Raw genomic sequence first — 72,089 nt, forward strand, 5'->3', positions numbered from 1 at the left:
CGGTATTTGACATGGCCGGCACGGCGGTCCTGGGCAGGGCCTAGCACGGCGGTAGTGGACGGGGCCTGAAACGGCGGTAGTTGACATGGCCGGCACGGCGGTCCTGGGCAGGGCCTGGCACGGCGGTAGTGGACGGGGCCTGAAACGGCGGTAGTAGACATGGCCGGCACGGCGGTCCTGGGCAGGGCCTGGCACGGCAATAGTGGACGGGGCCTGAAACAGCGGTAGTTGACATGGCCGGCACGGCGGTCCTGGGCAGGGCCTGGCACGGCGGTAGTGGACGGGGCCTGATACGGCAGTAGTTGACATGGCCGGCACGGCGGTCCAGGGCAGGGCTGGGCCGGCCGGTGTAGGCTGGATGATGCAATGTCACTGTAAGGGGGGGTCATGACCTGCCATGTCTATTGACATCAGCTAATGGATGTGTTGGCCTGCACCTCCCCCGCCGAATACGTGCCCCGCCATGTTGGCGCCAGTGATTGAACATTGTTGCAAGTGAAGCATCCGTCCCAGAGTCTAGCACATGCACTTGCCGGTGTGTGAGCGTGACGGACCGTGCACATGCAGACAATGGGAATGTTGAACGTGGGCCGCGTATGCCCAGTCGTAAACAGCGGAAGCAGTGCACCGCCATGGCGGGGTCAATGATTGCATCTTTGCTGACGATGCACCTTGTTCCATTGTCTGCAGCTGCCTGATGACGGTTGTGTGCGTGATTGCGTGACTCCACATGTCATGCTCTATCCCATGTGTGTCCATACCGTGGCCATCGGTGTGCCACAAATGTGCATCACATGTGCATGTCGACATCGGGTATTTCCCTACACAAGTTTGTCGTACCTCACATCTACACAGTAGATCCCGAATGTATCGGCACATTCTGATTCAGTTGTCAGAGAGTGGTATATGTGAGATAATGACTATGGTGGGGGTTCACTTGTGTTCAGTGCATGTGTGTTGCCTATTGTATCACCATGCATGTGATGTCCGTATGCCCACCATTATTGGTGTTGCCATTGGTGCATGATGAAATGGTGTGTGTGTGTATCTTTTCGTTGGTGTGCATGCACTTGCATGTGTGTATGTGATGTTGCGCCTACACATGTGGGTCATGTCACATGTCTTGTTGGCAGTAATGTTGAGGTGAGACAAAGTGCATTGCACATGTTGCAACACATCATGTTGCTAGTGGCTGCACATTGTTGCGACGTCAATCCATGTTGTAGTGACAATCAGAGAAGTCACACATATGACAATTATACACTGCATATTACGTGTTGGTAGAGTTCGTTGACATGTGAGTGAGTTGCACAGACATGCGTTGTATGTGAATTGACTTCCATTCCATCTACTCCCACACAGGAGGGCTCCAAATGTCCATCGCCCATACACTGTGCTGGAGGATATGGTGGACGAGGAGGTGATCAGGAAATTCAGGCTGGATCGACGTCGATTGATGGAGCTTGTGAACCAATTGTCTCCTCACCTGCAGCCGTGAAGAACCTATCCAGGTTCCATTACACCCACGGCAAAGGTGATGGCGGCACTCCACTTTTTTGCTACAGGCACATTTCAGTACACAGTTGGACATGCTGGGGGGATGTCACAGGCCATGTTCAGCACGGTACTTCGGGATGTACTGACAGCCATGATGCTGTACAAGCATGACTACATTCATTTCCCACAGGCAGCAGAGTTGGCAGCGGTCAAAGCAGACTTCTATGCACTGGGTCGGATACCACACGTTGTGGGTTCCATTGATGGCACGCATATCGCGATCATTCCACCACGGGCACGTGAGCAGGTGTTTAGGAATCGGAAGCACTTCCATTCCCTCAACGTGCAGGTGGTGTGCCAGGCCGACAACATAATATCACATGTGTGTACAAGATTTCCAGGCTCTGCACATGACGCCCACATCATGCGGAGCAGCATTGTCCCCCAACTGATGGCAAATCTGCGTCCGGCACAAGCGTGGCTTGTTGGTGAGTATGCTGTGGTGACAGGAGTGATATCTGTGTGGCATGGTGTGCCCACCAATTCAGGTTGTGATGTTTCTGTCTCTCTCTCTCTCTCTTCCACCAACATAGGTGACTCGGCTTACCCAAACAGGCCTTGGCTGCTGAGTCCCTTACGCAATCCAACTACAGCGGGAGAAATGCGATACAATGATGCCCATGGAAGGACACGTCGAGTGGTAGAACGTACATTTGGCCTGCTTAAGTCTAGGTTTCGGTGCCTGGATAAGACTGGAGGGGCCCTGCCTTACTCACCAGGCAAAGTATGCAAGATCGTGATTGCCTGCTGCATGCTCCACAACCTGGCTGTGCGCAATAACATTGAACTGCTCTTGGACCCTGATGAATAGCAAGTTCCTCGCCCTCCCGACCCACCCATGTCGACTGATGAGGATAGTGGTGAGGAGGAAGGTGCGGACCAGAGGCGCCAGCTCATTGATCGCTACTTCCCTTGAATGTGAGCGTGCTCCTCTTGTGCTGCTTGTGTATGCCCTGTGTATGTTTGCTGGTGTTGTGTCATTGTGGTGTGCATCATCTATGTGTTCTGCAATGTGATGTATGCATGTGTGTGTGTGTGTTCATTTATTTGTACATTTTTATATCAAACCAAAGGGAGGGAAGAGGATAGAGAGTCCATTCGTTTCCCCTTAACTGATAACTGTTAATCAAAAGAGAACGGACACTGGTATCTGCAAAAAACATTAGTTTTTATCGAAAACCCTCATAGACATCCTGGAGTTGTTATAGCGGTATATCTTTTCATCCGCCCCATCAGGAGTCTTGGCATAGTCATCGGGTCAACGATTGACGTGCAGTATGCCTGCCTCACCCGAGGCTACTTCTGGTGTGTGCAGAAGTGTCCAGAAATGAAAAAAGAAATATTAAAAATAATGACTTAGCCTAGAGGACTTGGTTTTTAATCTAAAAAATTGACTAGTCACTAATGTTAAAAAGGATTCGGATATTGAGGTAGTTGAGTTACTAAACTACCATATCACTTTTGACAGAAGTCGACATGTTTCAGCTCTTCAGGCCCACAGAGGGTCAGTGGAGCTTTCGTCAGGACATAAACAACAGACAGACTCTGCCCCCGGCTGTGACAGCCGGGGGCAGAGTCAGCACAAGGCTCACAGATTGACGCCGCATGGAGTAAATCCAGATGCGACTCTGATTCCCTGTTGGATACCAAACTTCTGAAAACACCAGATCGGAAACTCCGTTGTGTTATTTTCACCATACACACAAAGGGTGTATGAGTTATACATTTTTTTGTTCATATGTCTGTTGTTTATGTCCTGACGAAAGCTCCACTGACCCTCTGTGGGCCTGAAGAGCTGAAACATGTCGACTTCTGTCAAAAGTGATATGGTAGTTTAGTAACTCAACTACCTCAATATCCGAATCCTTTTTAACATTAGTGACTAGTCAATTTTTTAGATTAAAAACCAAGTCCTCTAGGCTAAGTCATTATTTTTAATATTTCTTTTTTCATTTCTGGACACTTCTGCACACACCAGAAGTAGCCTCGGGTGAGGCAGGCATACTGCACGTCAATCGTTGACCCGATGACTATGCCAAGACTCCTGATGGGGCGGATGAAAAGATATACCGCTATAACAACTCCAGGATGTCTATGAGGGTTTTCGATAAAAACTAATGGTTTTTGCAGATACCAGTGTCCATTTATTTGTACATGCAAGTCTCCATGATGTGTGTACTCTCATCCATTCCTGTTGTGATGCGTGTGGTTTGTGGAATGTTGCTCTGCAGTGTGTTGTGATGAGTGTGAATCTGTTTCCTGACGTGTCTTTGCGGTTTCTATATTTCCCTAGGTCACTCCCGCTGCGGCATGATTCTGTACCAGTTGGATCCCTGAACCTGGTAACGTCTGTTTCTGATGCAATCATGTGAATAAACATGGAGGCAACACATCATTGAGTGAGTAAGTGGTATTTATTTACAGATTGTGCATAGGTGTAGGTGCATATTTACAAATGAGTGAATGGGTGGGGGAGTGAGAGTTAAAGGTTATGGCAGATGAAATGTCCGTGCTGACACCACATAGGGTGGTGTCTGCCTAGTGCAGCAGGCCTGTGCCAGGTGGGACCGGATAGTTGGCAGGGTGAATGGCAGGCTCAGGCACTGTAACAGTCATTGTCGGCTCCTTTTGGAGCATGTGGAAGGAGCTTCCACACTGCTCTCGCCCACTTCCAGCCTCGGACGGCCCCTCCGTCTTTGAGTCAGGACGGAGTCAGCTGGGGGCGCAGGCTGATCAGGTACCACATCCGTCGCCAGGGGCGCAGGTGGCGGTGGCGGTGGTGCCCGTAGTGTTGTTTGAGGGTGTGTGGGGAGGGTGGTGTTGGCGGCTATCCATGGCATCCACATGGTATTGTTCAGGGTAAATATGTCCACTAGTTGGCCAAGCCACCTCTCAATGGCCCCCAACATTGCAGTGTTCTCAACAGAGTCCTGGTGGGCCCGGTCTGCCTGTGCCTGGCCACGTTGATAGGTTTCCTGGACCCTGGCTAGTGCTTCCAGTGACTGTTGCACGGCATTGGGTGTGTTTGTTTCCTCAGGACGTCTTTGGGCTGTGCTCCTGCCTGCCGGATGTGGCCTTGCATCTCTGCTTTGCCTCACACTCTCCCTGCGTGGCTGGGATGGCGCAGGCCCGGCGTCGGGCGGTGGGTTGGGCAGGGTGGCAGGGGCAGGAGTGGTGGTAGTAGTGGTGGTGGTGGAGGTGGTGCTGGTGGTGGCTGTGCAGGTCACAGTGGCCGGTGTTGTGGGAATGGCAGAGGCCGTAGTAGTTGGTGCAGGTGTGACCTGGGAGCCAGATGGCCCTGGCTGCCAGCTTGTGCCCGCACCATCCTCAGCCCCGGAGGTGGCTGGGCAATCGTCCCCTGAGACTTCTGAGTGTGGCGAGTCTGGAGGCCGGGTGTTGATTCCAGCTGTCAGATTACGATCACCTGCAAAACAAAAATGTGAGGATGAGTCATGTGGCCATTACGTGTTATTTTCATTTTGTTGACAATTCAGTCGGCACTGGCACTCACCCCACCCACCACCACCGCCGTCCCTATGGACATGGGGGCCTGTGGGGAGTTGGACTAGTGACCTCTGACACACCCCACCCACCACCACCGCCATCCCTATGGACATGGGGGCCTTTTGGGAGTTGTAGTGCCTTCCCCTCAAACACCCCAACCACCACCACCGCCATCCCTATGGACATGGGGGCCTGTTGGGAGTTGGACTAAAGACCTCTCACACACCCCACCCACCACCACTGCCATCCCTATGGACACGGGGGCCTGTGGGGAGTTGGACTAGTGACCTCTCACACACCCCACCCACCACCACCGCCATCCCTATGGACATGGGGGCCTGTTGGGAGTTGTAGTGCCGTCCCCTCAAACACTCCACCCACCACCACCGCCATCCCTATGGACATGGGGGCCTGTTGGGAGTTGTAGTGCCGTCCCCTCAAACACCCCAACCACCACCACCGCCATCCCTATGGACATGGGGGCCTGTTGGGAGTTGGAATAGTGACCTCTCACACACCCCACCCACCACCACCGCCATCCCTATGGACATGGGGGCCTGTGGGGAGTTGGACTAGTGCCCTCTCACACACCCCACCCACCACCACCGCCATCCCTATGGACATGGGGGCCTGTTGGGAGTTGTAGTGCCGTCCCCTCACACACCCCAACCACCACCACCGCCATCCCTATGGACATGGGGGCCTGTTGGGAGTTGGACTAGTGACCTCTCACACACCCCACCCACCACCACCGCCATCCCTATGGACATGGGGGCCAGTGGGGAGTTGGACTAGTGACCTCTCACACACCCCACCCACCACCACCGCCATCCCTATGGACATGGGGGCCTGTTGGGAGTTGTAGTGCCGTCCCCTCAAACACCCCACCCACCACCACCGCCATCCCTATGGACATGGGGGCCTGTTGGGAGTTGTAGTGCCGTCCCCTCAAACACCCCAACCACCACCACCGCCATCCCTATGGACATGGGGGCCTGTTGGGAGTTGGACTAGTGACCTCTCACACACCCCGCCCACCACCACCGCCATCCCTATGGACATGGGGGCCTGTTGGGAGTTGGACTAGTGACCTCTCACACACCCCACCCACCACCACCGCCATCCCTATGGACATGGGGGCCTGTTGGGAGTTGGACTAGTGACCTCTCACACACCCCACCCACCACCACCGCCATCCCTATGGACATGGGGGCCTGTTGGGAGTTGTAGTGCCGTCCCCTCAAACACCCCAACCACCACCACCGCCATCCCTATGGACATGGGGGCCTGTTGGGAGTTGGACTAGTGACCTCTCACACACCCCACCCACCACCACCGCCATCCCTATGGACATGGGGGCCTGTTGGGAGTTGGACTAGTGACCTCTCACACACCCCACCCACCACCACCGCCATCCCTATGGACATGGGGGCCTGTTGGGAGTTGTAGTGCTGTCCCCTCAAATACCCCAACCACCACCACCGCCATCCCTATGGACATGGGGGCCTGTTGGGAGTTGGACTAGTGACCTCTCACACACCCCACCCACCACCACCGCCATCCCTATGGACATGGGGGCCTGTTGGGAGTTGGACTAGTGACCTCTCACACACCCCACCCACCACCACCGCCATCCCTATGGACATGGGGGCCTGTTGGGAGTTGGACTAGTGACCTCTCACACACCCCACCCACCACCACCGCCATCCCTATGGACATGGGGGCCTGTTGGGAGTTGTAGTGCTGTCCCCTCAAATACCCCAACCACCACCACCGCCATCCCTATGGACATGGGGGCCTGTTGGGAGTTGGACTAGTGACCTCTCACACACCCCACCCACCACCACCGCCATCCCTATGGACATGGGGGCCTGTTGGGAGTTGTAGTGCCGTCCCCTCAAGCACCCCACCCACCACCACCGCCATCCCTATGGACATGGGGGCCTGTTGGGAGTTGGACTAGTGACCTCTCACACACCCCAACCACCACCACCACCATCCCTATGGACATGGGGGCCTGTTGGGAGTTGGACTAGTGACCTCTCACACACCCCACCCACCACCACCGCCATCCCTATGCACATGGGGGCCTGTTGGAGTGGTTTAGACGTTGGTGAGTATGTGGACTGCATGCATGGGTTGGGGTCTGGGAGATGTGTCTTCAGAGTTGTGTGAGGCACACCGTGTTGTTGTGCTCGTGGTGCTTGGTTTGTACTTACCAGCCTCTTCTCCATCCTCAAGTCCATCAAGGGTCTCAGGGTGCAGGATGCTCAGCACCTTGTCCTCCCACTCGGTGTACGGTGAGGGCTCCGGGGGGGTTCCACCGCCTGTATGATTTGCCCGGAGATTGTTCTTTGCTCGGATGGATTTCACTCGGGTCTTGAGGTCATGCCACCGCCTCTGAATCTCCTGCTTCGTCCTCGGGACGGTCCCAGATGCATTCACCCTGGTGACTATCCGGTCCCACATGCTGTTTTTCCTGGCTATGCTGGTCTGCTGCACTAGGGCCCCGAATAAGTGGGGTTCTACACGTATTATCTCATCTACCATAACCTTTAACTCGGTGTCAGTGAATTTGGGGTTCTTTTTTAGTGCCATGGTGTGTGGTGCTCGGGTGTGGGTTTGAGTGAATAGGGAGGTGCAGGTGTGTGGTGTGTAGGAATGGTGTGGTGGGTCTTTGTGTAGTGGGTGTGTTTGGGTGTGGGTTATGTGTAAGATATCTGTGTTTGCTGTAAGTTAAGTGGTGTCTCCTGCTAGCAGCTATGCTGTGATGCAGAGGATTTCTGGAGTGGGTGGGAGTTATTTTATAGTCTGTGTCTTGGCCCTGTCTGAATGGTTATTGGAAGTCAGGTGCTAGGTGGGTGTGTTGCCAGGTGTGCATTATGTGGTACTTGGGGGTGGGTCATTGTATCTTGTGATTGGTTTAGATGTTTCAGGTGGGTGGTCATTCATTTTCCTGTGTTTGGTGATAACTTCCGTCGCAATGTATGGCATTGGTTTGACTGTAGGAATGTTGTTTGTGTTGGCCTTCCGCTGGGGAGCACGGTTTCTCGTAGCATTGGTACTGCAGCGGACGTGGATCGCGGTGGCTACCGGGGTACTTGCGGAGTTATCCTAATTGCGGACACGGACACTACCCAGGTATCGCGGGGGAAGTGGATGTTCTAGCGGTCATGTGCGTACGCGGCGGTCGGTGTTCTTTTGGTTCCGTACGCCTGCTGCGGGCTCAGGTGTACTTCGACCGCCGCGGACGGGGATTGGTGTGCTCCGTCCGCCGCGATCGGTGTTACAATCATATTTTATCCTAATCGCTATTGCGGTTTTTCCGCGGACAGGTCCGGAGTATCTTGCCACCTTCCTCGGCGGACGGAACACGTTTCCGTCCGCGATCCTAATCGACCCCTTAGTCAACATACCAGAAGAAGACAGTTAACTTGGTTGACACTAACAGAGCATTACATGAGTAAGGTGCATATTTGTTAACAATCAGTCTTGTGAGACTCTCAGGAATTTTTAATGGAACACAAACCCTCTTTCATCATGCATATACATACTCAAGAACACTAGGAAGCTAGGAATATATTTTCAAGAGTTATTACAATCCTACACTGGTGCACACAATATGAACAGTAGCTATTATAAAAGTAAGTAAGATAGTGGCAGTGATATTTGCCAATATGGAGAATAACAGAAAATATTATATTATTATGACAGTAATTTTTGGTTCCTCTGCATTGATATCCCCAACCAGTTCCTCCCTGGGCTTCCTAAGTTGACCTTAGCACCAAAGGGGTCCTACTCAATTTTCGCCATTTTAGCGGCAGTTTCCTGCCTCTAAAACAGCGATAATTTTAACGAGGATCTTGCTAATATGCGCCGCAGTGTTCAATAAGGAGAAAGCAGATGTTGTGCTTGACTCTGCAGCTTGGCAGCTATGTTGTCCTTGAACAGTTAGTTAAGCCTGTCGGATGACTTGATGTGCTTTTTCTGTAGCCTTCCGCAAGGAAAAGTGTCTACAGCTACTGCATGACACTCAGCCTGGAATCCCTGGATTGAAGTTCCTCTACATCTAATAATGCTATGATGCAGTTTAAACACTCCACCCGAACATTGTTTAACATTTTTTTTTAAAAGCAATAATAAAGTACTTTTATCCTTTTTCACCTACTTATGTTCTGTGAAATATTGATTGCTGTTTAAACACTGTAACTGAGAGATCAAGTCGGTGGATCTCGCTGAGGCAGCTTTCCAGCACGACAGGCTTCTACCATTGTTGCAGTGCTGTGGCGGGACAGTTTCTGGACCTGCCGGTCCCATAGCATTGCGCCGGGGCTGGCCCACGTCTTCTGCCACCCTTTTTAGGGACTCTCAGTGGTGGCTTTCATGCCATTTTGTGGTCCCTTCTATTAACAAGGGCCTCATTACTAAGATGGAGATCGTGTCCCTTCCAAAGAGAAACTGCACAAGGACTGCTTACTTGCACTTTCAGTGTAAGTAAAGTAGGACTGACTGCTTACTTGCTGTTCCAACAAAAGTAAAGAAGGAATACAAGCATGCTGAAACACAAGACTGGAACCATAAGTCTCTAATCAGCGGGCAACTTGGTATGATTCTGATCCGATAACCTACCTTCCCTGTACATCCACTTCTCGCCCTAATATTGCATCATTTCCATTTCCACTCAGGGTCTTGCCATGCCATTGATGACTTAGGATCTGAACTACTCCTCAAACAGCATTGCAGCCTTTCCCATTGCGGCTCAGGGACCTGCCATATCATAATTGTCTCAGGATCCGATCTACATTCTTAACTACACTTACCTTACTCCTCTGCTCCTCCGAATATCTATCAATAGTAAAAATGCATGTGCTTTTGGGCGTCTTCATGACAGACTGGTTCATCTCGCTACAGGTCAAATTCGAACATGTAGCAGGCGCTTCTTTCCTGATCTTCGCCACTGGTTCATCTCCATGTGTTACTGCATCTTTCAGCAGACTGGCTTGACTCCAATTCGGTCAACTTTCAACTAATAACTGGCGCTCCTTTCGCAGGTACACTGAATACAAAGGGCACTACACTCAATTCAATTCAATTCAAATTTCTTTATTCGAATTTCAAGAATTCATAAAAGCACGTATATAATTATACAATTTCATAAAATCCGTTACAATAATAACATTATTACAAATAAGCACTGATGATTCAAGTTTAAGCATTGTCCATCATCTTACGAGCACGAACGGCGATTTTTAGGAAAGTTCAAGTGCGGCAGATTATCTCCTCATTTTCCAAGGTAAGCAGCAACAGATAAGATTCGCCCAAAGTAATAGGTCTATGGTTTTAAAAAAATTGAATTAAAAGCCATTTGGTATATTTTAGATAAAAATGACATGAGAGAAGAAAATGTATGTCACTTTGTTTACTTAGCCCATTACAGGGGCAGCTTATTTTATTTAGACTGAGGTGGAAACCCAGTGGAAAATTTAACAGGAATCTAATAGATCCAGCCCTTATTCGAAACAGGAGACTTCTTTCCCAATGCGTCATTGGTACAGTTAGGTACAGTGCTAGGGGATATCTGTATAGTTCCATATCCATATACCTAACAACTGTAGTTTTCTCTGATTCTATCCTATTTCGAGCCGTTGTATAAAGTGCATAGAGTGCTTCCTTCAAGTAAGTTTTTTTCACCATATTAACATTGCTTGGATTAGTGAAAATGTTATCTTTCCCTATCTTGCACAGACGTTTGTGGACAAATGAGAAACATGGGACCTCTATCCCCCCGTCACAACTTAGGCAGTCGGTTATTATGTCTTGAGTCAGAGTAGCTAAGCTATCCCTCCATATCGAGTGCCAAAATAGCTCCGGTCGTGCACTAATAAAATCTGAAACAAAATGTAGATTTAATTCACTGTGCACAATGTAGTTAGATGTGGAGATTGGTAAGCTTAGCAACTTCTGCAAAACCGGTTTTCTTCCTGTTGTATGTGACAATTATTTCCAATGCCCCATACTTCTGCCCCATAAGTAGCTACGGGCACGCATTGTAATTTAAAATTTTTAACAATTGCTTTTGTGGCTCCGGATCTCTTCGGTCTGGGGATACTTAAAATAGAGTTAATGGCCTTTGAGAATTTGCTTGTGGCCTTGGTCAAATGCCCAGACCACGAGCCATTCGCAGCAAAGGCCACTCCTAAATATGGGAAAGTTTGAGTGGCGGTAAGTCTTTCATCCCCTACCTGTATAGAGTTCAACGGTCGTTTCCCTGGGCCGCAGGACATTATAAAAGATTTTTTTAAATTAACCTGCAGGTCTAATTCATCCATAATTGTCCTTAAACTTTTTACTAAAATACGCAGCGAATTAGGGGTGAGGCCCATTAGGACTGCATCATCTGCGTAAAGAAGAGTGGGTAGCAGTTTGCCATTTATTATAGGAACGTCCAGTGTGGAGTTTTCAAGGTAATTACTAAGGCCATTAATATAAATAATAAAAAGCAGTGGTGCTAAAACGCACCCCTGCCTAACTCCCCTTCCTATTCTTATTGGCCCGGATAATTCCCCTCCCGTTCCTATTCTCACTCTTGATTTTAAATCTGTGTGTAAAAAAGCTAAAAAATGAACACTGTATCATCCAGTCCGTAACCCAATAAAATAGACCGAAGCTTGGACCTGTTAAATAAATCAAAAGCGGATGACAGGTCCATAAATGCTAAGTAGATCGGGGCAGAGCGAGCAATGTTATACTTATCAATGATTAATTTAAGATTTAAACATTGTTCGACTGTGCCAACCCTACTTCTGAATCCCAATTGACATGGTGATAAAATGCCACTTTCCTCTGTCCAGAGAATTATTCTATTATAGATAACGCGGCCCAAAATCTTTAGAGTGTTGTCTAACAGCGAGATCGGTCTGTAAATAGCGGGATCAGACCTGTCTCCTTTTTTATATATGGGGACAATTATACTAGTTTCCCAGGTTTCGGGCATCTTCGCTTGGGGTAAACTATTAAAAACATTCACGAGCATAGGTGCCCAAAGGTCAGGTTTCCATTTAATAAGGTCTACGGGCAGCCCATCAGGTCCGGGCGCCTTATTGCCAAGACTCTGGGCGATTGCCTCCTCCACTTCCCCCAGAGTTATCTGTAAACTACTAAACTGTTCTGGCATCTCGTAAGTCGGACTATATAGTGGAAAGGCATACATTTTTGCAAAATGTAGTTCCCAAGCACTACTTGCAATAGTGCAACTTATTGGTGTTAGTTGTTGGCCCATATTCCGGAGTTCTTTTACCGCAGCCCAGAATATGTTACTACATTTCCCCCATGCGGTTTCGGCTAGGATTTCCCAGCGTTCGCCCAGGAGTGTGCCTCTCCGTTTGTCTAGTGCTAATTTATAGGCTTTCCTTGCCATACTCACAGTTGTCCTGATTCGAGGGATCTCGGTAAGAGCTTTATGCAAATTTCTATTTGCCTTTGAACAATTGCAGTCGAACCACCTCGGGTCTTTTGGGCCCTGAGGTGCAGGCACTGATAGGAGGGATCTAACCGTAGAGCATATTTTAATAAAGTGGGTGATAACTTCATGGCCTCTGGCTGTTGTATTGGAACATAAATTGATTGATGTCTGCTCCTCCCTTAATAAGGACTTAATAGTCTCTTCTTTATCTGTGCCTCTCCATTTCAACGTCAATCTCTCCGTAGATACACTTATGTCCCTTACCCCCTGCATGGTACTGCGGGGAATGAGATTTTAATATCAATTTATGATCAATTTAATAACTTATCTCATTCGAAAATTTTGGATCGCTTATTATCTGTCATTGAGTAAAAGACAAACCCCATATAGGTTAGATAAACCCCATAAACTGACGCCACTCTGAAGAACCACTTACAACTGATAAAGTTAAAAGGTTTAATATAAAATTAAGAAAAGTTGCAGATACAATCCTCTCAGGATCAAATTCATCAAATATACAGGAACCAAAAGGAACATGTATTCCCTAAAGAACCTCAGTCTACAAACAAATACAATTAAAGTCAGTTCCAAAATCAGCAAATTAAAAGAATCGATATGAAGTGGTTCTTCTGCGTCATCTGTAGAAAGAGAAAAAATAATCAAGTTAAATCTGTCCCTACTCTATACTAAGTGACATCCCTACTTCGCAAGTTCCTTTCCTAAAAAAGGTGTCAGCAGTTTGACTCCCAAAGAAGTTCAAACTCTCTTAGCCTCTAAAGGTAACTTAAGTTTAAGAAGCAGTACCCTCTCTGCCTACCCATCCGCTCTCTAAGGGTCCTCGGCCTACTGCTCCCTTGCGCTCTGATCTCTCTCAGCGCATCTGCTCAAGTCATCTGCCTTCGCCCTCGCTCTGAGCAATTCGCCTCGCTGTTCCTAATCGCCAATCGCCAATTGCTATCTTATCCCCGGGGTGCTGTCCCTAAAATACACAATCACAGTGTGGGTGGAACGCCCCTTCGACGCCCATCACGGACTTTCCCCATGATGTCATTTTCTGGCTCTTTCCATTGCTTCGTCTCTTTGCGTCGTCCGTTAAGTTGACCCTTCTTCTTAGACGCCATCTTCGTCTTCTTGCTGGTGACTTCATTTGACACCTTCAGATCAAAAGTTAATAACCTTAAACAGAACTTTAACTTTACGACTATGATTTTGACCCTTCTAGGTCCTGTGAATGGTCATTCCAAAACAAGACTCGAATTCCAAGCGTCTCCTCTCACGTTTAGGCAATAAACTCCGTCCGGCATTGTCACCTTAAATCTAACGAAAAGCTAGACTCCTTGGCTCTCACGTTCACATCAAGCTATTCATGACTCCTATGAGTCCACTAAATTACATACATCGGACTACGCTCCTGCGAACCCTTGGTCAGTCAGGTTATAATCACAAATGACCTAAACTCTTCTAACATTCCTACAAACTTCTTCTACACAGTATAACCTTTAACACACATTTTATATAATCGCATTTAGCAAATCCTTTACTTATAAGTGAATACATTTTACATAGAATACATAGAATACGAAGTTGTATTCTCGTTCGTTACATCGTCACGTATATATGCTCTCTGTATCTTTCTCGCCGTTTTCTCCATTGAAAGTTACACACGTACATGAATTCTACTTTGCACGTTCTACATTTCGTAAACATTTCTACACATTACTTCATTAGCCCACTATGTATACGGGCCTTCTAAATATAATGCATGTTCAAAAGTAAATACATTTACGTTTCCTATATCACGTTGTCATATCTGTTAACATTATACTATTGGCGTCAACTTTACATTACGATATACATGTCATTCCTACGTTTATACGATATGCTTCTGAATATGGCTAGGATATACGTTTTATTCAAATTGCGCTCTCTCAGTTCCCCCCTTTGATGACTTTTAGGAGTCATCACTAAATGCAATTTGAATAGCACTGTTACACAGAACTAGTTACAACATTCCCTCTTTTTATCGTTTCGAGTGCTCTCAAACTTTTATACTGTTGATCTTGTAAAGCAGCCAATCTCCTTTCTTGTTCTCTCATCGATCTTTGTAACCGGTTCGACCTATACCATTTATATAGTTTCACTAATCCTAATAATGTGATTATGCAAATTAATACTATTAATACAGGTTTCAGCATATACCATACTATGCTTTTCCCAAGGTTGGCAAACCAACTCCCAACCTTTCCTACTCCATGTCCTACTTTTTCCCAAACATTTATTTTTGACAAATCTTCGATTTCTTGATGAATCTGTGTAATGTTGCTTATGACCTTCTCAAGTGGTTTTGAATTATCAGGAATATAAGTACAACATTCCTGAACCTTCAAAGCCTTACAAACTCCGCCTTCTTTTGCTAATAGTACATCTAGAGCAAGGCGATTCTGAAGAACCATTGCTCTAATCGACTGCATCTCGCCTTCTACTAACATTAATGACCTTGCAGTACTTGCAGACAATCTATCTACAACTGTAGCTAGTCTCCTGATCTTAACATCATTAAGGATTAAACCTGACAAAGGAAATATCGCTCCAAATACATCTCCTACTACCTCTGCATCTCCTACTTCCCTTTTCGCTCTCGTCGAAGCCTTTCCTTCTATGATCGCTAAATCCTTTGCATGATATATTTTGGGGAAGACAATTGCCAAGTAACACGAACCATACCAATTGTCAGGCAGTTTTACATAGGCATTTCTTCCACATACAAAATACACATTCGGAATAGCTTGCATCCCTTTCATAAAATCTTTCGTATAATACTCTAGTCTAAAAGCATGTTCGCAATTTACTTCACCTACAAATACACTCTCATAATATGTCTTGCTTCGAGTTAAACATAACTTTCCTTTCTGCGCTCTATCCAATGCTATTGGACCATTGCTACCTTTCCTTTTATGTGCCTTCTCTTCTTCTGTCCAATCAGTTTTCCATTGTCCTGACATTTTTAGAATCTTCTGCCTTCTGTATCGGTCATCTACTTGTCCTATGAACTTTTTCTCAACCTCTGACACTTTGCAAGTCAGATTATTTCTGCGTGCTTATGATGTATCTAATGTATCCCAAGGAAGAAAGAATTTGGCTAGTCTATCCTCCTTTTTGTAATAGTCCCACTTATTCATTTGCTTATAATTCGGAACTTCAGGTAGTACCAAATCATAATTTGAAAAGTAGTACTCAAATCCTTCTCTACCATAAAATATACTAAGCAGTAAACTACATGTTATCCCATAAGTCAATGGGAGATGATGATATCTGATGCCCTCGTCTACGGAAGCCGGCAATTGCATACATACGTAGCAATCTTTGGCCTCCATAGCATCGATATACTCATACAACAGTTTGGCATATGCATTTGACCTAAAGTTTCCCTGTGATTCGTCTACGTGTAGTCTACGAGTTTCATCTGCTAGTAACGCCTTTTCACGTATAACATTGCTCTCCTCCTTCTTTCCCACAAGAGCAGGTTTCAAAGTCGTTACAGGCTTTACATCTGCTATTTCTTTATCGCTTTCATGTCCTATTATGTATGATATTGTCACTACTGTAATTATGAGAAATATTACTACTGCTATAAGTGTACCTACTATGCATCTGGCTTTCCTGTTTGGGTTGCCGTTCTCCATGTTATCAAAAACAGCGTAGCTCGTTCTTTAGCGAAAAGTTCTCTTTTCAGTCTTTGCTTGCTTTATTTGCTTTCTCAGTTTTTAAAGTGCTCTTTATCAACAAAAGTCTCTTTTTCGCAACAATGTCTTTTTCTCTTTAGCAATAGACAACCCTAGCCCTTCTCCATCCGCTAAATGTAATCCCTAATTTTATTCTTCTTTCCACTCCTGCCCTTTCCCTGTCCCATCGTGCCTGTTCCTCCTGCTGGACCCCTTCTGGGTTGTAGATTGACACAATAGGCCCTATGGTAACGGGTACTTGTAAAGCGTCTGGCATTTGGTACGACCTTGCACATTGCGTCTCTGGCACCTTCTGGACCACGGATCTTCCCACTACTCTCTGTTCGGAACTAGTTTGGGGTATTTCCTCACTCTTGTTGGAATCCCACCCTGTTACTGGGATCGATTTATATTCCCCCCACCTAGCTCCGTCCCCTTGCTGTAATATGGGACTTGCGGTTTCGCTGTTGTACGGAGGTGGTCTATCTGTTAATAGCCTCTCTATCAGATCCTCCTCCGTCTCGCTTTCCTCATCTTCCTCCTCTAGAGGTTTCTTTTCTCCCGTGGCTTCTATCATTGTGAACAGTTTGTCCGCTTCTATCTTTTGCACTCTCCACTTCTTAGCTTCCTCATCCCATTTGGCATCCTGTACTGCCTTTACTGATCGTCTCACTCTTACTTGGCGCCTCTTTATGCTCTTTTCGTGTGCTGCTCTAAACCATGCACTAAGGGCTTCGAACTGTGTTGGCCTCGGTAGAGGTCTTGTTGCAAGCATTACCGCTTTCAGTTGGTTCAACACGTCTAGCTTAAACGTTCCGAATCTCGGAAACGTCAGTTCTTTTTCCCCTTCTGTTAGCCTATTCCACTCGGAGATCCATAATATCGAGTGTAAGCCTACATTTACTGCCATATGATAAGCTGGTGTGCCTTCTGGTGGAGCTTCTTCTCCAGCATATAAGTTTCTTCTATTCCTCCTAAAGATTGTTCTTAAACCCTTAAAACACTTCATTTTTAATAACCTACGATTTTCTCTTATTAATTCTCTTCCTTGTTTACGTCCCAATGACAACCACCAATCCCTGTGCGATTCTCGCTGATCAGCCTATCCCCGTGCGGCTCTACGCCAACCGACCAATCTCAGCGCGGCTCTACGCTGACGTCACTCGTCCCCTCTGCAGCAGTTCCCCTCCTTTCTCAACTCGTCTCGTGGTCTTGCATGCGTTTCATTCATACACCGAAAAATGACTACTTCCGTCCAAGCGATCACTTTTCTCTGACTGTACGGCCACAGTCTAACTGTAATTGCTACCTCAACTGGCGAAGCGTCTTCCCTCTTACGGTCGGACGCTTGCCTCAACTGATAGGTTACTTACACACAGTAAACGTACGACCAGCGTCCGTTACTCATACACTCACTCTTACGCTCCCCCTATCATCGGTCTGTCGGGAAATCAATGGTACCTCATGACTCCCTTTCAATGGTAGACAATTTACTCTGGGTGTTCGATACCCCCGAACCACTTAAGTCCTTCTCTGGATCTTAAGATTTCATCCGGTTGCGCGCGCTCACAACCTTCCCTCAATCACACTACAGGCATTCAACTCTGCTTGACATTACAACACAGGAACAACATAAAACACCGCAATCTTACAACGCATGACCCTTATACTCACTCTCGACCGACTCTGCTGCTTTTCTCTCGACGCACCGTCAGCACCGTCTTCGGCTGCGATTCTTCTTCTAGTCGTCGATGACTAGGGACCTTGGGGTAAACTAAACCTGGCCTAGGTTGTCTTCCTCAAGAAGATAACCATCCTCTGCTACCAACTGCGGGGAATGAGATTTTAATATCAATTTATGATCAATTTAATAACTTATCTCATTCGAAAATTTTGGATCGCTTATTATCTGTCATTGAGTAAAAGACAAACCCCATATAGGTTAGATAAACCCCATAAACTGACGCCACTCTGAAGAACCACTTACAACTGATAAAGTTAAAAGGTTTAATATAAAATTAAGAAAAGTTGCAGATACAATCCTCTCAGGATCAAATTCATCAAATATACAGGAACCAAAAGGAACATGTATTCCCTAAAGAACCTCAGTCTACAAACAAATACAATTAAAGTCAGTTCCAAAATCAGCAAATTAAAAGAATCGATATGAAGTGGTTCTTCTGCGTCATCTGCAGAAAGAGAAAAAATAATCAAGTTAAATCTGTCCCTACTCTATACTAAGTGACATCCCTACTTCGCAAGTTCCTTTCCTAAAAAAGGTGTCAGCAGTTTGACTCCCAAAGAAGTTCAAACTCTCTTAGCCTCTAAAGGTAACTTAAGTTTAAGAAGCAGTACCCTCTCTGCCTACCCATCCGCTCTCTAAGGGTCCTCGGCCTACTGCTTCCTTGCGCTCTGATCTCTCTCAGCGCATCTGCTCAAGTCATCTGCCTTCGCCCTCGCTCTGAGCAATTCGCCTCGCTGTTCCTAATCACCAATCGCCAATTGCTATCTTATCCCCGGGGTGCTGTCCCTAAAATACACAATCACAGTGTGGGTGGAACGCCCCTTCGACGCCCATCACAGACTTTCCCCATGATGTCATTTTCTGGCTCTTTCCATTGCTTCGTCTCTTTGCGTCGTCCGTTAAGTTGACCCTTCTTCTTAGACGCCATCTTCGTCTTCTTGCTGGTGACTTCATTTGACACCTTCAGATCAAAAGTTAATAACCTTAAACAGAACTTTAACTTTACGACTATGATTTTGACCCTTCTAGGTCCTGTGAATGGTCATTCCAAAACAAGACTCGAATTCCAAGCGTCTCCTCTCACGTTTAGGCAATAAACTCCGTCCGGCATTGTCACCTTAAATCTAACGAAAAGCTAGACTCCTTGGCTCTCACGTTCACATCAAGCTATTCATGACTCCTATGAGTCCACTAAATTACATACATCGGACTACGCTCCTGCGAACCCTTGGTCAGTCAGGTTATAATCACAAATGACCTAAACTCTTCTAACATTCCTACAAACTTCTTCTACACAGTATAACCTTTAACACACATTTTATATAATCGCATTTAGCAAATCCTTTACTTATAAGTGAATACATTTTACATAGAATACATAGAATACGAAGTTGTATTCTCGTTCGTTACATCGTCACGTATATATGCTCTCTGTATCTTTCTCGCCGTTTTCTCCATTGAAAGTTACACACGTACATGAATTCTACTTTGCACGTTCTACATTTCGTAAACATTTCTACACATTACTTCATTAGCCCACTATGTATACGGGCCTTCTAAATATAATGCATGTTCAAAAGTAAATACATTTACGTTTCCTATATCACGTTGTCATATCTGTTAACATTATACTATTGGCGTCAACTTTACATTACGATATACATGTCATTCCTACGTTTATACGATATGCTTCTGAATATGGCTAGGATATACGTTTTATTCAAATTGCGCTCTCTCAGTACCATATACAGGTCGTTGAGCTAGTTTTAAAATGACTGTCACTGGGTTATGGTCCCCAAAATCTGTTGGCACAACTTCCGTTGCTAATATACGGTCCGCCAGACCGGGGGAAACAAAAATGAAATCGATAGTTGAAGTACTGACTCTTCCTTTATGTGTGGGGGCAGACTGGGCAGTTGATTGATGACCAAAGTCCATTGCATTACTCATGATATGTTCATTTATCAGGGCTCTCAATTCAGAACCCCTTCGCTTAGCTGGGTCCCCCTGCTTTGTTCCCATTTCCCGTGTGTCCTTTGGGAGATTTGCATTAAAATCACCACCCAATACAATCTCCAAACCTTCACCTTTACCCCTACTATCCTTTAGTTTGGAAATAAATTTAAAAAGTGCAACAAAATTCTTATTTGGAACAGAAATAAAATCATTATTGTAAAACTGTATTAAGAAAAAAGGGACTTGCCGCTTATATTCGATGACTTGTATATTGGGATTATTGGCAATTATATTCCTGTAGCTCCCCCCAGCCATTATACTGAACCCAATAAACAGCCCTCCTACTGCCCGTCCAGAGCATGACTTATGAGCCGCTATACTAAAGCAGTGAAACCCGTCTATATGCAGATCATGTGGAACCCAGGTTTCTTGGAACATCACTATGTCATACATAGAAATTAAGTGTACCCAATCTTTGTCCGTTAATCTGGGTTCAAGGCCAGCAACGTTCCAACTAAGTATTTTAAGATCGTGAACATTAGTGGGTTTAATTTGTGTAGATCCTTTTAACACACCAGTTAATATGGTTTGTTCGTTGACTGGAGTTTTTTGACAGTATAGTTCCTCATCTACTACCAATTGCCCTGGGTGATTCCTAACGGGAAACATCCTTTACAACGCAACTTTTACCACGCAGTGCTATTACAACGCAGGTTTTACAACGAAAACCATTACAACGCATTGCGCTGGGGGGCGCTCTAGGATAGGGAATAGATTTAATTTACTATCCAACACCTTCCCTAATGTCCACGGGGACTGGAGTTGGAATAGTAAATTAAACTATTCACTATCCAGCACCCCAAAGCGCTATGCGTTGTAATGGTATGCGTAGTAAACCTGCGTTGTAACAGCATGCGCGGTAAAAGCATGCGTTGTAACGTCATACATCCTTCCTAACATCCTGCATGTCCCACTACACTCATTATTAACTGGAACCCTGACCCTATCTGTTTACACTTTCCGTTTTCTGGCATCAGTTGCATTAAGCTTCAACATGGATCCTAAATCATCAAGAGCTTTCCTTTCTAATTTGAAGCCTTCCAGCCATAATGCTTATAAACTCAAATACCACCTTATTGGATAAATAAAACATCAAACATTTTCAAACACAGGCTCCTCAAATCAAACTCTTATTTCTGACCCTACTTCTGCACGAAAAAGGAGCTACAATAATTTATCTTATCTTGTAAAGAAAAAAACATGCTCAATGGTGGAAGGCCCCATACTCACTGCTCCTGATCACCACATCTAAGAAAACTCCTCATGGTCTTAAAGTTGCGGTTGCCCCCTCATCTGTTTTCAGAGTAGAAGCAACCATCTCCCTTTACAACAATGGGACTATCCTTATCCAATCATCAGATCGCAACACTTATACTTTTGACTATATTTTCTCCATCATCAAAAACACAGTGATTAGTACTGATTACACTCCTCCCAAAGATGTTCTACTTTCCCAGGCAACACCCCAAGATCCTCAAGTATTGTCCTCTCATAGCCTTGAAATCTCAATGGACCCTTCCCTTTCTTCATTGCCCCCCATTGGGACCATCATACACAACACCAACTCTTCAACTCCATCCGGTGGGTCTGAGTCTCTCTCCGGCAATCGCCAAACTAGTCTGCATACTCACCACTCCTCTACAGCACCTAGGTCAGAGTTACAAAGCTTTGGAAGTCACTTCATCATCCCGTCTATACCCTTGACCTCCAAGCACACTATTGTGGATACTATTAGTGTGCCTTAGACACTCCCCATAGCCAAAATATTATCATGTCCAAAATCTGAACTCCCAAACCCAGCTAGCAACATGGCCGCTGTGACCCCAGTGCTTCCACTCAGCCAGCTGTTGCACCCCCACCTCCTCCCATTAAGACATACTCCATCCATAGCCCTACATTGGCTCTGCTGGTTCTCCCAGGCCAGGATTTTTCTAATACTATATTCCAGAACACACACCCCCACCCAACCCCCAGCTCCAAGTCTTGGAAGCCCGCTCCTATACTCACTCGGACCCAGACTTGACAAGATCACACTAGTCCTCCAACAACTCAAGACAGAGGTTCAAAGCCTATTACACCTCTACTCCAAGCTGGCCGATAATCGGCGGTTCAACAGGTCGCCGAAGACAAACAGTCATAACCACGCCCGTCCCTCTAACTACTGCACCAGGCTTCCAGGACACCCACCATCCACTGTGATCTCATCAATCTGCGCTTCTCCTCACCCTAGATAGAAAATATCACCCCACCTTAACGACCCCATTAGAATAAAGGAACCACCGTCTGACAAGGATATTCACTCCCTCCTACTCTCATATGATCCAACGTACTCATTTAACACAGACAATATGTGTCAAATCAAGACAATCCATGCAGACCTGCACAGAGAAACGAGGGTCATCTCCAGATCCTTAAACAAGAACAATCTCACAAGTCACCATCTAACAAACTACCCTAGTTGACACCAATCCTAAGCTTAAATGCATGCTTCTCAACTGCATATCAGCAGTAAGACACACAGCAGACATTGCTGCACTCCTAATGCTGATGAACACCTGGCTAAGTGAGTCCTCTGCACCTATCCTTGACTTAATAGTCCCTCCTAGCTATGACATAATTAGATTAGACAAGTCTAGTGGACAAGGTGGAGGTATTGTCTGTAAACACCGTAAAAATCTAACAATCAAACAGTCACAATCCACTGCTCTATCATCATGAGAATACCTATGCATCGAGGCTGCATGTAAGAACAGTCAAGTACTCAAATTCTACACTCTCTACCACCCTCCACGAGACAACCTTTCCTTCATGAAACAAATTATGGAAATCATTTCTACTAACGCATATCTTCAGAGCACCAAGATCTTCCTCTAAGATTTTAACCTCTACTGAAATTACATGAATGACTCTGCAGGCAATAGCATTAAAACCATCTTAATTGGCCTCAACTTAATCCAAATAAGCAGCAGTCCTACTCACATCAAAGGTGCAACCTTAGATCTAGTCATTGGTAAGGTCAACTTCATTCAGTCTGAATCGATTGTCCCTTGCGACTGGACAGACCACCACTGCATCACCTTCCTCATCACAGAATCTCTGATAACTAATAAAGTTCAGCTAAAGAAACCAAAACATTGGCAAAGAAGCCTGGGAAACACTAACCTGAATGATCTGACATCCCTCAGTAATACCATCTTGCCCCCTCTTGTGGACATGTCCGATGTCCATGACCTTACAGACCACTACAACCACACCATGATGAACATTTTAGACTCGGTCGCGCCTTTCCAGCTAAAAATAATGTCCTCCAAAGTCTCTAAACCTTGGTACAATGGTAGTCTAAATGCAAAAAGATTAAGTCTGAGACTAGTGGAACATCTCAACATCTGAATTCATTAAGGAACATCTATAACAAACTCATTAGAGGTTCTAAAGCTAATTACTTCAGAAACCAACTAGTGCAAGCTAAAAATCGACCCAAATAATTGGTTGAACTTATCAAGCTTCAATCAAATATTCTACCTAACCTTTTTCCAGTGGGATCCTGCCGACAGCCACACCACAAGGAATTTGCAGCCTTCTTCCTTGAAAAGACAACAAAAATGGAATATGTGTTTGACGTACTGTGCACTTTTGGTGGGTACTCGGGCCTGGTTATCAACTGGTCCAAGTCCTACCTCTATGTGCTTAACGGAGACACTCCACGTCTTCCTAGGGGCTGTGCGATAGAAGTCTCGCAGCAGGGATTCAAGTACCTGGGTATCTACATATCAACGGATGCCCGGGCACGATATGCCAACAACTTGCTCCCCCCATCTTGCGCGCCTCAGGCGCGATGTGGAGGGTTGGAAAAGATTGCCGCTGTCCCTGTTGGGCCGAGCGGCATTGTTCAAGATGATGTCCCTGCCGAGATTCTTATACGCGCTTCAGAATACGCAGGACCCCGTCCCTTCCAAGTACTTCAGGGAAATTGAAGGTCTACAGCGGACCCTTTTGTGGGAAGGTAGGCCACGTATAGCCGTAGTTAAGCTGACTATTCCGTGGTACGACGGCGGTATTGCTTTGCCTGATGTCCGCCGGTGACTCCCAATTGGCTGCTCTTAATCATGGCTTTTATGGACCGGCGGAAAGCCCGGGGTATGCCATGGATCGCTGGCTCATGAATGACGGGATGTACTACAGAGCGTTGTACTCTAGATCTCTGGACGGAAAATTGACTGGTCCCACCAGGACCGCTGTACATTTATGGAGGGCCATTACGAAGGCACTGGGGTGGAAGGGTAGGCTCACTATGGCCACTCCTCTCTATGACTCCGACTTGCTGGGTAGGTTGTGGCACTCGAAGGGGTTTGACAGGTGGGACCTCATCGGTATTTCCAAGGTGGCTGATGTGATGGCCAGAGGAGAAATTAAATCTTTTGAGGCTTTGCAGGCTGAATTCCAACTGGGTGCCACGGAATATTTTAGATATGCACAGTTGAGGCATGCCCTTACGTCTACCCTGCCTGTTGGTGAGAAGGTCCCCGAGTCGTCCCCGCTGGAGGATAGGGTGCTGGACGGCCATATGCCGGACAGCGCCATTTCCCTGACTTATAAAAAGCTAATAAATGTTCGGACGGACCTGTTGTTGAAAGTGCGTGATCAGTGGGTGCGTGATGGGATTGAGTTGGATGATGAAGATTGGCAGTGTGTGGTGTCCTCCCCCAAGGAAGTAGCTATTTCAGCCAGGCTGCGCTTAGTTCAGCTGAAAATACTCCACAGGGTTTACGTCACTGGCCCCAGGTTGATTCACATGGGGCTTTCCCAGGATGGCCTTTGTAGGCGAGGATGCGGTGCACTGGCCACCTTTATGCATACCATTTGGGAATGCCAGGCCATTGCCTCCTATTGGGAACGGGTGCATGCGGTTATGCGTGACGTGACTGGTGTTGATTTGTCTGCGGAAGCTCGACGTTGTTTGTTGAACGTGTGGGGTCCGACTGACTACAATAATGCACAAACCTGCTGGGTCACGCTAGGGAACATGGTGGCCAAGCGAGATATTGCTCAAAAATGGGGCGCCCCGACCCCCCCCTCCGTGGGTCTCTGGAAAACTAATATGGACTGGTGCGTGCTCCGTGAGAAAACTGTGTACCTAGCTAGGGGTAAGCCCAAGATGTGGGGGACGATCTGGGGGGCATGGAATGCATACAGAGGTGATATTTGTGTGCCCCCTGACGTAGGTCCGCTGGAGGTCCGTCTTTCACCCTAACCATTCCCTCCGCCCAATGTTTCACGTAAACGTAATCCTGTTTCTTCTTCCCCCCACAATTGTATGCTCCTTTCGATATGTTTCGTTCAAAGTGCTGAAAGGTCCCACTCGCCCCCTGGATTTGTGCTTTACCGCTCCTATTTCCTGCCTTGCCACCTTTTCCCCCCCTTTTTCTTCCCCCCCCCCCCTTTTTTCCCTTCTTCTTGTTCCTTTTAGGTTTCTATTGTGTTCCTTGGGTTCATATTTATATTATAAAATTAAACCTGACTGCTCCTTGAATTGTTTTATGCACACCTTTTCTCCGCTCTTATACTGCTGCCTAGCCTCAGGAATGTAAGGCTGAATAGCTGTGTGCTTTGAATCATCAATAAAGGTTTTCCAAAAAAAAAAAAAAAATGGAATATGATTTGTGGTCTCCATTGGAGCACCTGCTGATCATACCACCTATTAGACTCCCTCCTCCTAAATTTGTTGTGCCCCGCTCGCTTTGGTTCCCTCCCCCAAATACAATGTTTCTTGGAGCTTATTCAAAACCCTGGATAAAAGTAGCATTCTCAAATCTCTTGCAGCACTGAGACCCTCAAACCACTTCAGTGACCCTCTGCCATTGAATTTCTTCACTGAGATCGAATCATCCATACTCCCACTTTGGACCAAGATAGTCAATGCCTCACTACTTAAAGGCTCTATTCCTGGCTGCCTAAAGACTGAGCAGATTACCCCTATTCTAAACAAAACCTACTGCAGATCACACTGACCTACACAACTTCCGTCCAATTTCCAATATTCCTGCTGTGGCGAAGCTCCTCGATAAATGTGTCCACATCAAACTATATAACCACATAAAATAATTCTGATTGTTAGACAAATTCCATTGAGCTTTCATCAGGGTCACAGCACCGAATCTGCTCTTGCTCACATTGTGATGACACGCTAAAAGTGCTGGATCAGAACGAATCCTGTCTTTTGATCCTCCTTGACCTACCGTCAGTTCTCGATACGGTTACACATTACAGACTACTCGACCTATGGGAACATAGGATGGGGCCTTCAGGGCCCTCGTCCTAAATTGATTTGCCTCATTTCTGTACAAAAGAAGTCAAAGATTCAAGGTCAACCAGTCCCTGTCCTAACCCTCACCGGTCACTCTGGAGGTACTAAAGGCGCCCACGCTCTCACCCATTTTGTTTAACTTGTTCATGGAGTCCTTAACTGAAATTTTGAAACTATCCAGCATCCATTACCACATGTATGCCGATGACACCCAACTTTACCTAAAAGCCTCCTCCCCTGAGTAAATAAGATCCCTCAACACAACTCTACAGAAAACGCAAGATTGGCTGACCCTCAATCATCTTAAATTAAATACTCTTAAAAAAGAATTCCTCTTAATTGCCCAACCCAAACAGTCACCAGCCATCAAAGAATGGATGAATCAACTAACAAATCTTAATTGCATACCACATAAAATTGACTTCACGAGCTCCATGGGTATAATGCTACATAAGAGTTTGAACATGCAGAAACACATCAGTGCTCTCACCAAAGGAGTGATCTTCCAAATGAACATCTGAAGGAAAATAAAATATCCCCCACAACAACTTCAAGTCTGCTGTGCAAACCCTAGTTATTTCCAAGTTGGATTATGGAAGCACAACCCTCTGCGGCCTTCCTAGATCTAAGATGGCTCCACTAAAGATCTCTCTTAACTCTGCTGCAAGGCTCATCACAGGTTCTAAAAAAACAACCACATCAAACCTGAGCTGAAATCCCTAAACTGGTTCCCATATGAAGCAAGGATACAACAACAAATTAATAATAATACAAACAGGGGAAAAAAGGGGGTCCTAGGGAACTTTTTTGAGACCAAGCGTGGATATAGTCCCCAAATTAAATGGATACAAATAACAAAGATATCCACGGGTCTACAACTTAAGCTGGCTAAGTAGAATACAATGATGTGAAAAAGGCATACCTATTAATAGGACGGATTCCCATCACTCACTGAGGTGACATGCATCATCATTTGGGTCTCCTCCTAGCGGCACACTAGTGACGCCAAGGGCTACAACCCTTACACTATGAAGGGGAGCTCACTGATGTTTTCTAAGCTAATTAGAAAATGTGCAACAGCGCTTTACTAGGGGGACCACTAGACGTGAAATAGATGTTATAGAAGAGTGATGGACGCAGTGCGTGTGGGTAAGAAAGTGAACTAAAATGAACACCAGGAGAAGGAGATTTATTGGATATCTCCTAATGCCCAAGTTAAAAACAGTGCAATGACAGTTTTAACATAATAACTGTCAGTGTCAAAAAGAAGAAAAACGGTCTACGTGTTTCAGCCTATCTGATTAACTTACTCCACAGCTTTCTTCAGGACCATAAACACTCATTAAATTGCTACTGCGAATAATATGCCTAACAAAATAACATAACAAATAAATTGTAGATAATATCACGGTTGAATCAATTACAACCATGTAACCTGTATTAGTCAGAAATTACTGACTTAAAGGTACGCTTTAGAGGGATAGCAGGGGTGACCAGCACATACTATGGATCTCCCGTTGAGAATTATGCATCCACATTTAAACCATCAGTCCACACTAAAACAATCAGATGCCCCGGAGCTGTAAAATTTCAATATAGCCCAGATAAGAGCATTTCGCCATAGCAGCCATTGTTACACACCATAAAATCGATGGGGATGTATCGGAGGTTCCCCGCAAACAAGAATCCTCTTATGTCGCATACTAAACACAACATCTAGTGAGTTTGACTATCGATTTGCGGCAATACAGCACTCCGGGCTTTTAACAAATAAAGTTGAGAGTACTTCATGAGATAATACTTGACGGGCATATGATAAACATAGCACACCATAAGTTCTATTGTATATAATACTCCTATCATATACAATTGAATATTACTAAATGAACAATGAGAGATTATTTGCCATTAGGAATGAGCGGAAATTTTGTCATGCTAAGTATGTAGAGAATTGCCATTTTTAGTTTCTTTCTTTGTACAGAATTTACTAAAAATCGGTACAAGTGCAGCACTTTGCTAAAGGTACAACATTCTGACACCATCTGTATATGTTTGTACGTCCTGTTTTCCTCCCCCTTTTTTACAGGTTCTTTCAGACCAACCCAAAGACAGGTTAATATACCTGGTCTAATAAAAACCCTAATAGAAAGGTCATTTTTATATTTTTCACTAGTTCTTGGTCCTGATGAAAGCCTAACTGACCCCTCCTGGGCAACCACAGGCTGAAACATGTTGACCTTTTTTATGGACTAATATCAGTGCTGGAAGACCCCTAACTCCTCTTTCAGTGCACACCTATGATTTTAATACAGCCTGAATCCAGACACAATCAATGTTCTTCTTTATCTGGCCACTCATGCTTTTTTTAAAAAAATCACTCACTTGTAGTTCACCGTTATTGATCACTGATCACTACTGGTTAAACCAGTGGTTTACCTCTGGGTGGAGGAAGCATAACCACTAACCCAATGATGATGCTGCCACGTACCTTTGAAGGCGGAGAACCAAGATATACCGCCATCCGAGCCCTGGCATGTGATTGAGGGTTTTTTATCGGTACCGTGAAACGAACGAACGAAGAAACCCTGGTGACCCAGGACAAGTGATCCGTTCCCCCTTTTGATTTTTTGTACTACGTACCAAGGAAGATGAATGGATCATGGCCACTTCCTTCTCCCTCTTTTTGATTTGACACAGTATATAAAGAGCAAACAGATGCTCAAAATATTGTACCTATAAACGGCTAAGGTGAAAACCATTTTGTCACATAGAGAAATCAAAAAGCGGCACTGCACCCTTGGGTACTACGCTGAATCTAAAAACAATTAATTGACTCTGTGCCATCTTTAAAAAGACAGTTTAGTATATTAGGAGGCCACATTGTGAATAGAATTCAATTCAAGTAAGAAGTTGCCATTGTTGAATAATGCAGCCGTTTGCCATGATCTCTGGGGCATGAACAACACTGTTCCCAAAGCAGTTGTGTGTCCGATCTTTGCAATACCATGTGACCGCACATCGTAGTGATTTATCTGATCTTGCATGAAGCGCGGGGACATAGCTAATACTGGTCACTCAAAGAGACCGTCTCTACCCTGTGTGCGAACATTTCAGGAGAAGACGAAGCGTCACTATTAATGACAGACCACGGAATGCAAAGCATGGTAACGAAGCGCACGCAATGTTATCAAAAAAGCAAGACAAACTTTAAAAGCAAGGCGTAGTTAAACCCAGTCCTGCTCAGCTCTCCGTCGGTACCTCTGGCTTGACAAGAGCTGAAGGGAAGGTTGCCTATTCAAATATTTTTCTTGATTTAATAGTGCGCATGGAGTTCTTCCGCATTGTCTTCCTCATGGTATACGGGTAAGGCATACTTGCTATTCCAGCAACTAGATGATTATTGTTATATCAATGATTAGATGGCTTAGTAGATACATGACAGGTTTTTTCCCTTCTGTGTTTGTCTTCACAGGTATTCACAGTATTCCTGATATACATGAGGAGCTGGAATACCTACTAATATAGGTTACATGGATGTGATTGATCCAACAGTGATATTATCTACAATTTATTTGTTATGGTTTTTTGTTAGGCACATTATTCGCAGTAGCAATTTATTGAGTATTTATGGTCCTGAAGAAAGCCGTTGATTAAGTTAATCCGATAGGCCGAAACATGTAGACCATTTTTCTTCTTTTTGACACTGACAGGTATTATGTTAAAACTGTCGTTGCACTGCTTTTAACATGGGCATTAGGAGATATCCAATAAATCTCCTTCTCCTGGTGTTCATTTTAGTTCACTTTGTTAACCACACGCACTACGTCCTTCACTCTTCTACAACATCTATTTCACATCTAGTGGTCCCCCTAGTAGTGCGTTGTCGCACATTTTCTAATTAGCTTGGAAAACATCCGTGAGCTCCCCTTCATAGTATAAGGGTTGTAGCCTTTGGTGTCACAAGTGTGACGCTAGGAGGAGACCCAGATGATGAAGCGTGTCACCTCGGTGAGTGATAGGAATCCGTCCTATTAATAGGTATGCCTTTTTCACATTGTAGTGTTCTACTTAGCCAGCTTCAGTTGTAGACCCGTGGATATCTTTGTTATTTGTACAACAAAAAATTGCCTGCATGACCCATAAAGCTTTACACTTCAACAGCCCGATATACCTCAAACAAAATCTTGAGCTATCTGGTGGCTCCAGATGCTCTAGAAGTGCCAGTACCTTACAGCTGTAGCCACAGAAATTTCATAAACAGAAAACTTGCAAATTAGCTTTTGCCTGAGAATCTGGAATTCCCTGTCCCCTGAAATCTGACTGAACTCCTTGACGGCATCTTTCAAAAAGGAAGTTAAAGTGCTATTGATGAACGAATTTCTGCCCTAGAACCCGCGCTTACAAGGCACTCTATGTGACGCTCTCCTCATCCTTGTTTACCATATGACTGTTACAATTGCATTTTGATCTGTTGATTTAGAGTCACTACTTCTTGTGCCTTTCATGTTTACCTTGTCACTGGCTCCTCAGGCTTTCTCTTTCTTGCCCATTTGTAAAGAACTATGTCACCCTAGAGCCTCCTATCTCCAGGCCCGCTATGACACGTTTCCTCACACTTGTATATTATTTGAGTGTTACGATTGTATTTTAATCAGTTGGCCTAAAGTTATTTCTTCTAGTATTTTCTCATTTACATTGTTGTTTGCTCTACTTGCCTCCTCTTTCTCACTCAATTGTAAAGTGCTCCGATACCCCCAGGGGTCATGTTTGCGCTATATAAAACTTTTAAAATAAAGTTATCAATTTCTATGAAACCTTGACGATTGCTTAGAAATCACTAGAAAATGAAAATATCAAGCCATGCTAAAATAAACTCTAATAAATTCAAGCAAGCTGATTTATCACGTTGCAGTGAAATAAATATTTTAACAATCTTATTAATTATGCATTTGCATTCAAAACTTACACATAAATAATGAACATGTATAATGCAAAAGAGAATGCCTAAATATAAATGTGCATATTATATAATCTTGGCATTAAAGGGAACATCTTTGGTGCATGTTATGGGCATCCAGGAAGGTAGTGAACTAAGATTTTATGCCGTTTTTGTATCCCAAAAGTGACGCAAATTGGCGCAACATCTTTTTTTCCTGATTTACTTTCCAGTGCGAAATTTGTTTACCACTGGAAATAACAGGAAAGTAATGCAAAGCAGCACATAGCGCTTATGCTGTGCTTTGCATTAATTAGCGCCAAAAGTGTGTACCACGGGTTGAGCTTGGGCATCCCCATGCAGCCTCCCAAGGTTTGTCACGCTAAACTCAATTTGCTAAACAAAGTAAACAGGGTTTATCGTGAGAAAACGGCACCATTTTAAAGTAGGCACAAGGAAGGAAAAATGCTTTAATTTCTCCTTTGTTTTGCGACTTTGCATGTGTGCTGCACTGTACAGCACACATACAAAGTGGGAAAAGGCTTCCAGTTAGTTTATGCATAGTATTTTGTACTGAAAGGGTTCCTTTCCAGCATCAAAACGTTTGCTAGGCTCACAAAGACACCCTTGCACCCTGGCGCAAAGGTGTCTGCGTGGCACACGGCAGCTGATTTCAGTGCTGGTGCAATGTAGAGGGGAGGAAAGTGCCTTATTTTAGTAAATGGGGTGCTCTCCTCCTCTCCCCTTTAAAGGCAGCACATCATGTGTGGCTGCTGAAATGTGCTACGTGAAAAAATTGTAAATCTCCCCCCTTGTATACAGGTACCATTACTTCACACTGGGGCGCTCTCTGGCATTTTGGGAAATACATGATGTAAAGGAGTCGTTCCTGGCATATTGTGATCCCCAATAACATATGTTGGCAATCCCTGGCATATAAAAGGAACACATTGTGCATAAGACGGTGACCTTGGGTTTAAAGTGTGAAGTTCAGAGTAGGTGTAATGTTGAGTTACCTGACGAAAATCATAAGCTGAAATTTAGAGGCAAACTTGGTTTGTTTACTAAGGGGCAGATTTACAAGCCCCTTGCGCCACCTTTGGGTCACTTTTAACATGGGAAAAGTGACGCAAAAGTGGTGCAAGGGGTTTGTAAATCTGCCCCAAAGAATTAAAAACTGGTATCTAGAAACAAAAGGAGTGTATTTACAGAAAATTGCATGAAACTATGTAAGGATAATCTGTAGTTGTTGAAAATTACAGTTCGGTGCTTAGTAACTTACTTTTGGCTGATAATCCATGTAATGATCTGGATGCAGAGGATTCTATGGCATTCCCTTAGTGCCAAAATGCACTTACTTGCTGCTGCAATATTTCTTCATGACACGTGGAGGCGCTGCATGACCTCTTTTTTTATAACTATTCTTCACGTTATTATCACTTTCTGCAAACCTTTTGTTGGGGGCCCTACGCCTGCAAGACTATAATAACCTAAGGCGTATGTCTGCTGTGGAAAGTTGAACGGTCTATGCGACCTGAAGAGTAGTTTCACCAGCAGAAACAACACCATACCCTGTTGTATAAGCCAATGAAATATTGAGGTGTGTACACCTTTTAATGTCTGCGCCCTGGTCCGTTCGGGCACGATCTCGCTCATATCATTTATTTAGAAGGAACTGGATGGAAAAATGTAAAATAAACTAAAGGTATCTGTGAATAAAAACACTTTATACATTTCCAAACATCAGGAGGGCGTGTCAAACTACATACAAAAGGTATTTGAAGGGTGATAAGATACAGCAGACACGAATATGGACAAGAAAACAAAATTAAGCAGGGCAGCTAATGTACCCAACATTTCACTATCACCCAACACCTACTCACAGGAACATGACCACACCTCACTGTTCATTTTAAAATCAAAAAGGTGTTTTCTTTACTTCCCAAAAGCATAGCGGTAGATTTGATCTCTTAAACGTGTCTCTTATTCATTAATTTCATAAATAAAATGCTACATTTATCAAACATTCTATTTTGCTTCATTCCAATCCAATCGTGTTGTTCTCACTTTGTAACATTCCTATAAAAAGTAAGAATCTTGTGTGGCAAAAGGCGACACAAACACGTGTGCACGCACACCGTGTGTGTGCACGCACACCTTGCATATGCAGTACCAGGGATCTTGAGATGCAGCTAAAGCCCACCTGTTTTAGATACAATGTTACTTCTACTCAAGATTTATTCGAGTTATTCAAGTCACCCACTAATGAATTTGTCTGTCACTGCTTGTTCAAGTTTTTAAAGTGTTTTTTAAAGCTGTTTCAAAGTGTACTGTTATAATTTTTACATCAATGTATTTTGTATTTGTCGACCTCACTAGAGCTCCGAATCAAATTAAATTTTTTTAAAAAACGTACAGCAGAGATGCAGTCAGGTAAACTGTCCACAGTCACACCTCAACTATGCTGCCTTTTAATACTGTAGAACCCAGCATAGCCAATCAGCAACGGTGGACCATAAGAATCAAAAGAATGAACTGATTAACTCACATAATTTACTCGGTTCGTACTCAAGAATGACCAGAAGAGGGCACCAAAGATATGAAAACAGTTGTCATGATTCTCATGCTGAACAAATTGGTAGATTCGTTCCCGCATTTACAAATCTTGCACATCTGGAAAGAACAGTATCAAGCATTTGCAAAGCAATCGGTCTCGCCTACGGGACCTTAAATGTATTTAGCTATGCAGCACATTAGCCTGGGTGCTGAAACATCTACTGTTCTTTAACATGGAGAGAAAGTAAGCACCAAACTGCGCGACTCGCCAGGTATGGGACAACATGGAGAGAAATATTGCCTTTCAGTGGGAAATGGTGTAGTTTAAAGCTTTGTTTTTAATATAAAAGCAGGGCCTTCGATGGTCATTTCACTTAAAACACAAGATTTGAAAAAAAGTATTGTCTACGGGTGCTCGTGGAGGACAATTTCTATGGACTGGAATCTAGAAAATGCTAAAGTGATTCTGGTATTTTACTGACCTCTGTTAGTCATTTTCTATCAAGAAAGTTAAATAGATGCAGTTGCCAGAAATGTTTTAAGATAGAAAGTTCTTCAGCAGAAAGCAATTCTGGTATTTTACTGACCTCTGCTGGTCGTTTTCTATCAAGACAATTAAACAGAGGCAGTTGAACAGAAAAAAAAGTCCCTAAGCGAAAGCAGACAAGTCCTGGGGCTGATCTCCAGAACCCACAAAGTACATACACATATAAGTATGTACTAAATATATACTAAAGTATATACATACACATATAAGTATATACTAAAGCATATACAAGAGGTCTCGACCTAAAAAAGACAGGCACAGAAGGGGTAGAAAGCCTGTAGTACTCTATGGTTATGGTAAAATAACGCGGTATGAGGGGTCTTGGTACAGGGTTGGATTGGAATTAAAAATAGGCCCAGGAACCCTCAAAAAACAAAGGCCAACATTTGCGGATCTCGCCTTTTCACAAAACATATTTGCACATGAAAAGTGAAGATACCAGTGGTGTCTAGGGATAACTAGGTCTGGCATCTGGGCCGGAGTTACACCAGAGTAACACGGGATATAAGCCTGGGCAACATTTTTTTTACAAGAGTCATTGGAGTAATTTCGATCCTTTCTCATATCAAAATGTATGTTAAATCATCAACAGTATGTCACATTGCATAATTTTGGGGGGAAATTTTAATGCAAGATATACCGTTTGGTTAATTTTTTTAACACAAACTTCATTTCAGGTGGGTTCAGCAAGGTTTTGAATGGGAAAGGCAGCTCCTCTAACCCCGTCCGCCTCTGTTATGCAAGGATGGCCATTCTGTGTATACTTATACAAGGGAAAGGATGAAATTAGCGAGTGACATTAATTCAATCATTCCAAAAAGAATTTTCTTTATTTCTCCAGTGAGGCACCCTAAATTCCTGTATAGTACGCCCAGGTATGGGTCCTCTATGTCACAAAGTTAAGTCAGCCATTGGTGTTTTAACTCGGTTTGGGCAAATGAGCCAAGGCAGACTTGCATATGGTTGGTCCCTGACTGCAATGAGCAAAACAACGTGGATAAACTGGAACACGGCCCACAATAATTACCAGGCACTGAGAGCATATTAAGCATTTACCACCGTTTTTTTGTATTCCCCACAATTATTGATATTGCAAAGTTAATGATTGCATTTCCTAATCATTATCAAAGGAATGGTACCCAATCCATGCTTACATGTCACATAACATCCTCTTAGAAGGACTTCGGATGTAGTGGCGGCTACCCCTTACACTATATTGTGGGGGGCGATGGCGCCAAACTCACCATAATGCTGCACTTCACCTTCTCCCAATGGCACTTCTCTGCCTCGCTTCCGCAAGCAGGAATTGAAGTACTTCCTTCCTTCGCAGTGGAACGCGAATCCAACCAATCCTGGAGCGGCTCTCATAAGAGTGACAGCAGCTCCAGGATTGGTGGGAGCAAGGTAACCCAGGGCTCATTTTGAGGCTGGGGGCCTGTCCCAGCAATCCCCTGGCTGTTTCACAGATCGGATTGCTCGATCTACAGTCCGCATGTCGGGCTGGCCGTAGATAGCCAGCCGGCTAACTCAAAATTCGCACTGAAAGGGGCAGCAGTACTCCTGCAATATCAGGATTCAGCCCGCCCCCGGCCTCATGCGCGCCCTGTACAAAGCGCAAGCTGTGGTGGCAAATATAAAATAGCATTATGATGCCATATTTATTTGGGGTTTTTTTTGCCTGTTGCTGCAGGTCGATGCTCCTCCGCCGTCCAGATGGCGTATATACCTGCAAGCAAGGGTGGGCTTGTAGTGTAGCAAATTTGTCAGATTTATTGATGAAAATTCCTTACTAGTATCACTTATGTCTTTAACCAGAACAATTGCACCATAGTCCCACATTACTCTTTTCTGGCTCCTGTTGTCCCACCAGGTTCTGGATTGAGAGTATTCCCTTTCTAAGGCCCAGGCACAGATCATCATCTGATTGGTCTTGTGTCTCAGACACTTCCCTATTACCATCATTTTCTCTGGCTGTGCGATTACCCCTAACCTCACCTAACTGCATTCATGTAGTTATTTTAAAAATGTGCCATCTGATTCCACACTGTTGAGTATCCCTCACACCAAAGTTAGCCTCATCCCAGTTGGCAATCTATGAGATCAGAGAGTGGAACAGTGCACACACGTTCTCCTTCTTTCTTCCTGTGTCAAGGAAGCTGAAGGAGTATATTTTTTCCTTGGACTACACCAGACTGGTCAAGAGTCAGTCCAGATGGGGGGAGTGTCCAAGAAGGCGAAGTGATGGACGCCTTTCCAGCTCACGCCATTGCGACCGCCAAATGTCCTGCATTTAGCCGCTGAAGATTAGCCAGCGTCCCTCGGAATCACTGGGCAATGAATGAATGAATGGTTATTTATAATGCGCGGACTTAGCCCAAGGGCATCAAGGTGCAGACTAAAACATAAAATATGAATAGAAAATTACAGATACAGAAAACAAACAGCAGAATAAGATTCAGTAATAGGCCTGGGAGAAGAGCCAAGTCTTCAAGAGCTTGCGAAAAATGATCAGAGAAGATTGGTTGGACAGCTCAGGGGGGAGGTTGTTCCACAATTTAGGTGCCAGAGTGGAAAAAGCTCTTCCTCCCCATTTCGCATTTTTGATTCTGGGGACCGCCAGTAGATTTCTTGAAGATGATCGGAGGGTTCTCTTGGGGGAGTAAGGGCTGACTAGAGCCTTTATGCCATTGGAGCCAGAGCCGAACACGGCTCTGTGCGCCAGACATAAAATTTTGAAGGAAATCCTGTGATGAATGGGCAGCCATTGGAGGGCCTTTCTGGCCTGGGTAGCAGACAAAAGCTTTGGGAGGTTTAGGACCATCCTAGCAGCAGAATTTTGGATCATCTGAAGCCGATGAAGGGCTTTCTTGTTTATGCCCCCATACAGTGCGTTGCAGTAATCGAGCCTGGAAGATACCAGGGCAACAGTTGACTGCTTGCGCGCGTCAGGTGACAGATAAGGGGCGATCTTTTTAAGCATGCGGATGGTGTTACAGCAGGTGGATACAGTTCTGTTTACCTGGAGTTCGAAGAAGAGGGCCGAGTCGAATAGAACACCAAGGTTCCTGGCCAAATTGGTGGGTTGGGACAATATCCTAGAGAGGGAGGCCACCAGTCCTTGGACCAGATGTCAGGGTTCCCTTCGAAGACTAGGACCCCCGTCTTCTCACCGTTAAGCTTCAGGTAGTTATGCACCATCCACTTAGAGAACGCTTCCATACAAGTTAGAAATTTGAAGGCGGCCTCAGTGGTCGGTGAGGTGGAGGAGATAATAATTTGGGTATCATCAGCATAAGATAGTATTTGATACCCAAAGGATCTTATTACCTCGGCAAGTGGGGTTACGTAGATGTTGAATAGCAGGGGACTCAGGGCCGAACCCTGAGGAAAGGCACTTACTTCAGCAACGCACGCAATTTCAAAGAGTAAATGAAAATACACTTAGATGAAACCGGAGTGCATCCGATTCTTTCACTGATCAGTATCTCATGTTGCCCTACACAAGGATTGCACCCAAAGAAAGAAAATGGATAAAAGTAATAACGGTAGAAGGAATGGAATTATCCACACGCAAGACGAAATACCTGTGTTCGTTAAGCCAGTCGGTGTTGGTGAATAAGAAAATGGACATGAAATCAATTATCTATTGTAAATTGGTATACCCTGTATCAAATATTGCTTTCACTGTTAATTATGTTTTTGAATTTGGGTCACATGCACTACACGTAATGATAATCTCTCGAACTGATCGGGACATATTTATTGCATCATGGGACATGTAGTAGTTTAATGTGAGGAGAGGTAGAAAGCAGTGGTGAATTACGTAACTCAATTAATGGGAGGAACAGGATGTGAATGGGATTAAAACGGACGGAATGAAGGGTGTGGCGAATGACTTTTTGAAGATGTGAGACAGAGGGAGAGGACTCGGTTTTTAAGCACCATGGCAGGTATAAATCATCTCCGGTGGGGGGTTTTAAAAACAGTATAATATGAAGCTAAAGTTTGTCAAAGTTAAAAATAATGAGCGAGTTTGAGCAAGATAAGAAAGTGATGACAGATGAAGTAAAATTAACAAACGAGGTTGAAACTGACTGATGTGAGCGGGAATGATGATTGTTAGGCAGAGAAAACAGAGGGTAGTTAAGAGCATTCGCAAATAGGACAGAGAAGTAAACGGCGAGGAGGGAAGGTTGCAAAAGGGAGTTATGTGAGAGAGGAGGGGAGTTTCGAAATGATGCCAGAAGTCACAGAGTGAATGGTGATGTAATCATTGCCATTCCAAAAGGAGGGGAGTAGTGTTTTGAGTTATTTAATATAAAGGTCGAACATGGATGCAACTGATTTTAACATAGGACTAGGTTAACAATGCATGGTCAACAGTTTACAAGCAACAGATAAATTTGATGTACTATTTATATTTAAACATATGATATGCTTATGGTAAATATTTTATCGTTACCACAGTTACCCCTGAAGAAGGGCTTTGGCCTGAAATGCATCAGGTTTTTAATAAATGCTGCCTGGAACGAACAATGCACTAGTCGTGTTTCAGTATGAGGCCCGGTTGGGCACTACAGTAACATAAGAAGCTTGGGAAATGGCATTAGCGTATCTGCGTGTGGATAGGAGTAAACGTTTGAAGGCAAAAGTTTGAAACTTAAAAAATGGAAAAACATGGATTACTTGAAAAGAACTTTAATGAACCGACGCAAAAAATGTAGCGCATCACAGCAGTGCGGCTGGGAGTGGGGCTACTTGTCGCCCCACATCTTAAATGTGTTTTTAAACCTGTAGTGTCAATTGGGCAAGTCACTTACTCCAGCAACGCACGCAATTTCAAAGAGTAAATGAAAATACACTTGGATGAAACCGGAGTGCATCCGATTCTTTCACTGATCTTTTGCCTCTGACCTCATAAAGAGTTCAGAGGAGTGTGTTAGTGAATAAATACATATATATTTTATATATATCCTGTGTGGTGTCCTTTCATTTGGTATTCAAGGGGTTACATATGGTAAAACAGCTGGCTTTACACGCCCTCAAGAGTCTTTTAGCCTAAGACTGTTCTGTCCACGCTACCTCTAGGATAGCTGGTCTATAAGGTTCACTCAACAACCATCACCATAAGGGTTGTTTGGACTGGTGCAAGGTGTTCACTAGAACAGTCAACATCATATACCAGGCCAACTTCTCACATTGGTGTGCAGCGGTTGGGATTAGAGCTTGCTACTGTTTTACCACTTGTAATCTTAAGATATAATTTGAAAGATCACATAGGTACCTGTAGGTACATATAAAAACAAGTCTTAGTATACTTAAGTTCTACTGAACTTAGTTGTTCTAGGACAAGGGCCTAGCACACCCTGACTACAACTCCTAGAGAGGTTCTTTAGAAAAACATATAGTGTAGGTAGGTGCAACACCACACCTCACTAGAAACCATGTCTCAGACAATGAACCCCAGTGGATTACTGGCTGTAGAGGTAGATCCCTTGAGGACTGCTTTGAGATATGAAGCCTTAGCCTTTCCAGAGTTGAGACAATTGTGCACCTCCAGAAGGCTAAAAGAGGGTTCAAACCCTACCCTCAAATTCCTGATTGAGTTATTAGAAGAGAATGATGCTCAACAGTCACCTAAGACTGGTGATTCAGGTAGTGCAGATGAAGTCTTTCCCTCCTCAGATGATAATACTGATACTCCAGTACCAGATGAGGAAGAAGGAGAAGGGGTAGAAAAAGATGAGTCTGATCCTGAGGTAAACAGCCAGGTCACAGTCAGAAGACTTAGCCAGGCGAACTTAAGCACACATAGGAGTCAGTTTGGGCAGCCCTCTTACAGACCCCTAAGTCTGCTTAACCAGAGGCCGAGAAGAGGGAGGTCCCACTCTGGGATTCTTTCCACTCACAGGCCTCAAATGGCTCTCATGGCTCAATCAATCAATCAATCAAGGACATTTGTATAGCGCGCTACTCACCCGGTAGGGTCTCAAGGCGCTGGGGGGGGGAGGGGTCCGCTATTGCTCGAAGAGCCAGGTCTTGAGGAGCTTCCTGAATGAAAGGTGATCCTGGGTCAGTCGAAGGTGGATGGGGAGGGAGTTCCATGTCTTGGCCGCCAGGTAGGAGAAGGATCTTCCCCCGACTGTGGCTCTGCGGATGCGCGGTACTGCAGCGAGGGCGAGGCTGGTCGATCGTAGCTGGCGGGTGGGTCGTAGAAGGTCAGGCGGTTGTTGAGGTACTTGGGGCCCAGGTCGTGGAGGGCCTTGTGTGTGTGGGTGAGGAGCCTGATCATGATCCTCTTGCTGATGGGGAGCCAGTGCAGGTCTCTCAGGTGGCCGGAGATGTGGCTGTGTCGTGGGACGTCCAGGACGAGTCGTACGGAGGTATTCTGGATGCGCTGCAGTCTTTTCTGAAGTTTGGCTTTGGTACAGGCGTAGAGGGTGTTTCCGTAGTCCAGTCGGCAGGTGACGAGTGCCTGGGTAACCGTCTTACTGGTTTCGGTAGGGATCCAACGGAAGATCTTACGGAGCATGCGCAGGGTGTTGAAGCATGATGATGAAACGGAGTTGACTTGTCTGGTCATCGAGAGGTAGGAGTCCAAGATGAAGCCCAGGTTGCGTTCATGGTCCGTTGGCTTGGGAGTGGTGCCCAGGACAGGGGGCCACCAGGAGTCGTCCCAGGCGGAGGGCGATGATCCAAGGATGAGCACTTCCGTCTTGTCTGAGTTCAGTTTCAGGCGGCTGTTCTTCATCCACTCGACGACGTCTTTCATCCCTTCGTGTAGGCTGGTTCTGGCGGTGGCGGGGTCATTGGTGAGGGATAGGATCAGCTGGGTGTCGTCGGCGTAGGAGATGATGTTGAGGTTGTGTTTGCGTGCGATGGCTGCGAGAGGGCTCATGTAGACGTTGAAGAGGGTTAGGCTGAGTGATGATCCTTGTGGTACGCCGCAGATGACTTCGGTGGCCTCGGATCGGAACGGGGGGAGGCGGACTCTCTGGGTTCTTCCGGCGAGGAACGAGATGATACACTCTAGTGCTTTCTCTTGGACTCCGATGTTGCTGAGGCGCTGCACTAGGGTGCGGTGGCAGACAGTGTCGAATGCTGCAGAGAGGTCTAGGAGGATGAGGGCCGCTGTTTCCCCATTGTCGAGCTGGGATCTGATGTCGTCAGGGGCTGCGATGAGGGCGGTCTCGGTGCTGTGGTTGGCTCGAAATCCGGACTGCAAGGGGTCGAGGGATCTGTTTGTCTCGAGGAAGGTGGCAAGCTTTCTGTTGACGGTCTTCTCGATGACTTTGGCAGGAAAAGGGAGGAGCGAGATGGGGCGGTAGTTCTTGAGGTCGGTGGGGTCTGCAGTTGGTTTCTTCAGGAGGGCGCTGACTTCGGCGTGCTTCCAGGTCTCCGGGAAGGAGGCGGTGTTGAAGGAGCTGTTGATGATGTCCCGGAGTTGGGGTGTGATGATGGAGTCGGCCTTGTTGAAGACGTGGTGGGGGCTGGGGTCGGTTGGTGATCCGGAGTGGATGGTGTTCATCGTGCAGGTGGTGTCTTCGGTGCTGATCGGGGTCCAGGCGCAGAGGGTGGTGGTGGGGGCGTTGGTTTAGTGGTTGTGTGCATGGTGGATGCGCTGAAGCTGTTGTGTATATCGGTGATCTTGCGGTGGAAGAACGAGGCGAGTGAGTCGCAGAGGTCTTGCGTGGGGGTGATGTTGTTGTTTCGGGCGCTGGGGTTGGAGAACTCTTTGACGATGCTGAAGAGTTCCTTGCTGTTGTGGGCGTTGTTGTCCAGTCGTTCTGTGAATGCTGTCTTCTTGGTGGTGCGGATCAGCTGGTGGTGTTTGCGGGTGGCATGCTTGAGGGCAGTCATGTTGTCTGTGGTCTGGTCGAGGCGCCAGGCTTTCTCGAGGGTGCGGCAGTTCTTCTTGAAGTTCTTGAGTTCGTCGGTGAACCAGGAGGCTTTCTTGCTGCCGGGTCTGCTGGAAGGGTTCTTCAGTGGTGAGAGGTCATTTGCGCAGTTGGTGAGCTACTGTGTGAGGTTGCTGGCTGCTTCGTTGGGGTCCGTTGTGCTGGCGGGAGGGTTCTGGCGGAGGGAGGCGGTTAGCTGCTCAGTGGTGATCTTGCTCCAGTTTCTGCAAGGGATCTGTTGCGGGTGGTGGTGGGTCGTTGTTCTTCTGAAGCTGAAGTAGATGCAGCTGTGGTCAGTCCAGTGGAGTCTGGTGGAGTGGCTGAAGGAGATGTGTTTGCTGGAGGAGAAGACGGGGTCAAGCGTGTGGCCGGCATAGTGGGTGGGGGTGTTCACCAGTTGCTTGAGTCCAAGGTTGGCGAGGTTGTCCAGTAGGGTGGTGGTGTTGCTGTCCTTGTTGTTCTCCAGGTGGAAGTTGAGGTCCCCTAGGAGGATGTAGTCGGCGGAGGGGAGTGCGTACGGGCTGATGAAGTCTGCAATGTCTTCGCTGAATTGTGTGCGTGGTCCCAGGGGTCTGTAGATGAGGGTGCCTCTGAGGGTGGTCTTGGGATCGGTGTGTATCTGGAAGTGGAGGTGTTCAGCGGCGGTGAAGGTGTCGTCGGGGTTGGTTGTGATGTGGATGGTGTTCTTGTGTACGATGGCGATGCCTCCTCCAGTCTGGTTGATGCGATCCTTCCGGGTGATCTTGTATCCGTCCGGGGTGGCTATGGCGATGTCAGGCGCTGAGGAGGCGTTCATCCTAGTTTCTGTGAGGAAGGCGACGTCAGGTGACGTTGTGTTGAGCAGGTTCTAGAGTTCGACGGCGTGTCTGTGGACGGAGTGGGTGTTGAGCAGGATGCACTTGAGGTGGTTGCTGCTGGTGCTCGGCTTGTCGTTTGCGGTGCAGGTCTGGATGCAGGTGAGCTTGCAGGCTTGGCAGGTGAAGGGTCCGTGGGTGCGTTTCGGGGTGGTTCGGTAGCAGGCGGGATTCCGGTCGGGTTTGAGTGCGTTGAGGGTGGTGGCGTTGTAGGTCCGTCACGTGGGCTGGCATCCTCGAGGGCCAGGTGTCCTGGCGCTGGGTGTGGTCCAGGCGCGGACGGGCGCAGACAGGCTTGCCTTTGGCGCGCCTTCGGCACACAATCGGCAAGAACGCTGCGCATACGCGCGGGCTCCATATGAGGCGAAGTGGGAGGGAGGAGCAGCTGGGAGGTGGGAGCGGGGTGGCGGAGGAGAAAGGGGGGCGGGGCTGCGAGGGAACGGTGGCGGGAAGCAACGGCGGGGAGCGGGTGGGGGCACACCAGGGGTCAAAGCTAGCAGGCACAGTTCGGTAAACTAGTTACCAGAGGGGAGAACAAGGGTGAAAGATACAGAAAATCAACAGAGCAGAATAAGAGTTAGAAGGGCACAAGCAGGAGAATCACGCAGGGCAGCAGCGGGGGGCGCCAGGCAGGGCGAGACGCGCTACAGCTGATCAGTTGACGAGCAGACGGACCGTGCAGCGTGGGGGGTGTCCTGAGACAGGTCACCCTGCTCAGAGAGGGATGACCTCCTCTCAGAGAAGGGAACATGTGGCCAAAATGAGAGAAGCTGCTCTTAGGATGGAGAGACAGGAACTTGAGATTGCCCTGGCCAAAGAGAAGCTTGCTCGTGCTAGAGAGCATAGAGAGAGTGGGTTAGAACCCACTGGTGGCAGCAATATCCCTAAGGATAAAGATAGGTCCTATGAGAATAGACACCTAAGCAAGATTGTGCCCCCCTACAAAGAAGGGGGTGACATCCACAAATGGATTACTGCTTTGGAGAGGGCCTGCAAAGTACAGCAGGTACCCCAAAGTCAGTGGGCAGCAATCTTATGGCTCTCCTTTTCTGAAAAAGGTAGAGATAAGCTCCTCACAGTTAGTGATGGGGATGCTAACAACTACTCTGTCCTGAAGAGTGCTCTGATTGATGGGTTTGGCCTAACCACTGAAGAGTATAGGTTGATGTTCAGAGATACCCAGAAGACACAGACTCAGGACTGGACTGATGTTGTTGTTTGTGCCATTAAGGCTCTGGAAGGCTGGCTATTGGGAAGTGAAGTTAAGGACTATACAGGATTGTATAATTTGATCATGAGAGAGCAAATACTTAACAATTGTCATAACCAGTTATTGCATCAATACCTGATTGACTCTTATCTGACCTCTCCCCAAGAATTGGGAAAGAAGGCAGACAAATGGGTCAGAACCAGGATTAAGCAGAAAAACCAGAACCAGGGGGGTGATCAGAAAAAGGCAAACCAGAAGGGTAATGAGCAGAAACAAAAAGACCAGAATCTTCACCATGCCCCCAAAAGGCACAGGGGGAGGGTGGCTCCAAAAAGAACAAACAGAAACAAGAAGGCCAAAAGAAGCCCTGGTGTGGATACTGTAAGTCAGTCTCTCACTGGTTTAGTGAATGCACCAAAAAGGGCACATCACCAACCACCATTGCCCCTAAGGCAACTGTTCCCCCTAGTCCAGCTTAGTGGTGGTTCCCAGCAAAAGGGTGTAGTAGGGTTGACCCTGAGAACTGAGATGGGCTCTGGCCTAGTCAGAGTACCAACTCAGGCTGTTCTTGTCTGTGATGGGGACATAGCAATGTCCTCTACTGAAAGTCCCAGTAATCTGAGCAAGTACAGGCAGACACCTTTTACTAATGACAAGATGGCTCAGGCCTACAGGGACACATGTGCCAGTGTCACCATGGTGGCACCTAACTTTGTGGACCCTGACCAGATCATACTAGGAGAGACCTACCTAGTGACCAACGCTAGCAATGCCACTACCTCCCATAGTATGGCAGTTGTTAACTTCTCCTGGGGAGGGGTAACTGGCCTCAAAAGAGTTGTTGTGAGTTCAGACCTTCCAGTAGAGTGTCTGTTAGGTAATGATCTTGAAACCTCAGTTTGGTCTGAGGTGGAGTATAGTACCCATGCAGAAATGCTGGAAATTTCAGCACATGTCCTTGCTGTGACCAGGTCACAGGAAAACAAGTGCTTACCTGAACAAGTGCTGGATCTTGGAACAATAGACCAGACACTACCCAATAGAAAGAGCAAGAGGGTTAAGGCAGTGCCTTCCCCCCTGCCTCAGGTTGAGGATCAGCCCTCCCAGGAGGATGATTCTGAGATCCAAGAGGGAACTGTCCTAGAAGAACTTGAGCCTGATCAGGTTGAGTTTCATGGGACGGGGGATCCTCAAGGGCAGATCTGAGGCAGGCACAATTAGATTGTTCCTCTCTTGAACCCCTCAGACAGCAGGCTGCTGCCGCGGTTGCTGCGAATGCTCAAGGTACCCATAAAGTGTATTGGGATGATGGGCTCCTTTATTCAGAGGCAAGAGACCCCAAGACTGGTGCTTCCAGGAGGTTGGTCATACCTCTGCAATTTAGGGGCTTCCTTCTTACCTTGGCCCATGATATTCCCTTAGCAGGACACCTGGGCCAGAAAAAGACTTGGGACAGGCTTGTCCCTCACTTTCACTGGCCCCACATGTCAGAAGATACCAAGGAGTTTTGTCGCTCCTGTGTTACCTGCCAAGCCAGTAGCAAATCAGGTGGCACAACAAAGGCCCCCCTCATACCACTACCTGTGGTGGGGGTACCCTTTGAAAGAGTGGGGATAGACATTGTACGACCAATGGACCCCAAACAGCATTGGGGCACAGATGTATACTGGTGGTAGTGGATCATGCCACCAGGTATCCAGAGGCTATTCCCCTGAGGACCACAACAGCTCCTGTTGTGGCAAGGGCCCTACTTGGAGTTTTCTCCAGAGTGGGGTTTCCAAAGGAGGTTGTTTCTGACAGAGGTGCAAACTTCATGTCAGGATACTTGACTGCAATGTGGAAGGAGTGTGGTGTCAACTATAAGTTCACCACCCCCTATCACCCACAGTGCAATGGGCTTGTGGAGAGATTCAACAAGACCCTCAAAGGGATGATAAAAGGGTTACCTGAAAAGCTGAGGCGAAGATGGGACATCCTTTTACTCTGCCTTCTGTTTGCTTACAGAGAGGTCCCACAAAAGGGGGTTGACTACAGCCCTTTTGAGCTTTTGTTTGGGCATCCTGTAAGAGGACCCCTATGTCTTGTGAAGGAAGGATGGGACTTACCTCTCAAAAAGCCTAAGCTTGACATAGTGGACTATGTACTTGGTCTCCGCTCCAGGATGGCTGAGTACATGGAGAAGGCTTCTAAAAACCTCGAGGCCAGCCAAGAATTACAGTGGCCCGAGCAGCACTCCAGGACAAATGGTCTGGACCCCAGACAATAGTTAAACAGAAGGGAGAAGTCACCTACTTGGTGGACCTTGGGACTCCCAGAAGCCCCCACAGGGTGCTTCATGTCAACAGACTTAAAGCATTTGTCGACAGGGCAGACATGGGCTTGCTCATGGCTACAGATGAGGGGCAGGAGTAAGAGAGTGACCCTCTCCCAGACCTGCTTACTCAAAACCCTGACGATGGCTCAGTGGATGGTGTGGTCTTTTCAGACAGCCTCTCTGACCATCAGCAGCAGGATTGTAGGCAAGGTCTGCAGTCTTACAGACATCTGTTTTTTTATCTGACCCCAAGTCAGACAAGCTGGTGCACCCATGAGGTGGACACTGGTGACAGTCTGCCTGTCAAGAGTAAAATCAACAGGCAACCTGACCATGTCAGGGACTGCATTAGGACAGAGGTCCAAAAGTTGTTGGAGCTGGGAGTTATTGAGCCCTTGGGCCAGTCCAGTAGTCCTGCTACCAAAACCTCACACCCAAGATGGTAAGAGAGAGATGAGGTTTTGTGAGGACTACAGAGGTCTCAATGCTGTCACTAGGACAGATGCCCACCCCATCCCCAGAGCAGATGAGCTCATTGATAGATTGGCTTCTGCCAAGTTCTTGAGCACATTTGACCTAACAGCAGGCTACTGGCAAATCAGATTAGCTGAGGATAAAAAAGCCAAGACAGCATTTTCGACCCCAGGAGGACATTATCAATTTGTGGTAATGCCCTTTGGTTTGAAGAATGCACCTGCCACTTTCCAAAGGTTGGTGAATCCAGTTCTCACAGGACTGGAAGACTATTGTGCAGCTTATCTAAATGATATTTCTGTCTTTAGCTCCACCTGGGAGGATCACCTGGTCCACTTGAGCAATGTTTCAGATTCCCTGCAAAAGGCAGACCTCACTTTCAAGGCCACTAAGTGCCAGATAGGGCAGAGCAAGGTTGTGTACCTGGGCCACCTAGTAGGCGGGGGTCAGGTTCAGCCACTGGAGAGCAAGATCCAGACCATCAGAGACTTGACTCCTCCAATCACCCAGACACAGGTCAGAGCTTTCTTGGGCCTGTCTGGGTACTACAGGAAGTTTGTTAAAAACTATGGGTCCATTGTGACACCACTGAATGATTTAACTTCCAAAAAGATGCCAAAGAAAGTGCAGTGGACAGTTAGCTGTCAAAAGGCATTTGATGACCTGAAGCAGGCCATGTGTACTGCACCTATTCTGAAAAGTCCAGATTACTCCAAAGAGTTCATAGTCCAAACAAATACTTCTGAGTTGGATGTGGGAGCTGTACTTTCACAACTGAATATAGATGGTCAAGACCAGCCCATTGCTTTCATAAGCAGAAGGCTGACCCCTAGAGAGAAACTTTGGTCAGCTATAGAGAGGGAGGCCTTTTCTGAGGTTTGGGACCTGAAGAAGCTGAGGCCACACTTGTTTGGCACTCACTTCAAGATTCAGACAGACCACAAGCCCCTCCTATGGTTAAATCAGATGAAGGGTGAAAATCCCAAACTTCTTAGGTGGTCCATTTCCCTACAGGGGATGGACTTTACAGTGGAACATAGACCTGGGACTGATCATGCCAATGCAGATGGACTCTCCAGATATTTCCACTTAGAACATGAAGACTTAACAAGGTTAGTTTAATGTCCCTAAGTTTTGGGGGGGGGGGGGTTATGTAGGAGAGTAGGGTCTGCTTCCTATGGTCACCCCCACTTTTTGCTTTTGCTTTACTGGTTTTCGACTTAGATGTGGCTGTGGGCCTGCTAATCAGACCCACAGCCCAGATGCACTCTCTATAAATTCAAGCCATGTACTCTAGGTACATACACAATTGGGAATTGGGTCACCTTGTTGGCCCCTGTAAAAGAGTACCCTAGGTACTCAGGGCATAGGTGTAACCAAGGCCTACCAGGCTGCAGCATGTATTATGCCACCCCTGGCTGGCCACTCAAATAGACACAACTGGCTGATCACTCAGCTGAGGCAAGGTTGTGTAATCACCCCTTGCTTAGGTGTAGTATTCCTATACCTACTTACATATAGACACATAGTAACCTATAAGTCACTCCTATGGCAGGCCTTAACAATCCTGGAGGCAGAGTGCTTGGTTATGTGTGAGATGGTGCTCTAGCACAAGCTGAGCCTGTCTGCAGCTTTCGGAACCATGTCCTTATAGCTGTTCTATGATATTGCCATACCATATACTCTTAAGTGCATTATGAACCTCACAGTTAAATGCTAACTTTGGTTTGGCTTTATCCAAACATGTCGTGTAAGGTGTCATACGCTTTGGTATACTACCCCTCGCCAATTCTGGCGACGGGGGTAGCATTCCACCCTTCTAGAGGGAGAAGACATGTTAGTTCTGACTATCCCGGTTAAAGTTAACCAGAGCCCCAGCATCACAAAATGGATGCTGCTGCCACAGACACAAGTCTGACCTCCTGCTGCTGGGAGTCCTTCCAGTCACTGAGGTTTGGACAATAGGTTTCCTGCTTGGGGAGGTGCGAGCACCACCCCAGACAGGAGGATGTGTATTGGGACAGGGAGGGCTGAATAGATTGAGACACTGCCTGGAGCACACTAGGTGCTTCATGCATATCCCAGTTCAAACCAGTTGCTGGGGCACTCCAGCCCCAGCTCTGGCGCGAAACTGGACAAAGGAAAGGGGGTGTAACCACCCCCCTTCCTGGTCCCACCCATAGGAGGGACCTAGTGAGCAAACCAACCCCCTTTAGTTGTATAAAGGTAGGAGCTGACCCAGGAGACTTTAGATTAATCCTGGAATCGACTTGAGATGAAACTCTGGACCCTTCGACATTCACCTGAGCTGAAGACTGAAGAATCTCCCTTGTGGCTAAGGAGTGACCACCCTGGGCAACCAGGCACCATCCAGCAACTCGACGGCTTGCTTTGTCCCCGTTCCCGCCGGAACCCGAGCACAGAGCCAGACATGACCTCGACTCCTGGACCTCTCTGACCCCACTGCACGACTCCAACACAGCTGAGCCCCGTGGAAGGCGTTGGAACCTGTGGAACCAGGCAACTTGGAAAGTCTTCAACTTGCTAACAGCGCAGCTCTGAGGCATCCTCGAAGCTGTGCACTGGGGACTGAGACACCCCGACACCGAGCTCCACCTGCACCGAAGACCAGCCCCCCACACTCCACGAGATCTGCGTGGGGCCCTTCTGCTTGTGTTCAGCTCTACGCGTTGTCCGGTTGCAGGCCCGTTGGCTAGTAGCCCTGTGGCGATGATCCTCTTGAAAATCCATCGCTGGTCTGGTTGCTCCAGACTGACCCTTGCTTCCCTGCAAAGGTGAAGCACCTCAGACCCTCCTGGTCTGCACCAGAAGCCTTTTGTGTATCCTGGGTGGGTTGCCTTTGCTTAGGCTTGTTGGCTCCAATCTTGAAGCCGACCCCTCCATCTGCGAGAACCTTCATGGGACAGCTCCTCTCCAGCACCTGGTCATCCTCGACACCTCCTGGTCCGCATGGCTGCAACAACAAGCTTCACAACAGCACCTGATTGCTCCTCGACGAGGTCTGGTTCCTTCCTGGTTCCACCCGGTCACTGGCAAGTGAACTAGACTATGTCCCCTCTGCTTTCAGGTCCTCTTCAACTCCGATCCACCCTTGGATCCACCCGCACATCTTCCTCCTGGTCGCCTGCAGCATCTTCTTCCAAGGCTCCATAGGAAACAACGAGAAAACCCGACACACTTTGACAAGTTCAAGTTCAAAAATTTGTATAGCGCACTACTCACCCAGAGGGTCTCAAGGGGCTTGAGGGAGGGGGGTGCTTTACTGATCGAAAATCCACGCTTTTAGTTTCTTTCTGAAGGAGAGGTGGTTCTGTGTAAGGCGGAGGTGGGTGGGGATAGAATTCCAGGGTTTAGCCGCTAAGTAGGAGAAGGACCTTCCCCCCATGGTGGATCTATGGATGCGCGGAATTGCGGCGAGGGCTTGATTGGACGATCGTAGTTGGCGGGAGGGGGTGTGGAAGGACAGTCGCGTGTTGAGGCATTCGGGTCCTAGGTTGTAGAGGGTTTTGTGTGCGTTGGTGAGGAGACAGAACGTTATTCTCTTGTTGACGGGGAGCCAATGGAGGTCTTTCAGGTGGCCGGAAATGTGAGCTTGAGGGATGTCCAATATGAGTCTGGCTGAGGCGTTTTGGATGCGTTGGAGTTTTTTCTGTAGTTTGGCTGTAGTTCCGGCATAGAGGGTGTTTCCGTAATCCAGTCGGCTGGTGACCAGTGCTTGAGTGACCCTCTTTCTTGTTTCGGTGGGGATCCAACGAAAGATTTTTTTGAGCATGCGTAGGATTTTGAAGCAAGATGATGAGACGGCGTTGACTTGTCTGGTCATCGAAAGGGAGGAGTCCAGGATGAAGCCCAGGTTACATGCGTGATCCGTAGGTATGGGTGCGGTTCCCAGGGCCGGTGGCCACCATGAGTCGTCCCAGGCAGAGGGGGATGACCCTAAAATGAGGACTTCTGTTTTGTCCGAGTTTAGTTTTAGACGGCTGTTCTTCATCCATTCGGCTACTTCTTTCATTCCTTCGTGTAAGTTGGTTTTGGCAGTGTTTGCGTCTTTGGTGAGGGATAGGATCAGATGAGTGTCGTCTGCGTAGGAGATGATGTTGAGGTTGTGTTGGCGCGCGATGGATGCGAGGGGACTCATGTATACGTTGAAAAGGGTAGGACTGAGTGATGATCCTTGTGGTACGCCGCAGATGACTTCGGTGGCTTCTGATTTAAAAGGGGGGAGGCGGACTCTTTGGGTTCTTCCGGCGAGGAACGAGATGATCCAGTCCAATGCTTTTCCTTGTATTCCGACGTTGTTGAGGCGTTGTATGAGGGTGCTATGACAGACTGTGTTGAAGGCCGCGGAGAGGTCAAGTAGGATGAGGGCGGCTGTTTCTCCGTTGTCCAGTAGAGTTCGAATGTCGTCTGTTGCTGCGATGAGGGCGGTCTCTGTGCTGTGTTTGGCTCGGAATCCGGACTGTGAGGGGTCGGGGGATTTGTTGGCTTCAAGGAAGGTGGCGAGCTGGCTATTGACGGCTTTCTCAATGACTTTGGCAGGGAAAGGGAGGAGCAAGATGGGGGGGTAGTTTCCTAAGTTCAGTGGGGTCTGCTGTGGGTTTCTTCAGGAGAGCGCTGAGTTCGGCATGTTTCCAGCTTTCCGGGAAGGTAGCGGAGTTGAAGGAACAGTTGATGACATCGCGGAGATGGGGTGCGATGATGGAGTCTGCTTTGTTGAAGATGTGGTGGGGACAAGGGTCGGTTGGCGATCCTGAGTGGATGGAGTTCATCAGGCGGATGGTGTCTTCGGTCGTGATTGGGTTCCAAGCGCAAAGGTTGTTGAAGTGTGGTTTTGGGTCGGAGGTGGGTGGAGTGGACTGGTCTTCGGACTGGTTTTCAAAGCTGTTATGTATTTCGGCGATTTTGTTGTGGAAGAATGAGGATAGAGAGTCGCAGAGGTCTTGGGAGGGAGTGATGTCGATGGTGCCGGCGGTGGGGTTGGTAAATTCTTTGACGATGTTGAATAGTTCCTTGCTGTTTTGGGCGTTGTTGTCCAGTCGATCCTTGAATGCTGATTTCTTGGTGGATCGGATCAGTTGGTGGTGTTTGCGGGTGGCGTTCTTGAAGGTGGTCAGGTTGTCAGTGGTTGGGTTTTTTCTCTAGGCTTTCTCGAGAGTACGACAGAACTTCTTGGATTTCTTAAGGTCATCGTTGAACCAGGGGGCTTTTTTGCTACCTTGTTTGATTAGATGGTTTTTCAGGGGTGCTACTTCGTCGGCGCTGGTGGTGATCCAATGTGTGAGGTTGGTGGCTGCTTGGTTTGGGTCCGATGATTTGGCAGGGGGGTTTTGGTGAAGCGAAGTGAAGAGCTGGCCGGTGGTGATTTTGTTCCAATTTCTTCGAGGAATAGGTGGTGAGGGGTTGTGGCTCGTGGACTTTTTGTAGTTGAAGTGAACGCAGCTGTGGTCCGTCCAATGGAGAGCAGTGGTGTGATCGAAGGAGATGTGTTTGCTGGAGGTGAAGATAGGGTTGAGCGTGTGTCCGGCCAAGTGTGTGGGGGTGTCAACAAGTTGTTTGAGTCTGAGATTGGCCAGGTTGTCCAGAAGGGTGGTGGTGTTGCTGTCGTTTTTCTTTTCCAGGTGGAAGTTGAGGTCTCCCAGTAGAATGTAGTTCTCGGAGGGGAGGGCGTGTGGGCTGATGAAGTCAGTGATGTCTTCGCTGAATTGTGTGCGGGGTCCAGGTGGTCTGTAGATGAGGGTGCCTCTGAGTGTGGTTTTGGGGTCGGTGTGGATCTGTAAGTGAAGGTGTTCGGCGGTAGTGAGGTTATCGTCAGAACTGGTCGTGATGCGGATGGTGTTCTTATGGACGATGGCGATGCCTCCTCCTGTTTGGTTGGTGCGGTCTTTTCGGATGATCTTGTAGGCGTCCGGGATGGCTATGGCGATGTCGGGTGCTGATGAGGCGTTCATCCATGTTTCTGTAAGGAACGCGACGTCCGGCGATGTAGTGTCGAGTAGGTTCCAGAGTTCAATGGAGTGTCTGTGGACCGATCGGGTGTTGAGCAGGATGCATTTTAGGTGGTTAGTGTCGGAGCTCTGTTTGGAGTTAGTAGATTTGGTGTGGGTCCTGATGTAGCCGAACTTGCAGGAGTGGCAGGTGAAGGGCCCATGGATGTGTCCTGAGGCGGCTTGGTTGCAGTCTTGGAGACGGGCGGGGTTGAGTGCTGAGAGGGTAGCGGCGTCATACGCTATGCGGGTGGAGTGGGTTTTGCGAGGACCAGGGGGTCTGGCGCTGGGCGCGGTCCAGGCGCGGACGGGCGTAGACGGGCTTACCTTTGGCGTGCATTGGGCGCGACCGCTGCACGTGAACGCTGCACGCAAAAGCATCTGTCATATGTGGATGGTGGAGGGGGCGGGGGCGAGGAAGGAGCAGCTGGGAGGTGGGAGCGGGGTGGAGAGCCGGGCTGGGAGGCACAACAACAACAACAAAATGGCAGCAAGCCAAAAGCCAAGCAGGACGAGATTGGGGCACAAGTAATGCTAATGGCAATGAAATGGGCAGTGGAATCGGCACAATCAGGCACAAATCGGCAAGCAGGCAAAGGCAGCAATGTACAACAGTAAACAATCAATGCGCAGTCTAATGGCACAGCGCTACGATAAAATCGATTCAGCATCAGCAATGCGAGCAATGCGACAATGCTTCGAGGTCAGAGAGCAGCTTTGCACGATAGCGCTACGATACCAGATCAGATACTGGGCTGGGAGCAGCGTGGGGAGCGACCGCTTCTGAGGAGCTCAGGACGGTCACAGCGCTTATTGCGAAGGGTAGATCCTATACTTTCAGTGGGAGGGAGGAGCAGCTGTGAGGTGGGAGCGGGGTGGAGAGCCGGGCTGGGAGGCACAACAACAACAACAAAATGGCAACAAGCCAAAAGCCAAGCAGGACGAGATTAGGGCACAAGTAATGCTAATGGCAATGAAATGGGCAGTGGAATCGGCACAATCAGGCACAAATCGGCAAGCAGGCAAAGGCAGCAATGTACAACAGTAAACAATCAATGCGCAGTCTAACGGCACAGCGCTACGATAAAATCGATTCAGCAATAGCAATGCGAGCAATGCGACAATGCTTCGAGGTCAGAGAGCAGCTTTGCACGATAGCGCTACGATACCAGATCAGATACTGGGCTGGGAGCAGCGTGGGGAGCGACCGCTTCTGAGGAGCTCAGGACGGTCACAGCGCTTATTGCGAAGAGTAGATCCTATACTTTCAGTGGGAGGGAGGAGCAGCTGGGAGGCGGGAGTGGGGTGGAGAGCCGGGCTGGGAGGCACAACAACAACAACAAAATGGCAGCAAGCCAAAAGCCAAGCAGGACGAGATTGGGGCTCAAGTAATGCTAATGGCAATGAAATGGGCAAAGGAATCGGCACAATCAGGCACAAATCGGCAAGCAGGCAAAGGCAGCAATGTACAACAGTAAACAATCAATGCGCAGTCTAATGGCACAGCGCTACGATAAAATCGATTCAGCAATAGCAATGCGAGCAATGCGACAATGCTTCGAGGTCAGAGAGCAGCTTTGCACGATAGCGCTACGATACCAGATCAGATACTGGGCTGGGAGCAGCGTGGGGAGCGACCGCAGCCTGTGGGTGAGGTAACGCGAGTACTTCGGTGCTCCTGTAGGGATTGACTATCCAAGTGTCTAGTTTTGTTAGTTGTGTAATCCTAGTTAGACGGGAAGTGTCCTAAAACTTCATTACTTACCTTTTTACGTTCCCATTGACTTTCTATTGACTCTCGCGTGAGTGTACTGACACTGCACGCGCCGCCTGTGGGTCTCCTACTCCTAACCTAAGGGTCAGATAGTGTAGCCCCAGCGATTCCCTAGGCCCTAGGCTTCTTCCTTTCCCAAGTCGTGGTTCTTATACCACTTACTTAATATATGGTTTTATGCGCCCCTGGGGCCTAACTGTAAATTGTGCGATTTAAAGTATTTCTAAGTGTAACTTGTTATGTGCTTTTGCCTCTGATCTCATAAAGAGTTCAGAGGAGTGTGTCAGTGAAGAAATACATATATATTTTATATATATCCTGTGTGGTGTCCTTACCTTTTGGTATTCAAGGGGTTACATATGGTAAAACAGCTGGCTTTACACGCCCTCAGGAGTCTTTTAGCCTAAGACTGTTCTGTCCACGCTACCTCTAGGATAGCTGGTCTATAAGGTTGACTTTACAACCATCACCATAAGGGTTGTTTGGACTGGTGCAAGGTGTTCACTAGAACAATGTACATCATATACCAGGCCAACTTCTCACAACAATGCCATCCTAACCTTGGAAATACTGGTACAAATTACCTATACCATTCCAGTCTTTTTGTTTGTGTATATCTACTTGAAAAGCATTTCATTCGTTATTCCCAACACTTTCTAAACACTGGCTATAGCAGAAAAACCTTTTGAGCTTCATGGTCTATCCATGAACAACTATTAGAAAAAACGATTAAAAGAGCAGAGGCCTGGTCTTACAAACTATTTGTTCATAGTCATTTTTGTCCAATTTTCACGCCATTTTGTTAATCAACACAAGTAGATTAATTCCCACAACTCACTTAGCACTTGTGCCTGTGGTACTTCAGAGCAGGTTAGTGTCTGTTGAGTTGGAAGCTCATTAGTTCATCCCTAATAAAAACTACAGACAAAGGATGAAAATATACCCCTTGTAAAATCACAGGTTTCCTTAGTTTATATATGTTAATGCATACACTTCTCAATAACTTTACACCAGTCCAAGCCAAATATACAAACCAACCTGTAAATTTTAACTCTGACTACTCACTTTGCACTTGGACATGAGGTGATCCAGAATAGGCTAGTTCCTATATATTTTAGTACAGCCAGTCTCTCCTCAGGGGGAATTAACAGGAAGGGAAAAAAACGAAAACTACATGTCAAACTCTTTAAATCACTGCAGTCAAGCAGGGTTATCCTTCTCTGCTGTGATCCCTCTGCTACGAAAGATCACTAGTGGGTTCCGGGCATATCTTAGAGTACAGAAATATACAAAATGGTTGGCGGGAGGCAGGGATGCTAGGAGCATAGGGGGAAAAAAGGGGGACACAAGTGTATAGTTATAATTATAGTTAGAATCAGTAATAAAAACAAGAACCCCACATTCAGAATGACCGAAATGAATTCATAAGTTCGCCCCTGCAGCAAAAGTCCAAAAGTAATGGCAAACCTACTACCACACATACAAAAAGACAAGAAAGGTCTGGCAACATAGCCATCTCTAGAGGATTGAATGAGACTGCAGTGGGTGGTGAGAAGGTCAATCCAGGGGAAATTGTTTCATTAGCAGCCCTCAACATCCACTTACAGTCAACACTAAAAAAAAATTGGACCCACTAATGGCTATTCTGACAAACATTGAACATTCATTAAAAACTTTGATTAAGCAAGGTCAAGCTAACCAGATAGCACAGCTTAATATCCCAGCTATGTGTGAAGAGGCCACAAATACCATACTGGTCTGTGATGGGACACACATGAGACAAGGCAGTGTACCACACTGCAATATACCTCTTTCGTGATTATCTATCCCCAATCCAACTACTGAAAATGGACAAAGTACCAACATGCCTTATAACACTCTCCCAAAATCAGCAACAGTCCAGCCAAGCTCCGATTCCCCAGCCAGGGCAAACATCAGATCTGCTAAAGAGAGGTGTTTGATGTCTCAGTCAAAACCAGAACGAACTCTCCAGCTACCTCCTGAAGCTGCTCCACTGGTTATAGTTTTATAAAATGTACCACCTTTAAACATAGGCGAAGATGAGGACTTAGCTGAAAAATAAGGTAGCACACTGGCTGGCCAAAAATGTCGGCCTATATAGCTGTGAATCTCTTCTTTCGAAATGTAAATAATGTACAGCAGATGCATTGGATTGGTTATCAACCAAAAAATGGCAATGGGGATCGTATCGATATAAATTTGCCCGATCCTTACTGGAAAAACTGTCATGATTAGTCGTACTCCTGGAAGTCTCAAGGCGGTTCCTTTGGGCTTCTTTTATAAACCAGATCCAATAAGGGCAAATACATTTCATGCTAACAAACTCCCTGTATGCAAACCATTTGGGATCCAAACCAACAACCGCTATCTGCCTTTGGATCAACTAGATTGACTGCCTCACTGCGGCGGGATGCTTTTAACGCCCACCCCCAATACACAGAACCTAAGGAAATCTCGTCATATAAATTTACTTCATGGGTGATTGTTCTCTAGGACTAACAAAGGAGTAATGAACATCTCAATCCTTAGATCTGGGGATACCGCAGAGGAGGAAGTTGTGCTCCAAGGGATAGCGCCATCGGTTATAAACCCCACTACAATACAGCAGCTTAACAACAATAAGAATGCTCCTCTTACTGAGGCCATGTGTATTGTGATATTATTGAATAAGGGCATATAACCATTGGTTCCTATAAAATTGCCTACTAATGCTATTCGGTTGGAATTTAAATATCTGTTTTGGAATGTGGCTGGTCTTCCAAAGTAGGTGAAAAATGTTGAGTGGAATACCTTAATTATGTCATGTAACATCATCTGCTTACAAGAAACTTGGGCTAGAGAACGAGTCCATATAGATGGTTTCTTCTCAATCCACACTTCAGCGGAATCTTCTAGAGGATCTTCTAGAGGAGGCCATCCTAAAGGGGGGCTACTAACTTTAATCTCAACCACCTTTTGGAAAAAGGTCATTAGAACTCACTACCAAATTATTATCATGACATATGAACTGAAGTTACTTTTAAACTTCTATCATAACAATTTCAATGTGAATCATATAGATAAAGCCGCATCATTAGAGAAAAATCTCAGTAAATTTTAAGCAACCTTACTATTAAGGTTGCAACACTGACAATTCCCTGTACCTTGAAAACACCCCTTGCGTGGATATCTTTAACTCTATTTGGAACATATGGTCCTTTTACTTAACTATTAATCTGATCATTCATCTTAACAAAGGTCACATTTCATATATGGGCAGAGGCCATGGCGGCCTAATTGATTTTATCTCACTTTCACATCATTACAAACCCAGGGCTATTGATTTTACAATTCAGCAAACATGTCTAAGGGATCATTACCCATGGCCCTACCTTTCAACACTGGAAATAAGATACAGCAAATAGATACTCCTGCTATCACTCCAATAGTATAAAAATAAAAACCAAGGAGATTTTACGTAGGCGGGCAGCGGTGGATTCTAACACCATCTTAGAGAATTTGTTGAAAAAAACAGTAGGGGGAAATGTCCTACCCTGTCTGAACAATGAACTCCACCCTAAGGGCATGCTGAGGGCATATGAGGAAATATATTACACAACAACTGATCTTTTACCAACTCATAGTAAGAAAAGAGAATCCAAACCACAAAGGTGGCTTGACAGTGACTGCTCGAAGACCCACAGATGCCTTACACGAGCTCTGAAACAGATGCCCAGGGACAGAGGGGTTGGTAAAACTATGTAGGCATAACGACAAACTGGCTATTTAGCAGAGAAAAGCAGACAGGCAAGAAGCATAGGGAAAATTGGATGATGCAAGTGTAAGCAAAGGCTCTTGTCTCTTTTTGAAGACAATTAATGACCCCTACTGCCAAGATAAGCATGAAACAGCTATTGATGTCACAGTACCCCCCACAAGAATGGATTGCCCATTTCTCTAAAGTATATAGCACCAATGATGGGTTCGACAAATCCCCTGAATCATCTTCCTTTGGCCCCCAGGTGGTGGTAGGAAGATAGCCCTACCCATCTACATGGAGGTTAAAACCGCTCTAACATGTAAAACAAGAAATAAGGCCCATGGCACTGATGGGGTACCAGAGGACCTTTTTTCTTTTAAAAAAAAAATTATCTTGATTTATGGGCATAATTACTCACAAATGTAATGATGAGAAGTGTAGTTATTGAGGGGCCCCCAAGCCCTTGGTTAACGGCCAATATAGTACCCATATTTTAAAAAGGTGATAGGACAGATCCCCGATGCTACCGGCCGATCTTACTGATGGATACTACAATCTAATGGGCAGGATTCTTCTTGAACCGCTGGAGGCTTGGTTGATGGAAAAAGGGCGTTTCTCTGATGTAAAACATGGCTTTTTTCATCCTAGTCGGCTGTCTTACCTCTCCTTACCTCTATCTGCCTAGCGCCCTGACACCCGCGAGTATTAGTGCTCTTTATAGATTTTATCCAATCCTATCCTATGTGCAGTACGGGTTTATACAAGGTATTGGGACTGTGGAACAATGCCTCAATCTCCACTTGATTATATCTAAATACACAGTGGAAAAGAATGGTACCCTCCATCTAGGTTTTATGGATTTATCCTCAGCATTTGACTGGGTAGATAGGGAAAATCATTGGGAAAATTGCTCAAAATGCACATTGAACCTGCAATGGTACCCTTGTTAGCTAAGATGCACGAGGGTGTGCCGAGTAATGTAAGATATGGAGAACTCAGCGGCCCAATTTCCATGAAACGTGGATTGAGGAATGGCTGTGTACTGGTCCTATACTTATTTTGTCTTTATATATATTGCCTAGAGGACCATCTAAATGCAGGGAAGGCAGATACACCAAGGGTTGGGACTAGAAAATGACCAGCCTCATTCTACGCAGATGACTACCTCTTAATATCTAGAACGGGAGTTGGCCTACAAAAACTGCTACCTAGAATACATTTATTTATGAATGGGCTAGGAGTAAAACTGATACTGCCAAATCACTTGTAATGGTAATTGAGAAGCCACAATCTACTTTAAAAACACACCATATTAAGGGCTATAAACTCCTTCAAGTATCAACTTTCTCCTACCTCAAGATACCTTTCGACCAGCAAGGAACATGGTTACACCTGACTAAGTCTAGAAAATTAAGATTTGATCAAATCACTGAGGCCATTTTTAGATTTCTAAGAAGCTGGAGTCGAAATCTTTGGATGCCATGGTAAACGTCTATAAAGCGCGCCGTGCTTCCATGGCTATATATGGAGCCGGAGTATGGGGATATTGTGATGTGTCTAACCTTCAGGTCTCTGAAAATACATTTTTGAGAAGACTTTTTTCAGTCCCAATGAGTCTCCCAGCAAACCTATGTCATAAGAAGTTAGGCATGGTGAGGATAGAATTAAACTTGCACCACTAATTATGTGGAGAGCAATTTTGGTCAAAAATGTAACCTTTTCAATCAAACCATAAAAAAAGGATTGAATGCTTTTAGATAACGCAAGGAATATTACCTGGTTGAGGTACATAAAGGAGCAGCTTGCCCTACTGGGGAGGGAGGACCGCAACCAGAATCCTCTGTTAATGGCAACTACCTCCAAAGCACAATTAAAAGAGGATTTCCTAATCCAATGTGAACGGCAATGTTACCAGTCAGAATTGGGTAAGAAGAGTGTAAAGAAATATCATCCCCTTGTCACCACAGAATTTATGGAACCATATCTTAACTTTCCACTCTCCCATACGCAAAGATTCTTTCTCACTACGTTTGGCTAAGTCAACAACAACAAAACACAACTTTATTCGAGCTTGATTACACAAGTCATAAATGTACAAATTTATTCTAAAACATTTTCAACATATAATATGGGCATTAATTCAAGATTAAAAATTCACATGCAATCTATCAAAATGTATCCAATTCACAAATAGGCCATTTAATAAAACCCATTTAGAAAATTAAAACAGTACAGATAGTTAAAATAGGATGGGTCTCTTACTAACATTTAATACCACATTATGTAAATAAACCACTTCTATCTTCGTTTAAACTTAATACATTCTGACCCCCAGATTTCCTCCTTCTGAAGCATGCCCATAAAAAGGAAGCTATGGAGAAACAGATAAAAGGGTCCTGAAGGGTCTTTAGGAAATACATAGCCACCCTGCATTGTTTGAATTTGTGGTACCTCAGAATTGGGAGAACAAATCTTCTCCTCTCTGCAGTATAATACTTACAGAATAACGTTAAATGGAGATCTGACTGGAGAGAAGAATTATTGCATGGGCAAGGTGGCAAATCAGAGAATGTATAACTTTTTTCTGGATACCCTAACATTAAAGGAATCCTATTCATTCTAAAACGTAAAAGGATGAATCTATTCTGGGTGATATTAATGTAAGGTAATGAAGCACAAGTTACTACTTGTGTAACGATATATCTGTAAGAGACATTAGTTAGTGATAGATTCCTTACCTTAGAATATCCCCAAGCGTCAGACTGCATCCGGAAATTTTTGCGTAGCAATACCCCTGCGCGCCGGTAGCCGTCGTCTGCGGCTCCGCGTCGTCGGCGTCTTTAGCGCCGGAATGACGTCGTCGGAGTACTTAGACGCGACCCATGCGCGCTGACGTCAGTTCTGATACACAGCTTTTACGCACCAGATACGCAAAGCCATGATAGAACCAACACTGGTGCCATAAAACTAGGGCCCTGAAAGGGGGGATGACCTTAACCCTAGATATCGGTTCGCAGAACGGGGAGGATGGGTGGGTCGGTAAGGAATCTATCACTAACTAATGTCTCTTACAGATATATCGTTACACAAGTAGTAACTTGTGCATCTGAAAGAGACACATTAGTGATAGATTCCTTACCTTAGAATAGATACCCCAGCAATACCAACCCCGGTGGTGGGTCTGCAAACGAATATTCACACCAGAAAGTCCTGGAGGACGGAACGGCCAAAGAAGCCATCCCTCCGGACTTGACTGTCCAGGCAGTAGTGTCTTGCGAACGTGTGCAGCGAGGCCCACGTAGCTGCCTGGCAAATTTCCTGTAAGGGGACTCCTCGGCCCAAGGCAGTTTTTGTTGCCGGGGCTCGAGTGGAATGAGCCCGCAATCCAACAGGGGGTTCCTTCTTAGCCAAGGAGTAGCACGCCTGAATACACAAGATGATCCACCACGAAATGGTCCTCTTGTGTACAGCCTTTCCCTTCTTCGCGCCCACGTAACCAAAAAAGAGTTGGTCATCCACCCGGAACTGGCGTGTGCGATCTAGGTAATAAGAGAGCGCATGTTTTGGGTCCAGACGGTGGAGTCTCTCTTCCTCTTTCGAGGGATGCGGAGGCGGAAAGAAGGTGGGCAAGGTAATGGACTGCCCGGTGTGGAAGGCCGTGACAACCTTGGGAAGAAAGGAAAATCTTGTCCGCAACACAACCTTGTCCGGATGAACAGAGAGGAAAGGTGGAGTAGAAGAAAGAGCCTGGAGCTCAATTACTCTCCTGGCAGAGGTGATGGCAACCAGGAAAGCAGTCTTCAGGGTAAGAAGACGGAGAGGACAGTTATGGAGCGGCTCAAAGGGAGCACACATTAGATAAGTGAGTACAAGATTCAAGTCCCACTGGGGCATCACGAAGGGAACAGGAGGGAACATGTGTGTGATGCCCTCCGAAATCTATTTACAATGGGGAACTTGAATAGGGAAGGCTGATCAGGTAGCCGTAAGAAGGCAGAAAGAGCAGAAAGGTACCCCTTAAGAGTGCCCAGAGCAGAGCCCTGCTGGGCAAGGGAAAGAAGGAAGAGTAGAACTTCAGAAAGGGGTGCAGAGAGAGGGTCCACAGCCTTTGCTGTGCACCATGCCACAAATCTGTTCCACCTGCAGGCGTATACCGACTTTGTGGAGGGACGCCTGGCTGCCAGAATGATATCACAGACTTCGGGAGGCAAGTCAAATGGCCTCAACTGCCGCCGCTCAATATCCAAGCTTGTAGGTGGAGACTGGACAGGTTCGGGTGCAGGAACGTCCCCTGCTGCTGCGACAGAAGGTCCTCCCGAAGAGGCAGACGAATCGGGGATCGACTGACATGCTGAGTAGCTCGGGATACCAGTATCTTCATGCCCAGTCCGGATCCACAAGGATAACCTGGGCCCGGTCACGCCTGATCTTCTTTAGCACTCTGGGCAGAAGTGGTATAGGCGGAAAGGCGTACAATAGACCGCAACTCCACTCACGACGAAAAGTGTCTCCGAGCGAGTGCTGCCTTGGAAATGCCAACGTGCAGAACTGATGACATTGCGCATTCTCTTCTGTGGCGAATAGATCTAACCAAGGCTCTCCCCATTGCTGAAAGAGGCCTTGCGCCATGTTCGAGTTCAGACGCCATTCGTGATCCATCATGCACCGACGGCTGAGTTCGTCCACCCTGGCATTCAGAGAGCCTGCCAGGTGTTGAACCACCAGGGTCACGCCCTGATGTTCCAGCCACTGCCAGAGGGGCAGAGCCTCTGGGCATAGGGTCCACGACCCCACCCGCCTTGTTTGTTGCAGTACCACATGGCGGTGTTGTTGTCCATGAACACCTGCACTACACTCCCCCGGACAGAGGGGAGGAATGCCTTCAGTGCTAGACGAATCGCCCGCAGCTCCAAAAGGTTGATATGGAGCCGGGACTCCGCCGGAGACCAGAGGCTTCTGATCTCCGCCTCTCCCATGTGGCCTCCCCAGCCCTGGAGGGACGCGTCCGTCACAACCACGTGCTCCGGGTGGGGAAGGGAGAGGGATCTGCCACTGACCAAGTCGCGGTCCGTGAGCCACCACTGCAGTTGTCTCGCAGTGCCCTCCGAGATCAAGACATGATCGGACAGGTTGCCCTGATGCTGGGCCCACTGAAACTTCAGGTCCCACTGCAGAGCCCGCATCCGCCACCTGGCGTGATGCACCAGAAGGATACAGGAGGCCATCAGCCCCAAAAGCCGCAGCGTCAACCTGACCGAGACTCGGGATAACGGCTGAAAGATGGGAATCAGAGCCTGTATATCCCGAACCCGCTGTTCAGGAGGGTAAACCCGAAACTGCGCCGAGTCGAGAACAGCTCCGATGAAGAGGAGCTTCTGAGAGGGACACAGGTGCGACTTCGGCACATTGATGGAGAACCCCAGCAAATGCAGGAGGTCGGCCGTAGTCTTGAGGTGGCTGGGGCGAGCCCGCCTTCAACAACCAGTCGTCTAGGTAGGGGAAGACTGACACCCCTAACCTGCGCAGATGAGCTACGACCACCGCCATCATCTTCGTGAACACCCGTGGGGCGCTGGTAAGGCCGAAGGGAAGCACGGTAAACTGAAAGTGCTCTTGGCCTACCGTGAACCGCAGATAACGCCAGTGGGCTGGCAGGACGGGTATGTGGAAATAAGCGTCCTGCAAGTCCAACGCTACCAGCCAGTCTTCCAGGTCCAGGGCAGCTAGGACCTGAGCCAAAGTCAGCATTTTGAACATCTCCTTCCGGAGGAAGCCGTTGATGTTCCGCAGGTCCAAGATAGGGCGTAGGCCCCCTTTGCCCTTCTTGGGTACCAGAAAGTAGTGGGAGTAACATCCACACCCTACTTCTGGCCCAGGAACGCGCTCGATGGCCCCCTTGGCCAAGAGGGCCGTGACTTCCTCTTGCAGAAGTTGCAAGTGATCGCCTGACACGCGGTGGCATTGCGTTGGCATGGATGGAGGGGTCACCTCGAAGGGGAGGGAGTAGCCCCTTCGGACGATCAGCAGCACCCACCTGTCCGACGTGATAGTGCGCCAGTGGGAGAGGTGATGGCGAACCCTGCCTCCCACAGGTGTCACATGGGCCTGAAAACTCAGACTAGGAAGGTTTTGAGGCGGGTGCTGTGGAGGGAGGTGTGGACTGGCCTCGCCGTTGTCCCCGACCGCCGCCATTGCGGTTTCCACGGCCGCCACCGCGCTGTTGAACATTTTGCGGCGCGTGGCTGGCAGCACTTGTGGGGGCGCCCCTTCCGTGGACACGAAAGGAGCGAAAGGCACCCGTTTGCTGGGGTGGGGCCGAGAGGCCCAAGGACTTGGCCGTAGCCCTGGAGTCCTTAAACTTTCCAGCGCATGGTCTGCCTTGTCGCCGAAGAGGCAACGGCCATCGAACGGCATGTCCAGAAGTGTGGCCTGGACATCGGCCGAGAAGTTGGCGGACCTCAACCAGGCGTGGCGTCGAACCGCCACCGTCGTTGCCATTGCCCTGCCCAGTGAGTCCGTTGTATCCAGCCCACACCGGATAGAATAACGCGCTGCATCTCAGCCCTCCGCAAGGGTTTGGGCGAGTTTAGCCCGGACCTCCTCCGGACATTGTGGCAGCACGTCCGCAACCGCGTCCCAGAGAGTGTGGGTGTAGCAGCCCAAGAGACAGGCAGTATTGACAGACCGCAACCCTAAGCTTACAGACGAGAACACCTTCTTCACGAACTGTTCGTATCTCTTGGATCCCCAGTCGGAATGGGCTGACGGGAATGCGGTCTGGGAATTGGAGGCCTGGATGACCAGGCTCTCGGGGGTGGGGTGGTGGACAAAAAGCATGGGTCGCCCGGGGCTGGGCGGTAGCGTCTGGCCACATTCCTATCCACAGGCGGGCCTGTGGCGGGCTTGGACGAAGTGCCCACAAGAACGTCACATAATGCCTCATTGAACGGCAGCAGAGGCTCGCTGGAGCTTGACTGCGGTTTGAGGACCTCAGTGAGGAGGTTAGTCCTCACGGCCGCTGTGAGAAGTTGACCTGATATATGATGCTCACTAGTTCTAGTGATCACCTTGTATCAGTCCAAACAACCCTTATGGTGATTGGTTGTAAGGCAACCTTATAGACCAGCTATCCTAATGGTAGCATGGACAAAAGCAGTCTTTAGGCTAAACTCTTTTGGCATGTGAAGCCAGCTGTTTTACCACATATAACCCCTTGAATACCAAGTTAAAGGACACCACACAGGTTGTTATGAAAATAAACAGATATTTATTAACTAACATACACCTCTGAACTCTTTATGAGATCAGAGGGCTAAGCACATGACAATACTCAAAAGGAAATACGAGTTCGCACAATATTTACAAGTGCGCCTTAGGGGCACGAGAAACCATATACTCAAAACAATGGAATGCGAGGAATGAAAGTACTGTAAGGAGATCCAGAGGCTGGAGGACCGCTGGGCCTACGCTACAAACTAGGTAAGTAAGGAGCAGGAGGCCCACGGGACTCACGTGCAGAGTGGAAACTCTCACGCGGGATGCGTACCAACGTCTATGGATCTTACAGTTTAGAAAGTTACGGATTCCGGACGAACCCGGCTGGATGGAGGGAAAACAACAGTGGACCTGGACACTAGGAATCGTCGATCTGGACAACAGGCCTTGGCTAATGCAAGCCACGCGGTGGAACAAAGATGGCGTCTGGTGCGGACCAGGAGGGTCCGGGGTGCTTCTCCTTTACAAGGAAGCAAGGGCCAGTCTGGGGGACCAGACCAGCAGTGTTGGATTCTTCGGATCGTCGTCTCAGAGGTTACGAGCCAGCCGGCAAGTGACCCGACAACAGGACAAGCAGCAACCAGGCAAAAGGGCCCCACGCAGATCTCGTGGATGCTGGGGGGCTGGTCTTTGGTGCAGGAGCTGCGTCGGTGTGGGGCTTCTAAGACCCCAAAGCACTCACTCGAGGATCCCTCGGCGGTCGTGCTGGAAGCGCTGTGCAGGTTTCTCAAGATGGCCGTCTCCACGTTGCTCGTCGCGCCCACGGGTCCCAGCTGTGCTGTGGATGTGGGTAGAGGTCAGAAAGGTCTGGAGGTCCGGGTCTTGTCGAGCTGGGTCATCGGATTCCGGGATGGAAGGACTCTGCAGCAAAACACACAGGAGCTTGATGGTGCCTGCGAAGCAGGATGGTCACTCCCTGACCATAGGGGAGATTCTTCAGCCTTCTGGAATCAGGAGGTCGAAGGTCAAGAGTTTCTTCGTGGAAGTTGTCAAGATTAATCTGATTTGGAATGGGACCAGCTCCTACCTTTATTCAGCTAAAGGGGGCTGCACTACGACTAGGTCCCTCCTCTGGGTGGGACCAGGAAGGGGGGTGGTTACACCCCCTTTCCTTTGTCCAGTCTTGCGCCAGCTCTGGGGCTAGGGTGCCCCAGGAACTGGTTTAGACCGGCATATGCACAGGGACACCTTGTGTGCCCCAGGCTTGTCTCATTACTTTCAGCCCTGGCCTACCTAATACACAAAATCCTGTCTGGGGTGGTGCTAGCACCTCCCAAGGCAGGAAACCCTTTGTCCGAGCCTCCCTCGCTGGAAGGACTCCCAGCAGCAGGAGGTCAGACTTGTGTCTGTGGTGGCAGCATCCATTTTGTGATGCTGAGGCTCGAGTTAACTTTAACCGGGGTTCACAGTTACATACATGTCGTGTCCCTCTAGAAGGGTGAAATGCTACCCCCGTCGCCAGAATTGGCGAGGGGGTAGTATTCCAATTCGTATGACACCTTACTCGACATGTTTTGATAATGCTATACCAAAGTTAGCATTTGACCGCGAGGTTCATAATGCACTTAAGAGTATATGGTATGCGTTATCATGGAACAGCTATTAGGACTTGGTTCCGCAAGCTGCAAACGGGCTCAGCTCGTGCCAGAGCACCATCTCACATAATTCCAAGCACTCTGCCTTCAGGATTGATAAGGCCTGCCATAGGAGTGACTGATAGGAATATATGTGTCCATTTTAGGGTTAGATATAGGAATACTATATCTAAAGCAAAGGGTGAGTACACCACCTTGCCCCAGCTGTCATGCAGCCAGTTGTGTCAGATTTGGATGGCCAGCCAGGGGTGGCATAATACATGCTGCAGCCCCTGGTAGGCCCTGGGTGCACCTATGCCCTGGGTACCTAAGGTACACTGTACAGGGACTGACAAGGTGACTCAGTATCCAATTAGATATGTACCTAGAGTACATGGAATCCATTTTACAGAGAGAGCAGTGGGCCTGGGGTCCTGAATAGCAGGGTCCCAGGTCAACTAAGTCGAAAAACCAGCAAAACACCAGGCAAAAAGTTGGGGGCAACCATAGTCAGATATCCACCTTCCTACAGCCGCGACGAGGAGCTCAAGGTGTAAGGCCTTGGCTGCCTTCGTCAACACTACACTATATGTAGACCCCTCCTCCGAAGCCACAGTCGGAGGGGAGACAAATCCAGTGTCTGGCGATGTGTCAATACCACTGGCCTCCCCAAGCTCATATGTCCAGTCCTGTTGAGACTGGCACTCCAGTGCCAGAGGGTCCTCAGACCCCTCCCAATCCTCCTCGTCACCCGTTTCCTGTAAAACAGGATTAGTAGACGGGGCCTCCTCGTGGAAAAAAAAATCTCCAAAGGCCATCGGAAGCGGCGCCGTTCCGGCGCCAGAGTCGGACAGTAGGGAACTTTGGGGACGGCGTCCACAGTGGGCGCCGGGGGCGACACCCATGGGGCCGGCGCCGGTGAGGTCGACCGGCGACGACCCGGATCCAGAAGCGGATCCGGTGAGGTCCTGCGGTGCCGGGACCGAAGTTGCTGGCGGCGTCGAAGCACCCGACGGCGTCGGGGCCGAAGCACCCGACCCGCTAGGGCCTCCAGTCGGGACCGTTGGGCCCGAAGGCGACACGGAACGCGACTGAGGAGGGAGGGACCTCATGGCCATGAGGTACCGCTCGATCTCCTCCGGCGTCACGCTGTGCCCAGGGACCCGAAGGAGTGGGGCAGGCGGCGACGCTTGCGACTCCCGCGGAGCCGCGTGGGCGGTGTCGCCCGAACCCCCGGCCACATCGTGCGAGCGTTGGGGTGCGTCGGAGGAACGATGACGTCTCTCCGACCTCTCATGCCTCCTACCTGAGGACTTGGAGCCTGACGACCGGTGTCCACTCCCGGAGCTGCGATGACTCCGACCCCGCGACCTGTCCCTCGACCTCCCGTGGGACCGGGACCGGGACCTGGAGTGGCACGGGTCAACTGCCGGAGCTCGAGCCACTTGCGGAACCGCTCCCGCCTAGCCTTCGACGTCAGGGCCCGGCAGTCGGAACAGGTGCGGTCGTCGTGATCGAGGCCTAAGCACTTCAGGCATCGGCGATGGGGGTCCATGACTGACATCAGTCAGTCGCACTTCGAGCAGGGCTTGAACCCAGGCATCCCTACCGGCACCGATAGAGTCGAAGACTCGAAGAAAGAGAATGATCAAAAAGATCAAAAACTTCAGTCAAAAAATGACTAGGGGTAGAGCTTCTCCGGATCTGCGGATAGGCGGAAAAAAGAAGAACTGACGTCAGCGCGCATGGGCAGCGTCTAAGTACTCCGACGACGTCATTCTGGCGCTAACGACGCCGACGGCGGATGCGGAGCCGCAGACGACGCCTACAACGCGCAGGGGTATTGCTACGCAAAACTTTCCGGATCCAGTCTGACGCCTGGGGATATTCTAAGGTAAGGAATCTATCACTAACGTGTCTCTTTCAGATAACCCTCCTCTAATCTAGATGGAACTAGATCATAAGCAATAGAGGATTTTGGGATGCAATTTTTTCCCTTCGAACCGCTTTCTCTCTTCGCAAAAACAGGTCGATTAACCTTTTTTTAGTGATCTTTCTACACGTTTCGGGGTCCCGGAATAATTCACCTAGCCCTAGTGCAATCAAATGAGTCTCCACATAATTTAACCAACTGATATTTTTGTAATATTCCAATTTACAACAAACCTGAATGATACACTGAGTCAGATCTACAATGGACTTCCGCCAGATCGAGAGCCACAGTAATAACGGTGCCAGTTTAATACAGTCACTCAGATATGGTAGCCCCAATTCCAAATGCAGAATATAATTGGAGGCTGATTGAGGTAAAGCTACCCTATTTTTAAAAAAGGAGTCTCCAAATGCTGAAGATGCTCAACATTGGTCATCCCCCAGACTCCAGCCCCATATGTTACAGCAGCTTTAGTTTTTGCGGAATATATCCTTGTTACTGGATCCAGGGGACTCCCCCCTAGCTTCATTGCAAAAGTTTGTATACCTTGGAGACTCCTTTCCATACTCTGGGCTCTTGCAGCCACCAAGTTAGTCCAAGAGAGATTTTTGTCGAAGAGGACTCCAAGGTATGAAAAGCAGTCAACCACCTCAATCTTCTTTGACGCCAAGTTGAAGTTGGGGTGTTTCTCTCCTCTGGGTGCTCCTGCAACTATTATGAAAGACTTTGCTTCATTCACTTTTAACTCTAGGGAGGCCAAGAATGTTGTGTAGGCTGTAATTAGTAATTGGAAGGCTATCCCCATTCTAGCCATTAGTACAGCATCGTCGGCATACGCCAATATCGGATGGGAGCACTGATCGAATTTGGGGATGTCCCGAGGTGTGGCAGAAAGGGCAGCTTCCACCCCATTTTTGTAAATAGAAAAAAGAAACAGCGCGAGTACACACCCCTGCGTCACTCCCTTTTCTATCCTAAAGGAACATGTGCACTCCCCATTCCTGCCATACCAGACACAAGCAGTGGCGTTGGCATACAGTTGACGGATAAAACTTATTATCAGTGGATCAATGCCCATCCCCTCCATCATAGGTCACAGCCTTTGATGCCATACGCAATCAAAGGCTACGGTCAGGTCCATAAAGGCCATATAGATTTTCCTGACTTTTGCCTTGGTGTATTTTCCTATAGATAGAGATAGGTTTAGGCAATGATCCACCGTCTTCATGCCCTTCCGAAAACCGTATTGGGCCTTCATAAAATTACTATGATTTTCAGCCCACTCCTCCAGTCTAGCTAATAGAAACCGTCCCATGAGTTTGGCGGTAGTGTCAAGGAGAGAAATTGGGCGATAGTTCATTGGGGAACCCCTGTTCCCCCTTCTTGTATATTGGCACTATTACACTCTGATTCCAGGATGGGGGTGCGCCCTCAGTCTGGATGGAATTAAAAAACATTTGTCAGAAAAGGGACCCATATATCATAATTCTCCTGGAAGAGATCAATTGGTATACTGTCGGGCCCCGGTGCCTTTCCAGGGGGACATGATTCCAGCCCCTTTCTAACTTCTTCTGTTGAGAAAGTTAGCCCGCCCAGAGATGCAGCCACTGAACATGAAGGTGAGGAAGTTAGGGTGGGTGTGAGACCAAAAATCTTTTGAAAATGTCCCACCAATGCATCCTCATCCACATGTGAATCTAAGGAGGGATAATTAAAATCTTTTTTTTAAAAAACGTTCACGATTTTCCCAAAATCCCTACTACTTCCAGAGATTGCTGCGAGTTCAAAGTCCTCCCACGCCTGCTCCCTTAAATCTATCTCTCTTTTCATTCTTGCTTGCTTGTAATCTATTTACAAGGCCTGTATCTTTATTGAATCTCTACGGTGTGTTTTTAAGGCGTTTACAAGGGCTTTTTTTGCTTGAGAGCATGCAGAGTCAAACCAGCGGGCAGTTGGGGTAGCATTTGTTTCCTTTGTACGAGTAAGTACTTCTTTTAGTTTCCTCAGGAGGGCTGTAAACTGGAATACCAAGACTGTGGGAGATGTATTCTCTTCCAAGCATGATAGAATTTCTGTCTAGATTTGGGTTAAAATTTCGGGGACCAGGTTTAAGTTTTGGGCCTGTGACCATTTCAGGTGGTAACCGTTTTTCCTGGACAAGAACACACCATCCATTGCCCGATGGCAATCCTTTTCTTTAGGGAGGATGTAGGAGAGTAGGGTCTGCAATCCTATGGTCACCCCAGATTTTTGCTTTTTGCTTCACTGGTTTACGACTTTCCCTGGCTGTGGGCCTGCTAATCAGACCCACAGCCTAGCTGTTCTCTCTCTAAATTGACATCCATGTACTTTAGGTGCATTTACCAATTGGTATTGGGTCACTCTTGTAAGGCCTTGTACAGTGTACCATAGGTGTCCAGGGCATAAGTGAACCAAAGGCCTACCAGGGCCTGCAGCTTGTATTATGCCACCCCTGGCTGGCCATCCAAATCTGACACAACTGGCTGATCAATCAGCTGGGGCAAGGTGGTGTAATCACCCTTTGCTTTAGATATAGTATACCTATATCTAAACCTAAAATGGACACATATGCTCCTATAAGTCACTCCTATGGCAGGCCTTAACAATCCTGGAGGCAGAGTGCTTGGAATTATGTGAGATAGTGCTCTG

This window comes from Lissotriton vulgaris, chromosome 4_1 (genome assembly GCF_964263255.1).
Source record: "Lissotriton vulgaris chromosome 4_1, aLisVul1.2, whole genome shotgun sequence".
Classification (NCBI taxonomy): domain Eukaryota; kingdom Metazoa; phylum Chordata; class Amphibia; order Caudata; family Salamandridae; genus Lissotriton; species Lissotriton vulgaris.